The sequence below is a fragment of the Amblyomma mixtum genome, chromosome 2, assembly GCF_055824585.1.
Source record: "Amblyomma mixtum isolate Tamu chromosome 2, ASM5582458v1, whole genome shotgun sequence".
NCBI lineage: Eukaryota > Metazoa > Arthropoda > Arachnida > Ixodida > Ixodidae > Amblyomma > Amblyomma mixtum.
Genome location: NC_143013.1, coordinates 171,301,033 through 171,373,121, shown reverse-complemented (window position 1 = coordinate 171,373,121; position 72,089 = coordinate 171,301,033). Strand labels below are relative to the sequence as shown.

Sequence of the window (72,089 nt, the reverse complement as noted above, 5' to 3'; positions counted from 1 at the left end):
TTAGGCAAGTTACCGGATATGATGTAGGTAAGTGAAACCATGAGCACTTCTGAAGCCTGACAGGCTAGGAGTGAAAGTATTACGGACAACGTGGAGTGAAAGTCTGCCTGTGGAGAGTCCCAGGTTTGACAATACGGCAAAATTCTTCTGAATTTATGGCGCGATTACAGCTCTCAAACACTTTTTAGCAGTCTGGGGCTCGAACATGCACGCCGCATTCATTTCCAAAATAGGACAAACAGCGAGCATTGCGCTGCAATGGCGATCAGCTTTCTTTCAGGTCACGTTCTGGTGGGCTGCTTGCCTGGTTTGGTCAATGACTGGATATCCCGCATCGTTCACGTCGATTCCGGCCAAAAGACAGCCTTCGGAAAAGTTGTACTAGCTGCGCCATGTCTCGTCGACGACAAACGGATGAAAGCAGGTTACGCGAACCAGAGCGTAGAAGTAGCCGTAGTATTTCATTTAGTCACGTTACATAAAATGACTCCGAGGAGAGGCTAAAGGAGAGCGACAAATCATGCCTCCTGACGACGGCTACACCCCGGATTACGCATCGTGACACCGGTGGCTGAACAGGCAAAATACATTCAGAAGAAAAGTTTTTTAAAATGATCATGCTCAGTTAAGTTGAAAATTAAATTAAAGGGATAGTTGAAAAAATCCAAATTAGTGCGATAACTCAAAAGATTGAGGGAGTAGCAATAAAAGTGAAAAGTGAGCTGTCCAAGTAGTACTACAGGTGCGTAAATATTTAGTAGCAAAAACAAAATGTTTCAGAAAATAAATACGCGCATAAGAAATTCGAAGGAGCCGTGAAAAGAGAGCGATATTAAACCACAAACAGTGATAACAGAACGAATATTTACTAGTAAAGTGTTAGCAGTTTCTCTCATTGATGAAGCAATTTCTAGACAATATTGGTGCGCATTGCTTGGCGTTGTAATTTGGTAACCTATACTTTGAGTTCCCTGGGTAGTCCTAGATTTTTTAGTGGATAAGAAATGCGCAAGAAAATCATATGTCAAATTAGGGGAAAGATAAGTACTAAGGGAAGAAATGAAATGCTGCTTGGTTTTACAGAAAATATCAACCACCAAACTGAAGTTCTAACAAGAAAAGGGAAAGGTGATAGGAATTTAACGCTCTCATTTAGAAAGATTCATTGTAGAGAGATATGGGTCAGATGGTTCTTGATAATCACCGAGTGAACAAGGAGTGAAAACCTCAGGGTGGTCGTCGTTTCTACAAGATGACTTGTCTTCGTCTTGGCAAAGCGTTCATCACTGGAGGGGTATCCCACCAGGGAGGAAGGTCCCGTGAGGGTGAGCTGGAAAAAATCTCCCCAGAAAAAACGTCCCCGGAAGATACGTCCCCGGAAAAAAACGTCCCCGGAACATGCATCCCCGGAAAAAAACGTCCCGTTTTGGGAAGTAGGAAAAAATGTCCCGAAACGGGTGACACCAAAGGTATCGTAAGCCGCCGTAAATTGAGCATCCGGCCACCTCGCATGTGCACATGCATGCAACACGCATGCATTCGATTCGCATGCATGTACAGCTACTGTTGTATTACTACTGTACTACTTATACTAGTACTGTACTACTTGCATTTGCCAGCACATCTTGCTTAAAGTTGCTAGCCGAGAGCCGCACATGGTTCATGGATGGGAACTTCGATCTCGTACCCAAGGGATTCCTGCAGGTATATTTTATTCCTGTACCATTCGGCGAGGGCATTGTATCGGTTTCTTACGCCTTCATGACAAGGAAAAATCAGGAACGAGGAAGAGCTGTTCAGGTCACTTCGTGACCAGTGCGAACTCCTTGAATTGGCTCTGTACCCGGACCTCATTATGTGCGACTTTGAAAGGGCGACCATGAATGGTGTCAGGGCAGTGTTTGGAGAAGGCGTTACCATAAAGGCGTGCTTGTTTCATCTGTTCCAAAGCACCTGGCGAGAAATTCAAGAGCTCTGTTTGGCGAACCTTTACAGGCAAGACGAAGAATTCCGTACATTCATGGGAATGGTGGCCGCTGTTGCTTTCTTGCCACTTAACGACGTAGAAGAGGGAATGACAGTATTGAAATTCCAAATGTCAGAAGCTGCCAAAGAAATAGTAGACTACTTTGGTACTACATATGTTTCTGGTACGTACAAGAGTACAAACAGAGCTAACAACATCGTAACCTTGCGGCGAACACCTCCCACCTATGCCCTGCAACGTGGAGTGTCCACGCGGCAACTCTTGACGGAGGACACAGGACGAACAATCATGCAGAAGCTTGAAATAAAAGGCTGGGAAGCATGCTTGGCCATAGCCACCCAACCGTGTGGGAGACGACTGACGCCTTGCGCTCAGAAGAAGCCACCGTGACCATGAAGAAAGCCCAGTGCCAAGTCGGTTTGCCTCCAAAGAGAAGAAACAGAACCGCGCTCGTGGCCATGCAGCACCGTCTTCAGAACTTATGTGTAACTACGCTGCCGGGACGATCAAAATCGAAAATCTGTTGCGTGATGTTGGGCAAACGATCCGGTTTTAACTCTATTCTTTTTATTTGTTTTTTTAATTACAGTTCACTCACGTTACTTCACAGTTTAGCCGCGTTTTTGTTGGCTTGCATGATCATTTCTTTTCATATCTTCAGATTTTTGTTCCGTGACTCGGTCTTCAGACACCCAGACCCTAATTTCCTTTTACTCTTGTCATATATTACTGATTTTAACTTACATTATCTTTTAAGATTTTAGACTCCGTGCTTTATTGTATTGGTTTCCACCCAGCAACTCATTTTCTTATACTGTCGTCGCATTTCACTGATTTTATGTTATTTCATATTCTGTAGATTTACCTTCCATGTATTTTGGTCTTTCGTGTATTTCTTTGCTTCCAGTTGCATTTATTGACCGTGATATCAAGGCTTGGACTGCGTTTCTTCTTGGCAAGCAGTAACATTGCAAGCTACGCGATTACAGATGCCAGACCATGGCACGGTCTGGTAGTACAAAATACTTCATGCTTACATTTATTCTCAGATCCAAAGAAGAGCCTAATAAAGAGGGCAATTTTTTGTCAAGTGGGTTCCGGAAGAAATTTTTTTCTTCACTTGGGGACATTTTTTCCTAGACGGTGCTTCCTCAAGGGATCTTTTTTGCAGGAACCTTTTTTTCCGGGGATGTATGTTCCGGGGACATTTTTCCGAGGTCGTTTCTTCCTACTCCCCACCGTGAGGGGCAGGAGGGTGTGAAGTGGCAAGGGCGTTTTAATGATAAGGGTAAATCTTGTAAAGGCATGATGGCTGCTAGGGAGGATTAACTGGTTGACCGGAAAAACTGTGAAAAGAAAAAAGCCAGGTCAGCAGAAAGAAATCCTAGGGTGATGATCTTAAAGAGACAGTGAGCGTGGGTTTGAAATGCTGTTTGTCCAGCTGCGACAGGTGGCTTGGTAAGACTGGTTGCGCTAACCTGAAAAACTCAGATAAGGTATTAGTCAGCATGGCGGAAAGAGATACCAGTAAAAAATTACTATAAAGGAAAAGAGGAAACAGAGAGCATGAAAGTAAAGGGGGGGGGGGGTGGGTGGAAAGGAACGCGGAAGAAAATTGTTCCTGAGAAGTGATGGGAAGAGAAGTAGAGCAGATGATAAAGGGAAAATTGAACAAACAAGAGAGTACAAAAACGACATTGAAGGGGTAAAGGACCGGTCGGGGTTTAAGGGTAGGGTGAACGAAGGGATAAAGAGGCGGCATGGAGTGCTGCTAAATTTTCTGACTGCGTGCAAGACCTGTTTAAAAAATTACGTCAGTGTGGGAATGTACTTCCCTGCTGGTTGCAAGGTTTTAAACATGTGGACTAGGGGTGGTATTCTCCCGGTGTCGCCTTTTGCGACATGTCGAATTAAGGCGGGGCCTAAAAAAGTGTGTACCGTTGCTCGAAGAAACGGAAAACGCCGCCGGCACTTTCGTCGTCGATGCTTTCATTCACTCCGAGAAGCGACAGTTTACCACTGCTGATTTACTAGTAGCAGTAGTTTCGTATCTTTGATTAGTACTTGTTAATTATTGCGGAGATGATTGTTTTTTATTTCAAGCATCATTGAACTACAGTCATTGAGTATTTACAATGCAAGACTGATGGCAGTTATTTAAATTTATCATATGTTTGACGAGTGCGATTGCGGTTTAAGCCGTGAAGAAAGTGGCGCTTTTCATGTCGGTGTCAAACATGTGATCGACAACAGGGATGTGTTTAATTTTTCAGTTGTGTGTTTATAAAAGTCGTCACATTGCTTTGAATCCTCTTTGGCTCGTGCGAACACTGTTTCATGGCGCTAGCGTGCATTAAAATACCATGAATGGTCATGTAGCCGCTAGCGCAAACGCTGGCACGGTCATCTCGTCGCAGCGGGCAACGTCTGCTTCGTTGTCTGTTTACGGCGGCGCAGAGTAAGTTCGCACTGCGAGCGGCAGCCCGGCTCAGCAGACGGTTATTTGGCCGCGCCGCAAGAATCGCTGCTGCACCGCTGCTCGCTCTGATGGAGTGCAAGGAAAGGAGACCCAGTGTTGTCGTGTGCCGACTCGCACGATAGCCGCGGCAACATCGCATATGCAGCGGCTCACGGATGCCTGCGATAGCGAGATGGTTTCTTCGCTGCCGACCGAGGACTTAAAACTGCCCATAGCGAAGAAGCGCAGGGCACAAACCACTTGATCTGCGACACTCAGTCCATGCCCCTGCCTTTCAAGCCACTCCGCAAGCTGCTCGCACAGCCACAGTGCTGTGCTCTTCGGCAGCGGGTAATGCCGCCGAAAAGCTTCGTCGGTCAAGGCAAACGGGTCGCGATGTCTGTGGACATGGCACTGTTCTTCGCGGATCAAAAACCAGGGAAGGAGAGTGGGATACATGGCGCCTAGTATCAATTTCTTAGCCCGTCACCCGCACGAACCGCTTCAGCGCATTCCGTTGTTCGACAAAGCGTAGTAAATGGATGACGTAGTAGGAAGGCGGATCTCTGTCATCACGCCGCCGTCACCGCGGCTCGAGCCAATCAGCGAAGAGCGAAGGCGACATGTCCAAAAGGCGACACCGGAAGAATACCACCCTAGGAACGCTTCTCTGTATTTTCTGTCCCTAGTAGATTTGAAGCATGACTGAACTATTGATTCATTAGCAGGCTTCAAATCTGCAAGGTACAGAAAGTACGGAAAGGCATTCCTAATCCACAAGGCTCGGTATCGGCAGATCCGCGCAGGGATTCATGGCGACGCACTGCTGATCATCATCCCCTTACGGAGATGTCCCTGCGGATGCTCGGGAACCTGTGGCGCCATAACTTACCAACACAAACAATGCACGCTGCAGATGCCCCTGCGGGGGAAATGCAACGTCGAGGATGACCAATTCTACCAACGTTATCCCGTAATACCTTTAAGGTGGAGCTTGTGTCCTCTCCAATTTTTTCAATGTCCGTCACATGAAATTCCAGAAAAGTATTGCATCTTTGGAACTAATGAAACAGTGTTCAATTTTTTCTGGAGCATCATAAAAGTGGCGATTTACCGTAGACACAAAAATTTCCTTTTTTTTTAACCACAGGCGATGTCTAGGTTTTTAGCTCATGGAATAATGTCTGAAATCGGCCACGCAGGTTAGTTCGTGCAGTGCGGTTAAAGCGCGGATTTATTTGTATGTCGTGTAGTCCTTCACGTAATATGAAAACAGTGGCTGTGCCAGCGTGGATGAGAGAAGCAGCTGCCTGGGCACATTAATGCGATAGCGTCATACCCTAAAGGCAGAGCTTCAGTGTCGTCCAAAGTTTGTGCAATGCTCGTTCAGGCCAAGCAATGAACAACGCAGCACTAACGGTGAGTTCCACTCCGTTTCATACTCGGTCTGGGCATATAATTCTTTTAGGTGTACAGTCATTCTACAGAAATGGTCCTTAGCAGAAACCACAGATTCACAATGTCGGTCCATCATACCTGTATATGAAAATCCAATTAAAAATAATTAGCCTAAGGCTTCATCCACAAATAGTAGTACAGTGAGAAATTGTACATAATGTGGCGACAAATTAAGCCTTTTTTCAATGTCCGTTGCGTGATGTCCCAGAATAGTATCGCATCTTTACATTTGGTGAGAAAATGTTCAATCGGTTCAGGAGAACCACAAAGGCGACAGTTCACCGTAGACACGAAATACTCTTTTTCTCTAGCCATGTTTTAACTAGTAATGTCTCAGTGTGTAGCTTAAATAATGTTTTTGCACATAGCGAGAGAGGAATTTTACGTACTCTCTTGAGTACGTCATGTGCCGGTAAATGAAAATACAAAGCGCGATATATTGGCGGAGGAAAATAGCTTACAGATTAAGTCCCTGTACAACCATTTCCTCGACACCGAAAAAAAGGAAGTAACGGCAAAAACGAACAAATAGGAAGCGAAAAGACATATGCACCTCAAGCATGAATCCCCACAAACACAGTCAATCAGAAACATTGGAAGACACAGTGATGTTCGGTAAGTCATGAACTAAATTTACTTGCAGGAATGCACGCGTTATTGGATGAGTAGTGTCCCGGTAAAACATGAAACTTGAAGCCATCTGTCGGACATACAGGTGGACTAAACCGAGGCCGCCAGCGCTTACAGGCAGGCGAAGGTTATCACCCCTCATTGATTCAAAAGGTGAATCCTACACAAAAGTTGCGAAAGCTCTGTGCACCGCTTGATGTAAGGTCTTGTGCAATGACTAATTTGCGGTGCATGAAAAATTTACGTGGCGAGAAACAGATTGCATGCGGTCGCCCTGCCAAAAATCGGGATACCATGAGGCACAAAAGTCTGAGCATTGCGATGAAGAGTTTACACACGGTCTTTCAAGTAATGCACACTGTGTTTATGGGTACTCAATGGGACACCAAGGTACTTTGATAGCGTACGTGTCCATTGTATACCAGCTTATTCGGCCGGCGTCTTTCCTCACATACTAAACAAGCGACCGCAACTCTTAGAAGTATTAATTCAAGGTCTTGACGTTGAATCGAAGAATTTCGTTAAAAATTGGCAGTGACTTAGCTGTGGTTAATCCTGGATATACAAGCGAAAAGGTTAAGTTACGCTTGGTTTGACGTCATCGCTGTCGCAGTTCGTGCACAATGCACTGGAAGCACCACGATGACGGTGGAGGCGTTCAGCCGTCTACACACTGCCTGTACCGAGGCGGAAGAGGAGGCGCGCGTGTAGTGATTACGGTGCTGTCTTAGAAAGTTGCTTTAGAGACATGCACTGTGATGTGCGTTCCTTTCGGGTGTACATCAAGATATGAGAGACAGGCGTCGTTTCTTTTCCTTAAAACCATTTTTTTTCTCTTACGGCGCGGTTCGAGTGTCCACCGAGATATGAGAGTTTCCTGGCGCACTGTTTGTCTTTTGTCTTTTGTTTATTTTTTATTTCTTATATTTTATTTCTTTCATTTGTTTTTGTTTTCGTTTCTGTGCTTAGTTTTAGTCTTTTTTTTATTACGGAGTCGGCGGCCACCTGCGCTGCGCGTGACGTCGCTCGGTTTCGCGCATGCGCAGAAGTGGCAAATCCGGCCTCCGGCTAACGCGAAGCGCGGTGTTGACGAGCCTAGTGAAGCTTTCGCTTCAATAAACAAATAAACTCGTCGATGCTTGGCTTATCAGAGTAGAAAAACGCGAGGTCATTGGCATAGGCTAATATCTTCAGTTAGTGAATCATAATAAGAAAACAACTGAGAGCTGCACTCTTTGCAACACTTAGACAAAGTGGCTCCAAGTATATTGCGAACTGAAGCGGAGACAGCGGGCAACCCTGTTTCAGAGAGGATTTAATTTGGAGTGGTTGTGAGAGACAGCCATTACCAATTAAGCGCGTTGAACAGTTTTTGTAACCAAGGCGTATCCCAGCAGAAAGAACTGACCCAGGATTGACGTAATTTAGAAGAGAAAAAAAGAAATGAGTAGGGCGCCCGATCGAACGCCTTTGCCAGGTTAATCTGCAGCAGTTCTAATTGTTCATGAGCGTCACTGCAATACTTCCACACTGCGTGCGCTATATGTAGATTAGATCGCATTGACCGGCCCCTAAAGACAAATGTTTAATGAGGTCCAATACAAGTAGCCATTGCAAGCGGCAACCGATTTTAGAGGACTTTAGCGAAGATCTTACGACTAACATCAGGAAGTGTGATAGGTCTGTAGCCATCTACAAATCGTAGTTTTCCCTTACCGTGAGCGTTCGATATTCAGACAATCGTAAATCGCTGCGGCAAAAATCCAGCATCAATACTGTTCTCAAAAGTTTGGATAAGTAAATGCGATAACGCAGATTTAAGGGTCTTAAAGAATTTCCCTGTGAGGCCATCAGGCGCCGGAGTTTTCGAAAACGATAATCGATTAATTGTATCTTCCAATTCGCCCAAGGGGACAGGACCACATATTATCGCGCACTTATCCTCAGAAAGCAGCGAAACCATTGACAACCAGCGTGCCACATGAACATGGTCAGCAATACTTGAAGCAGCAGCAAAAAACGAGATGTCTTATTTTGAAAACTCAGTTACTATTACATCTGTACTTGTGAGCGCGGCGCCATTGCAGTAGAGAATTTATTCCTAAAGCAGGGAAGAAGCTCTGCATTGAGAATCTGCGTCCCATCTCGCTAACTTCGTGCTTGGCCAAATTGATAGAGCATGTGGTCCTGAACAGGCTTCAGGGTTATGTAAAGGACAATGAGTTAATACCTGAAACAATTATTGGCTTCAGGGCTCATTTATCAACGCAGGACGTCATGATACAGCTCAAAAAAGACGTGGTTGATCCTGGGTACGGCACGGGCACCAAGGCTATCTTGGGGCTCGACATAACTAAGGCCTTTGACAATGTTACCCATGAGGCAATATTGAGGAACCTATCGGACATAAGACCGGGGGGTAGAACCTTCCGGTACATCAGATCGTTTCTGGACGTAGGACTGCCGAGATTGTAGTCGGAGAAATGAAATCGAATCCCTTCCCATTGGGGGCCAGGGGGACACCGCAAAGGTCGGTATTATCCCCGTTCCTATTTAATTTAGCCTTGATCAAGATACCACCCAGGCTGCAAGGGATATCGGGACTTAAACATACATTTTATGCGGATGACATTACTCTATGGGTAACAAGAGGCAGTGACGCACAATTGGAAGAAACTCTACAGCAGGCGGTGGATATTGTGGAGGAGCTAGCAAGAGAAGCAGGACTCTCGTGCTCTCAGCCCAATTCCGAGCTTTTTGTGCTGAGGGATAAACCAAGAGGGATACATGCGAGGCACTATATGCCGCCACCATCTTTAGAGGTGAAAGTGGGGGGAGTACCGGTCGCTGAGGTCCAAACGATCAGGATCCTGGGTATGTATCTGCAGATTAACAGGAAGAATAGCGAGTCCTTGCAAAGGCTTAAAAATACGGTCAATCCTACCGTGCGGCTAATCAGGAGAATTGGCAATCGTAAGAGAGGTGTTAAGGAAAAGGACTTGTGTAAGCTAGTGCAGGCGTTTGTGCTGAGTAGAATAGTGTATGCGACGCCTTATTTGAAGTTGGACGCGGCGGAAAAAGGCAAGGTGGAGGCTATGATTAAGCAGGCGTATAAAGCGGCCCTTGGGTTGCCTCACAATCCGTCTACCGAAAGGCTGCTGGGATTAAGGGTGCAAAACACCCTAGAAGAACTACGGGAAGCGCACTTGGTGATGCAGCTCGGTAGGCTTTCAAAAACAAAATCAGGAAGAGACATATTGGAAACGATCGGCATTGGAGTTGACGTTCCAGCCGGTGACACGAAAATTCAGATGAGGCGGGAAATGCACAAGGTCTTGTACATAAAACCTTTGCCCAAGAACATGCATCCAATACATCACGAGGACCGCATGAAGGCAAGAGCCAGAGCTTTACATGCTAAGTACGGGAAGTACAACGGGTCAGTCTATGTAGATGTCGCCGAGTATAAGGACACGGACGCATTTGCAATTGCGGTGGTGGACGGGCGGGGACGCTTGATCGCCTCTGGATCAGTCAAAACCCGCTCCCCAGAAACTGCAGAGAAAGCGGCGATAGCACTAGCTATAACTAGTAGTAATGCTGACCTGATCTTCAGCGATGCAAAAACAGCTAGGCAGAATATCTGTCACAGCGGCGCGATTGCTGAATCGGGCCACGGGGCGAGGGACTACGGAGGCGGAAATTGTGTGGGTACCTGCTCACTCTGGGAACCCTGGGAACGAGACGGCTCATATGAATGCTCGAGGTTTCGTTAGCCGAGTAGGTGAGCCGGACGTCCCGGGAAGGTCCACGAGAGATGGGCTGGTATCCTTTCATGACATTACTAATCATTTCAGACTTGAGCGGAGGATTTACCCAGCCCCGGACAAGCAATTGGTGAAGGCGCATGAATGCGTCTGGCGACAATTGCAGATTAGATGTTTCTTCAACCCATACATGTTGAGCAAAATCTACCCGGACATTCAGACGGAGTGCAAATGGTGTCAGGAATTGGCAACCTATGACCACATATTATGGAGCTGCAGCATAGCACCGCCACCGGCGGACATTATGCGTGATCCTTCCCTCGAGCAGTGGGAGGTCTTGTTGGCCAGCTCAGACCCGGTCGTCCAGACCAGGACCGTGGAGTGGGCCACCCAGGTCGCTGTCAGCCATGGGTTGATGGCCATCTAACACGGAATCGTCCTCACATGATCTCTGACGACAATAAATTTTTCCCATCCATGAGACGCGATCGTACACTGTCCGCTCGAGAGCGTTATGCATCGAACCTTTGAAGGCGACACTTTACAGCTGCCGTTTCTTCTCTGTGCGACCCTGGAGCCTCGCATTCGAATTCATGCAAATTTAACGGCGATTAAGTGGAAGTTTCTCCTATCCTTGTTTAAAGTAAGACCTCATGGCGGCGATATGAATAGCTACGCTAAGAACTTCCTGCTTAAACATCTCCCAAGCTACAAATAACGGCACTGCCATGGTCAAGCAAGATTCCAATGCGGTCTTCAGCTGCTGCTTGAAGTCCTTCTCATTTAGCAACGGAGAATTAAGCTTCCACAGTGACCACTGTGGCTTAAATTGGCACGGGCACATTCTCCAATCCGCGCAATGATCTTGGCATGATCAGAAAGAGAAGCAGGCTTAACGTCACACGAAATGCGCTTTTTAATGAGATCTGCGGCAATGAAAATCCAATCCGGACGTGAATGCGGGATTCCTCTAATAAATATGAAGGTGGATGACAATCCGCCATAAATTAATCCTGCGTTTTCTGTGATTGCCAATAAACTTCCAGCGCTCTAATCGGCGTTTTCGCTTGATCCTGTGCGGTTCCGTGGGCCGCACATGCAGTTAAAATCATCCATGAGTACGACCTACCGGTCACAGTGTGGGAGAGTTGCGATACCCTCAAAGAAAACTGCTCGCTGCACCCGATCATTTTTAGCATACACGTTGATCGACCTCCATGATTTGCCATGCAGCCGAGTGTCAAAACATATCTCGCGCCATCCTGTGCGAACTTAAAGTCAGAAGCAGAGAGTTTTTTTTATGAAGAACAGAATGTAGCCCGCTGAAAGGCCTACCGAGTGCGACACAGAGACATTATAATCTGTTAAGGAAAGGCCGAAGGGCCACCCCTGAATCCAATTCACTTTAGATCTTAGTCTCATGAACGGCAATGTTGTCTAGTCGAATGTCCTTGAAAAAATCGGCGCAACTGCACCTGTCTCTGCCTATACGGGAGTCCAGAGATGTTGAGCATTTCAGCGATCAACTGCTGGACGTTCGCCATGGTGACCAAAGTGCACATAAGCCAACCATCCGTGATGTCGGGGGCCAATCCAGGAGGTGAGACCTCCCTAGAGCTGGCACCCTTTCGGCTCGATCTGTAGCGCCGAGGAGATTTCTTGGTCTAAGACTTTCGACCGCGGGACTTGTTCTTGGATGTAGGCCCGGCGTTCTCTTTAGAGGAAGCAGAACTCGGTGACACGCCATGCTTCGAGGACACAGTTGAACTTGCGAAATCGCTTGCCTTCATGGAGTGAGTTGGCAGGCTGGCAATCAACCATCTGTGTGGCACACCCCACATAAGCATCAGGAATCCCATTAGTGCAACTGCTTGGCGCCGAAACTGCACCACCACCCTTTCATTTCTCCGACTCAAGCACAAAGCAGGAACACGCACCAAGAGTTTCATCATTGACGCTGTGTATTTCCGGTGTGTGGTAAGCCAGGCACTGACGATAATCATCTGCATAGATTTACCTCGTCCGGGAAGGCGTGTGAGACTGACGCTGCAGATCAGGACCAGCATCAGACACTAGGCGATCAGTTGGTGATTCAGTGGGTGTAGCGGCTGACAGGCCACCAGCGGCATCCCAAACTTCTGTCACATCTATCAAATGCTGCTGCACAGTGCGTCCACGGAACGGGGGCCACTGCGGAGCTCATCAGCAAATGACACAGCGCACTCCTTTTAAGTGTGGCCAAATCTGCTACAATAATTACACCGGGGACTGCGGCAGTGGCGGCGTATATGCCCATCCTTGCGGCAACAGAAATAAAAGGAAGGCTTGCCTGGAATTAAAACCAGGCGCTGCAGGCCGCAAAGCGTCAAGAGATGAGGTACGTCATTGAAAGTGGGGCCACCAGCAAGAGTCAGTGCAGCGTCTCTATTCAAAGTGCGCCTTGCTTCGTTTCCGAAACTCTCTAGTGCTCCACTGTGATAGAAGTAACTTTGCTGCAAACTCGAAAGGCGTCACGATTGCAGACATCTTAGAGGTGTTCTGGGAGCCAAAGAAGCTTTAGCTTGACAGTCTACGGTTCTGGGTCGATGACCAGACCACGAGGGGTTTTCACATGTAACTCTCCGGAGCTCACGGCTTAGCTTTGGCTAAAGCTGTCTTGCAAGTTGCCATCCGCACGTGCGGCATCTGGAACTGCCTAACGGAGCTGATTTCACTTAACTCGATGACACTGTGTAAGGCATCTCTTAAGTCCTGGCAAAATAAGGACGGCCAGCAAGGTACTCATACAGAAAAACGGAGTTGAAAACCAGCTTTCAAGCAGGCAGGCGGGGGAGAACTGCGCGATAAGTAGTATTACTGCAGGCAGACACCGCAACAGTACCTCGGCCTGCAGCCGATTTATCCATTCCAGCGCAGAACGAGCCTTCGTAGTGTTCAAGAGCGGTCGCGTTTTTGAACGCTACGAAGGCTCGTTGGCTTGAATTGAATAAAAGTGAACCTTGGGAATCCGTTGTAGTCTTTGACTTCGTGAAATGTCTTTGTGCACAGATGCGCACTTGACTTATTAAAAGTATGCGAATTTCGAAACGGGACCCGATAACAATGGAGTTCTCACTCCATAAAGCATTTCATCTAGGCTGCCATGAGCTGCGGCAAAGCATCGCCATCTATGTTGTAGAGATGAAAGTAAATGCAATTAGCTTGGGCTGAGATACGATAGATGGTGTTATGACCGTGTTCAGCTGGGTTTATCGAGTTCTCGTTCCAAAGCGACTCAGGCTACGGGGGCCCCGTAGTGGTTGACTACGGCAGTTTCGATCGACAACCTGGGGTTCTTTAACATGCACTGGCATCGCACAGATGTTGTGGATTTGAATTTGGAAGACCGGCAGACGAAACCTCAGAAGGCGCCAACTGGTCGAGCGCGGAGCCTGGTGATAAAACGACGGCTTCGCTCCTCGAGGACGTCATCGTGGGTTCAACCCTTCTCGACGTCTTCGGGCTTCTAGACGGGCAGTCAGCAGCAACCGGACCTGTGTGCGTCACGTTTTGAGCGGGTGTCAACCATTTCGATGTCATGGGACCCGCACCGCCCGAGCGCCTGTGGTGTATGCGTCTGTGTGCCGTTGTGGTCGAATGCGACGCCAACGGAGACGAAGATCTCCATTGCGGCCTCTCTGTCTTTTCTCTTTCACTATAAACTTCCTCCCTTCCCTCGCGGCGTGAATGAAGCGTCCACCAATATGTGAGCCAGTTACTGCCTCTTTCCTTATCTCTAAAATCACAATCACAACTGAGACGTACAACGGCCTCTTAAGGGAGCAAAATCACTGGAACCCGTTCGTGATCTGTTCGGGCGGCGGATGGGCTACTTTGAGAAGCCTCCCGATACTGCGAGAGATTTGCCGAAGTTGCGATGGCGTTCCGTGGACTGCCTGGCAGCGCTGAAAGAAGCTGTCGCATTCCATTCTTAAAGACGTAGCTTAAGCGTCCTCAAATTTTTTTTCTTTCAGAGATTCTCGTGTTGCAACGCCACCAACGCCAACAACAACGCCGACGCTGGCTTTTCTGCGGCACGGGGCCCTCAACGCTATTGCGTTAAATTATACCTAGGTGTCAGAGATGGGGATAACTTCAAAATGCTGTTTGGAATTGTGTGTAGCTATTCAGTGCATTTTTTTCATCAAGTGAGTAGTTTAATGTACGGGAAAATTAACTATGCACTGGCTCCCTGAATCCGCGGATGCCTGAATCGTGCTTCGAGGTACAGTCTTTGTCAATAGTAACCAGGCTGCGTGGTTTGCTTCTAGCTTGTATAGTGGAGCCCTTGTGGATTTCCTAAAGACCAAAAGGTGTTGGAATGTAAGAAGGCCCCAGTTCTTACCTTTAACGACCATTTCAGCTTCAGGGAAGCTGTAAGGGCTCCACTGTACGAGCTTGAAACAAACCATGCAGCCTGGTTACTTTTGACAAAGACTGTACTGTATGTGAGCGGCATGCGTTAGCGCTGACAACGTTGCGGCAGACACGCGGCCCTGATGCAATAGGCCTTAGCGTTCATTGGGTGAGTAAACTCTCGCGGTCAACCCTTAACGCCCACCTGCCAGGGCGGCAGGGTGGTTTGGTTTGACTGATGGGGTTTAACGTTCGGAAACGACACAGGCTATGAGAGACGCCGCAGTGAAGGGCTCCGTAAATTGCGACCACCTACGGTTCTTTAATGTGCACTGACGTCGCACAGTACACGAGCCTCAAGAAATTCGCCTCCATCGAAATTCTACCGCCGCGGCCGGGATCGAATCCAAGTCAGGGACGGCGGTTGGAGAGTGGCCGCGCTGCCTATCCAATGCCTGGAACGCGCTCAATGTTACAAAGGCCAAGCTGCGTATAGTTGCCCAATAAGCCATAGCTTTCCCTCTCTAATCAGATTCAGTAGGAGTTGAACCGCAGCTAATTTTTTCTTTATCTAGAACTGCCAGGTAGTAGATGTCTTTGAAGAATATTAAAAAAGAAAATCGCTGATATAATTTTTAAATTTTGTTAAGTTCGCCTGTTGTATAATTTTTGAATTTTATATAATTTTATCGTGTAATAAAGAAATTTCATTGAATCAATTAAAGTCATCTGACCGGCACAAAAGTGCACATTCTGTCCGACGATAGTAGAAAGAGCAAAATAATAGGTATTTCATTCGCGATTGAATTATGTGCTAGCTAACTTTCATTTCTGTAACCGAATCTGATGAATCACCAGACCTGAGTTGTTTATGTGTTTTGCGCAATGAAAGACTATAAGGCTTGCTATTCGATAGTGAATTATTTTTATTCTTCTGGTTTCACATTCTGATGGACTGGCTTTCTATTTAACATTGGTAGGGCTGGTTTCGCATCTGAATATTATTTCCATTGGCCTTTGTACACCTACCTGAATATGTAGCCAGAACTCGTTTTTTTGCATACTTTTAATTGCGTATTGTTTTTATATATGTAAAAGAGGTGCAAGTTTATCTTCATTATTTTCTAAAGTTGTCACCTGTACTGCTGAGCGAACTGTCACCCCTGTGAGTTCTATTCACAGATGTAAAATTGTCTGAGGTGGCAAAGTCTTCGTGAGGATTTTAGCCTTTAGCGTTGGCCTCCTCTTTGACACCGCCTGATAAAGAAAGAATGCCAGAAAAAAGAAGCGTTGGACGGTAGTGGCTTGCTGTGGGGTGGGAGCTTGAAATTTTATCTACCTTAAAAAGCCTTGCTCAAGGCAATTTTTTCAGCCAAAAAAGGTCAAGCAAAAACCTGGCTGATATGAGCGCTTCGGACAGAGAGATACGAAATTCGGTGCACCAGGGCTTTACGACAAAGGGATGTAAGCTATTGGACATATCCATTGAAAAATGATGGTGGTGGTGGTGAAAACTTTTAATTACTGAAATAGAGTTTGGGAGCCACAGAGTGGCCCCGCTACATGGTCGGCGTCCCTAGTCCGCGACACCGCATGACAATGACAATGCCCCGTCTCTAGCCCGTTTCACCAGAGCCCTTTGGGACTCAAGCGAGGAGCAGTTGAGAAGGGCAGTCTCCCATGCCTCTCTGGAAGGGGTAGGGGAAGGGGGGAGGTGGGGATTTTGAGTACATACCCACACCATGTGGAAGACATCACAGGTCTCCCCACAGTGTGGGCATCGCCCATCCGTGTTAGGATCGTAATGTTTTAAGATTGCAGGACAGAGTAGAGTACCTGTCTGCAGGCGCCTTAAAGTTCGCTCCTCTGTCTTACTCAGCCCCTTTGCAGGGGCCGGGAAAAGGCGGTGGATGTCGCTATAATGCGTTATAATTTCCTTGAATAGCAGCAGCGGCTGGTTAGTCTCCGAGCCAGAAGAGCTGGTATGAGGAGCCCGGTGAGTAAGCGCTCGGGCAGCCGCGTCAGCGGCCTCATTACCTCGTAAGCCCTGGTGGCCAGGAGCCCAAATGATTCTTTTGGGTGTTGGATCAGTGGCAGTCCGTCGTAGAATACAAGCAGCTAAGGGGGAGATCTCCCCTGCCAAGTAATGATGAAAAATGATGAGCGTAGGTGACTTCTGCTTTTGCACAGCCGACCTCGACAAATTTATAAGATGCAACTCCCTATGGTGTCTGGGTCTATATTCTAAGTGAATTGCGGCTATGATGTGTGCCTGACACCAGATGCGAAAAGACTGTCCATGAACATTCTTGCAATAAATAGCATGGTTCCTTTTCAACCTCAAGTTTCTTTGCCTCCGTTGTTCTACGATTTCAGTTGTGTTCTGTAGAAATGACCACTGCCGTTTTATGGTCATAATTCACTTTGTGCATTCTTTCTAACTTTCGCAAACTTGGCAGATTGCCAAGAGCTACAGTATTTTTTTTGTTTAGATGGGGAGGGAGGGCATTTATGAGGTGTTACTAAACGCCTTTAGTCTGTTCTCCTTTGATTTTGCAGTCTGTGTAGAAACAAAAATGAAATCAGCAAAGACAAAACGATTCTCCGGTTTCGTTATCTGACACCCGGTTTGAGCAAGTCATTCAAGCGTTTTTAGAACGAAAACTTGGTCGATGATGCTGGGACGGCACGGCAAAGAGGCGAGATGAAGCAAGGAGATATTTTTTTTGCCCTGTCTTTGAGAACCTAACTTTCGCAGCCAGTAATAGGAAAGTCCAGTTAAGTCTACGAAAGATTGCTTGCCCGGCGCTGTTTCTCACGCGCAGAATGGGTGCTCTACTTGCGTTTAATAATATGGCATTTTTTTTCTTCAGTGACGAACAAGCTTCCAGCGGAACTACGGCGACGCTAGGCGTAAGATTATGCAATTCGATTCAAAAGCCGACTACGTAAAGCAAATTCATACCCTGCTGCGAAGAGGTCGCCGGAATCACTTCGGTATACAATGCGTGTCTATCGACGACAGGTTCCGTGTGTTGGAACCACTGGATGAATGACAGGTGCGGATGCTGTGTCATGCTCTGAGAGGAATGGCGCTGCAGCGAAAGACGCGGACAAAAGAAAGAATACAAATGCGAACTTTCAACTTCCGTTGCAGCTTTTGTTCGCTGAGTCGTTGCATATTAATAGGTTTTTCCTCTGTTCGGTAATCTTTGAGCTTACGACCACGTTCGTTATCCTAAACCGAATGAATGGTTTGGATAAGTACACATCACTTGGATGACTCCATTGTGAGTGACGTTGTGTTTTTAGAGTGAGAGCTCTAATCCTCAGGGAGCAACTTCCGATTTCGATGTGGATGAGACAACAACCTTCAATGTCTCACAAGTTTATTTATTTATTTATTTATTTATTTATTTATTTATTTATTTATTTATTTATTTATTTATTTATATATTTAATACTGCAGAGTCGCTCGAATCCAAGCAGGCATGAGCACGGGCATGAGCACAGATAGAAATAAAAAAACAAGCTATGCACAAACTTCATGCAAGAGCAAACCGAACCTAACTGCGTGGTGGTATGGCCCAAGCTATGTCAGTGTGATCAGAAGAAAATATTACTATGACCATTAGGTACCTAGCCTTCACCTTTGACCTCGGAACTTGACATTTGATTTGAGACATTGGGCACCACATCAACGACGGCGTTCAATGTTTCACAAGGTCAAATCGAATTCAACTGCTTGGTGCTTTAGCCCAAGCTGTGGTTGTATGACCACATGATCATATCTCTATAACCTTTGGCACCTGACCTTGATCTTGACCTGACCTTCACACTTGATTTAAGACAGTGGAGACCATGATTAACAGAGCTTTCGTTGTTTATGGTTTATGCAGGTTTATCGTACCGAAGCGACTCAGGCTCTGAGAGAGGCCGTAGTGAAGGGCTCTGGAAACTTCGTCCACCTGGGGTTCTTTAACGTGCACTGACGTCGCACAGTACGCGGGCCTCTAGAAATTCGCCTCCATCGAAATGCGACCATCGCGGCCGGGATCGAACACGCGTCTTTTGGGTCAGCAGCCGATCGCAATAACCACTGAGCCACCGCGGCGCCTAACAGAGTTTCGCTCTGTACAACTAGGCTCAATCCACGTTGTACCCAAAAAATTTTTTTCCTTTCGGTTTACATTGTAGGTTGCCCTTGACTGCCATGAAAACCCAAGACCGTTGTACTCCTACGCTGCAAGTGGGCGTCACGCGCAGCTGAAGGCTACATCGGCAGAAAAAAAAAACCCCGCAATTCAGTTGGCATCCGCACGCTCTGGCGAGGGAAGCGTTGTTTTAAGCTGTGTGGTAGCTGCAGCGAGCTTTGCAAGGTTAGTCGAGTTTCACTGCGTAGTGAAGTAATTGAAAAAAAAAAAATCTACTACGCCCACGGCTTTCTGAAACGGGGATAGGCTCAAAGCGCAATTTCCTTCCAAGAGTTTTTTCGAATGAAATGACTTGTTGAAAGAGGCATTGACTATCACTCATTTGTTGAATTAATAAATCAATTGACATGTTCATTCTTATAAAAAAAGTCACGTGTGACGAAAAAAGTTTCCGCAAGCACCGCCTCAGAGTTCGGCATAAGAGCGTTAGCTACGGGAGCTTCAAGCGTTTACATCGGTGTGCTCAGCGAACGCGGAGAAGACCAAATCCAAACATCCCTTGTAAGACACAAGCAGCGCCATACCGCATGAATATTGTACTACTATTGCGATTTAGAGCCACCTTCGCTATATCCGGCATATCTCTCTTTATATAAGTTAACAAATTTTAAAAACGTGTGCTTTACAACACCAGGAAGTGTTTGACACCATCCGAAACCTTCTGGGACAAACGGTCCGACGTATAATGGCCGCTTGAATGTCCTCGCAATTCACGGTTTTGGGGCGGAAAGGTCGTCGTTGCAAATCCCACCCATATTTTGGGCTTCATCTAAAGTACGTTTATTCTCAAGAGCATGCAAGTCATTTGGCATCACCTGGAATATTCTGCTTCAAGCGGGTGGTCCCCAAATTTTGTGGGTGCGCCGCCGCGGTGGCTCAGTGGTTATGGTGCTCGCCTGCTGACCCGAAAGACGAGGGTTCAATCCCGGCCTCAGCGGTTGAATTTCTTTGGAGGAGAAATTCTAGAGGCCTGTGTACTGTGCGATGTGAGTGCACGTTTAAGAACCCCAGGTGGTCGAAATTTCCGGAGCCCTCCACTACAGCGTCTCTCATAGCCTTAGTCGCTTTGGGACGTTAAACCCCATAAACTAAACCATACCACCAAACCAAATTTTGTGCAAATGGTGGTCCCGGGGCGTCCCACCTCGGTGGCTCTTCTACTGGCACATCTGGTATAACGGACCGAAAGTAGCGGACCCAGTTGAGGCGCCAATGTTGCTAGGCAATATAGTGCGGTCACCTGTTCACTGTTCACTGTTTTGGTCAATCTGACCTTTACTGCGGACAGACGCTCCTTGACAAACGAGCCGGGTGGTCGGAACCGCTAGTCCGGGATCCGCTAGCGGCAACTGAATGGCGGTCTAGCTGAGGGAAATAGTCTTGCTGCTTCAGGTCGTGGCTAGTCAGGGCCTCCTCCCACTGCTCGTGTGTCAGGTGTGGCCCTATTAACACTTTCCCCGGTTTATCCTGGTAATCCCAGGATGTATAGTAGAGCGTGGGGCTTGCTCCGCACCAAGGACAGTAACTTGGGTATTGTGTGGGTCTGATCTTATGTAAAATGTGAACACTTGGATATGTCTCTGTTTTTATTCTCCTCCAGTGAATGGGATCCGAGGAGTACAGTCTTTTGTGTAGTCTTCTTTCTAGTGTAAGGTGTTCTAGCTTGTCACCATACGGTCGTCGGACGGAGTTAGTTGACGCACGTCATGTGCAGCTGCGACAAAAACTGCTTGCTCTTTTTTGCTAGGATGTGTTACGGTGCTGGGAAGTTTTTTGTAACCGCTTGGTCTTCCTGTTAAACAGCGCCGGTTTACCTGGGAGGTGTAACAATACTGCTATGCTTCTTCGTACAGTGCTGTTACTTCTGGCAGTGTCGTAGAGTGCAGAAATCCTCTAGAATTGTCTTTTTCAGCCTTAAAGTTGTTCCTTATCGACTAGAGGAAATCTGGACTATCGAGTGTTTTTTAAGTTGTGGCCTTCCTTAGCATGCAGCCTCCCTAGTTAGCGGCTGGCTGCTTCTAGTTGCGCATGTGTGGTATTCTCGAAGTGATCAATGTGAAACGTGTGTTATTTGAGACTTTATTCTCGTGTAGTGACTGCTGTCATTGCGATACCGCTAAACTCTTTTAAATATTTTTCAGAAATAGTTATTGTTCATTGCGATAGGCTTGTAATCGTCGTCCTAGGCGTATTAAATAAGAGCCAATAGAAGTATTTTTCTCCTCTTTCTTATTTTAGAAAAAGTTGTGAATAAACTGTCTGTTTTAGGCAATTATGATAAGTCGTGACGAATTGCTTTTAATCCGCCAGTGCGAGTATGAACAGGGGCTTTGCTTTAAAAGTCCACCATCCCCTGCAAGGACGATGCGCCTACATAGGAGACACAGTCAGGTGAGCCGCCATATCGTATATATATTCCGAGGTGTACTCTCTATACCCGTAATTAAATCACTCATAAAGTGAACAACATAAAAATTGCAAGCAGAATTTGGATCATGCGTATATTTCGTGAGGCAGCTAATAAGTTTACTAAGAGTGAGGATTAATACATGTCATGTCATGGAGTCTTAAAAAAGATTGATGCCTCCGAAAATACTGTGTGTTGGGAAATGGTGCTAGCCGCGGGGAACGCGCCGCATGCAGAGCGCAGCACATATACTTGTCGGTTCACCACTTTTAAACTACACAAGCAACCTTGCATACATGTACATGAAGTTTGGTTACAGGAAATTGTCTGAAATTTCACGCAGCTGTGAACCGATCAACAGCGAGCAAGTGCTGCCTGCAGTGATGAATTGGTCGTACTCACAGGAAGAGGCCGTTTAGCATCGCATATCCGCTGTGAGTTCAATGTTAGTCGCCAAGGTCAGGCTACACATGGAAGCGACAGCGCCACTTTTAAGCTAGGATAGCAGCCTTATGTACCGTATTTGTCAAAAGTAACCAGTCTGCATGGTTTGCTCCTAGCTTGTATAGTGGAGCCCTTGTGACCTCATTAAAGATCAAAAGTTGTTGGAAGGTAAGAAGACCTCCAGTCCTTACCTTTAACGACCATTTCAGCTTTAGGGAAGCTGTAAGGGCTCCACTGTACGAGCTAGAAGCAAACCATGCAGCCTGGTTACTTTTGACAAAGACGGTACATGACGTTTTGGTGCAGGATAACTGATGTTTTTAGCATAAGGGAGTTGTGTTAGCGTAGACATATACAGTTGTCAGGCCAGTGTAAGTCGCCAAGGTCAGGCTACGTATGCAAACGACAGTCAGTCTCGTGCCGTTCGGGCATCGCAAGTGTGATTGACTGTGTAGATTTTGGAGGAGTTTGGATGGAAGTTCCCACAACTTTCTAAAGATTTCGAATGCCACCGACACAAGATGAGACCCGCTGCATGGCCCAGATGCAAACATGGTGTGGTATATATTTTTAACAAAGGCTGCACATGCTACATGAAATGTTTCCCCTGTCTTGAAAGCAGCTGAACTGCAAATCACCTACAGAGGCAGCTAATGCATGCAAGAGGTGCGCATGCAGCTGCGTGTTTAGTGCTGGAGCATATCTGCAACATCTCTCCCTTTTGGTTTGAACCCAAAAGAAAAGGCAGGCATCCATAGAACTTTCTTAAATTCTTTGCGCAATCGAGAGCTCAGCGTGCCCTAATTTTGTGGCAAGGGCAAACCAGGCGAATAAAACAACTTGAAGCGACGGATGGATGTTAGGAACGTAACCTTTGAAATGGTGTGGTGCTAAGTGACACTGCGCTCTGTGTTTCTTATTCTTGCGACCGCCCGCCCGCAGCGCCATTACGCGGCGCATATGGTAACAAGGTCGCGCTGACAGCATAACATTTCAGCGATTGAATGTAGAGTGTATTCACTGCGGCTGCGGAATTCAGGTCCCTAATATAGACTTTGGAGGCACAAATGAACTAGTGGTCGCTCGAGAAAGCATCACAGTTATGCATTTAAAACTCAGTTCCCAAAAAACCTGCTGGTCTTGATGGTAACAGAATTCTTTTTTTGCGACGGTACGTGCAACAACAGTCTCAAGTTTTGACAGGTATCTTCAACTTATCACTTGCTACAGTTGAAATACCGCATGGCTGGCGCGAAGCACCAGTTCCCGTTCACAAAAACGGCAATCGCTTGCCTGTACTAAATTAAAGCCCCAGTTCAATCACGATTATATGCTGTAAGCTCTTAGAGTATGTGCGACGTCCAAGAATTCCTACATCCAAGAATTCTTAGAAAGCCGCAGCCTGTTACCACCATATCAGAACGTTTTCAGGTAACACACGGCCACTGTTACTAAACTTTTTGTACTGTTGATGAATTCATGTGAGTATTTGGTATGAACAATGAGCTAGACGTGCTGGTTTTAGATTTCTCGGAAGCCTGGAATAAAGTGGCGCATGAAACGTTATTCTTCAAATTTGACTGTAAATGCCTTCCTTTTTGAATCTTGCACTGGATTGGTGCCTACATTAAAGATAGGCAGCAGTTTGTTGAAACTGACCTGTTACTCACACACCTGTCACTGAAGTGGCTGATGCCATTCATGGTGGTGCTTCTATCCAATTGTTCGCAGATGTTTCCGTCATTTTTAAAGAAATTACAGCGCCGAATGGTCATGCACTGATTGCGCTTAACCGTTGTTGTTGCCTCGTTCGTGTGGTCGTCTTTAACTCCCTCTTCGTCTATCTAAAGAGCGCACGTCTTGCATATGAAATGTTTCATCTAGCCCTATCTCAAGCACCTCTTATCATTAGGTATTAGGAGCAAAACTACAGGCTATTGAAGAATGGTGCATGGTTGCCGAATGCAACTTAATATCGAGAAAACAGTTGTGCAACCAGTTAGTAGCATGAGAACATTTAGTACCTTTTCTTATTCACTTGGCAACAATATTGTTACGTAGCCGTTGGGGCTCGTAACCGAAAGGCTTTAATGGGGGGTGACGTGGACGGCACCGGAGAACAAAACAAGAGCACCCAGAGAAGGCCGGAACCGATCTTCTTCTTCTTTCACACGGCGGTGCACGCGCCTTGCGAAGAGCAGCCGCCTAGTGGCTGCTTGTGGAAACGTGGCATTACCCCCCTCCCTAAAAAAAAAACATCGACCCTATGCATGCGCAAGAAAAGAAGGTAAGAAAAGCAGTTCACAAGAACATGGCAGGAAATAAGCAGTTCGTAAGCTAGCGGTGCTCGCGCGAAAAGTACGGCTTCATTCGCACGACATGGACGACTTCGGGCTTCTGCTGGCGGCGATGAGAAGTAGAAGAGCCGGCTGGAAGAAGTTCGTATGTGACGTCACTGAGCTGACGGACCACTCTGTAGGGACCGAAGTACTGCTTTAGCAGTTTTTCGGAAAGCCCTCGGCGTCGAATCGGAGTCCACACCCACACCATGTCGTCCGGTTCGAAGGTCACTACTCGGTGGCGGTGATTGTAACGCCGAGCGTCTCGGCCGTGCTGGTTCCGGATGCGCAGTCGCGCAAGCTGGCGTGCTTCTTCGGCGCGCTGAGTGAATTCCTCGGTACCAGCTTCGGGGTCATGACCGTTAAGGGGCAACATGGCCTCTAGCATGGTGGACACCTCGCGGCCATACAGCAGAGAGAAGGGCGTCATGCGCGTGGTCTCTTGTTGTGCCGTATTGTACGCGAATGTGACGTACGGTAGGATGTCATCCCAAGACCGATGTTCAACGTCCACGTACATAGACAGCATGTCGGCGAGAGTTTTGTTGAGACGTTCGGTCAGGCCATTCGTCTGTGGATGGTAGGCGGTGGATTTACGATGGGCAGTGCCACTCAGCTGCATGACGGATTCCAGCAGCTTGGCCGTGAAAGCTGTGCCTCGGTCCGTTATGACAACTGACGGGGCGCCGTGCCTGAGGACGATGCGCTCGACGAAAAATTTCGCTGCTTCGGCTGCCGTGCCTCGTTCGAGGGCCTTTGTTTCAGCATAGCGCGTGAGGTAATCGGTAGCGACTATTATCCACCGGTTGCCCGAGGAGGAAGTTGGAAAAGGGCCCAACAAGTCCATGCCAACCTGCTCGAATGGAAGTCTGGGCACTTGGACAGGCTGCAGTAAACCAGCTGGCCTTACAGACGGTATTTTCCGTCGCTGGCAATCGTGGCACGTTCGTACATAGTGGCGCACTGCCGCCGCAAGTTTGGGCCAGTAAAAACTCTTTTGAATGCGAGCCAAAGTTCGAGCATAGCCGAGATGACCGGCGGTGGGCTCATCATGACATGCCTGCAAGACTTCGTCGCGGAGAGTGTCTGGCACGACGAGGAGATAATCTCTTCCCGTGGGAGAGAAGTTGATCTTGTGGAGCACGTCGTTTAGGAGACAAAACGAGGAGTGCGTTCTGGCGAAGGGACGGGGTACTTCTGTAGTACGCGCTTTCAGGAAGTCGATGAGTGGAGCGAGTCCCGGGTCCTCACGCTGGCGCTGCGAAACAGTGACTGCGTCGACAGTTGCGATAAGAGGAAAGTCCGGCTCTTCGTCTTCGTTCGCCGACTGGATAGGCGAACGGGACAAGCAGTCGGCGTCGTTGTGCTGGCGTCCGGACTTATACACGATGGTCATGTCGAACTCTTGTAGACGTAAACTCCAACGTGCAAGGCGTCCGGAGGGATCGCGCAAGTTCGTCAACCAGCAAAGAGAATGATGGTCGCTCACAACCTGGAAGCGGCGGCCATAAAGATACGGGCGAAATTTCATCACTGCCCAGACAACAGCGAGGCACTCTTTCTCGGTGGTGGAATAATTGGTTTCAGCACGAGACAAAGTCCGGCTAGCGTACGCGATCACTCGCTCAGCGCCATCCTGCCACTGTACGAGCACAGCGCCGAGGCCTATGTTGCTTGCATCCGTGTGAACCAGGGTCTCGGCATGGGCATCGAAGTGAGCAAGCACAGGCGTTGTTTGCAAGCGGTGGCGTAATTCATCGAATGCCTTTTGCTGTTCGTCTGTCCAGGCGAAGGTGACATCATCTCGGGTGAGACGCGTCAACGGGGCAGCAATTCGTGCAAAGTTTGCAATGAATCGGCGGTAATAGGCGCAGAGTCCCAAAAACCGCCGGACTGTCTTCTTGTCGGAGGGAACAGGGAAGTTGGCGACGGCTGCAGTTTTGGCGGGATCGGGCTGAACACCTCGACGGCTGACGACGTGGCCCAGGAACAGGAGCTCTTCGTAACCGAAGTGGCACTTTTCAGGTTTTAACGTGAGGCCGGCAGATCTTATAGCCCGTAGCACGGTGGAAAGGCGTTGGAGGTGTTCCTCGAACGTTGGGGAAAACACAATAACGTCGTCCAGATATACTAAACAAGTTTGCCATTTAAGGCCGGATAAGACTGCGTCCATCATTCGCTGGAATGTCGCTGGAGCGGAGCACAATCCAAACGGTAGGACCTTGAACTCGTAAAGTCCATCCGGCGTGACAAACGCAGTCTTCTCACGGTCCCGTTCGTCTACTTCGATCTGCCAATAACCGCTTTTGAGATCGAGCGAGGAGAAGTAGCGCGCATGGCGCAGCCGGTCCAAGGAGTCATCAATGCGTGGTAGCGGGTAGGCGTCTTTTTTTGTGACCTGGTTGAGTTTGCGGTAGTCAACACAGAATCTCAGACTGCCGTCTTTCTTCTTAACCAAGACGACAGGTGAAGCCCAGGGACTCCTCGATGGCTGTATGACACCGTCATTCAGCATTTCGTCTACCTGCTGAGCGATGACTTCGCGTTCCCGCGGTGACACTCGGTATGGGTTCTGTCGGACTGGTCGGATACGTTCGTCGGTTATTATGCGGTGCTTGGTGAGGGGCGTCTGCTTGACCGCGGAGGCAGACGAGAAACAGTCTTGAAACTGACAGAGCAGCCCGACAAGTCGATCCTTCTCGGTAGGTGATAGAGCGGGGTTCACATCGAGGGCGAATTGGGCCGTTCGGCTGGCAGATGTCCCGGTCTGGAGTGCGATGCAATCAGAAGTTTCGGCGATATCTTCCAAGTAGGCGACCGTGGTCCCTTTAGCGATGCGTTGTCGCTCATTGCCGAAGTTGGTAAGGAGTACATCCGCGAGGCCGTTGGTCGGATGGACGATACCGCGGGCAACACAGACGCCGTGATGGAGCAGCAGCTCAGTGTTCTGTTCGGCCACCCCTGCAGCACTGGACTTGTCATCGCACCTGACGGTAACGAGAGTACATGAGCGGGGCGGCACGGTTACATCCGCGTCAAGGATGCGCAAAGGTGCGTGGCGTCGTTCGGCGTCTGCGAAAGTCGGTGCAGGCGGTGAAAACGTGACCAAACGGCGAGGAACGTTAATGACGGCACCATGCTGTCGTAAAAAGTCAAGGCCGAGGATGAGGTCCTTGCAACAGTTGGGCAGAATAACGAAAACCGCAACAAACACGGAGTCGGCAATGGTGACTCGTGCAGTGCAACGCCCTAAAGGTGTCATAAGGTGGCCACCAGCAGTACGAATTTGGGGTCCAGGCCATTCAGTCCTAACTTTTGCGAGCCGATCCGCGAACTTCTTGCTGATTATTGAGAAGTCTGCTCCTGTATCTACTAAAGCAGTCACTGGGTGCCCGTCAACAAGCACGGGAAGGTCGGCGCTAGCTGTGTCATCGGTATGAGGGAAACTCGGAGTCACGGAATCACGCTGCGGTGGCATCGCTGTCACGGAATCACGCTGCGTCGTCACGGGGGGGTCTTCGGGACGTCGGTTTCGTTTTTCAGCAACCTGCCCCCCTGAGGTCGCCGCCTTCAGTTTCCCCGGCGTGGGCTTGGCGACCGCCCCCTCATCGTATCGCTGAAAGTACGACGGCTAGGTGACGAGTAGCGGACGGGAGAAGGTGACCGTTGGCGGCCGTTCGGTGACGTCTGCTGGGCAGCAAGGTATTCCTCGATTTCCCGAGGTCGCTCACCGAACCGTGGGCGCGGGGCGTGACGTGAAAATCCCTGAAGCCCGAGTTCACGGTAGGGGCAGCGCCGATACAGGTGGCCGGCTTCCCCGCAGTGGAAGCAGAGCGGCCGCTGACGAGGAGTGCGCCAGATGTCGGCCTTCCGGACCGGTGGTTGCATGTCGAGTCCCTGCTGCGGTGGCCGCTGGTAGGAGGGTGGCGGCAGAACGGACGGCGGCTGCGAGTCGAACGGGATAGGCTGCGCGGGAGGCACCGCGGGCTGACGGACAGCTGCTGCATAACTCAGAGGGCGTGGCTCGGGCAGCAACTGAGGCGGTGCAAACGCTTGCCGGATCTCCTCGCGCACGACTTCAGTGAGGGCAGCGGCTGTGGGATCAGGCGAGATGATGTGGAGTTTCCGGAGCTCCTCGCGAACTACGTCTCGGATCAACTCTCGCAAAGAGGAATGTTCACTGGCGCTGCACGAAGCGGCCACTGAGCTGAAGGGCTGAACGCACGCAGACTCGTTTCGTCGGGAGCGTTGCTGCAGGGCTCGCTCGATGAGGGTTGCTTCACTGATGAAGTCGGCAACGGTCTGGGGGGGATTCCGCACCAAACCAGCGAAAAGATGTTCTTTTACACCCTGCATCAGGTGGCGCAACTTCGCGGCCTCCGTCATGTCGGGATCAGCCCGCCGACAAAGACGGGTCACGTCCTCGGCAAACATGGCGACGCTCTCGTTGGGCTTTTGGATACGGGCTTCCAGGAGGCGGCGCGCTCGGTCGCGGCGGTCGGGGCTGGAAAACGTATCGCGCAGCTGCTGGCGGAAGGCATCCCAGCTTTGAAGACCGGTCTCCCGGTTCTCGTACCAGGTTTTGGCGCCGTCTTCCAGCGCGAAGTATACGTTGCGGAGCTTCATGGCAGAACTCCACTGATTAAAGTTGGCCACACGTTCAAACTGTTCAAGCCAGTCGTCGACGTCTTCAGCAGGAGTGCCATGGAAACTCGTCGGTACACGGGGCTGCTGGAGGGTTAGATGAGGGGAACTCGCCTGCGCCATGGGATGAAGCTGGACGGGGCGGCGGTCGGGAAGGAGACCGAACTCTGGGGAGAGGCCGTGAACGCGGCGGCTGCTGCGATGAACGGGCGTAGACACCAGCGGGAGTCGGTCGGGACTCGCTGAACCGCTGCGAGAAGAGGTCCGGGACATGGGATCTTGAATGCACCTCCACCAGTGTTACGTAGCCGTTGGGGCTCGTAACCGAAAGGCTTTAATGGGGGGTGACGTGGACGGCACCGGAGAACAAAACAAGAGCACCCAGAGAAGGCCGGAACCGATCTTCTTCTTCTTTCACACGGCGGTGCACGCGCCTTGCGAAGAGCAGCCGCCTAGTGGCTGCTTGTGGAAACGTGGCAATATTACAACAGAAGGAGACGCGTATACCTTGGTGCCACGCTTACTTATAATCTAACCTGGTCTCCTCAAATACCCGCCGTTTACTCTTTCTCTTAGGAAATTGTGTTCCCTCAAGAGGAAGTTTAAAGGTGGACCTGTTCAAGCTAAGCTTTTAGCCTACAATGCCAGCGTCAGAGCCAAACTGCAATAAGCTGCCACTGTATGTGACCCGCACAGCGAGCAGGATATATTGCACCTTGAGCGTGCTCAAAGAAAAGCTGTTTGGTACGTTTTAGTAAAGATCCAAGACATAATTCCCCTCTTATTGATGCAGCAACACAACACACTCTCTCGAATCTCGTCGGAAATTCAGTGGGCTGAAATGTTTGGACACTGCATCTCGGGTAAGCTGAGGTTGAACTTTCTCAACTGCGTAAATCCTAATTTTACTAGAAAAAGAGGGCACACACACCTTCGCTCCCTGGCTTCGATTTTCGAAAGAACAAACACTTTTTCACAGTTTTTTCCCCTGAACTGTAAGGGAGCGGAATACTATGCCTTCGCATACTCTCGCTGCAAGCGACATTGACAAAGAATTGGAGCGTCATTTCTTGTGGTTGATTGTATTTCCCTCGTTCTGAAATTACTCCTCTTCTTCCAAGTTTTTCTCCATTGAGGTGTATGAAATTTATTTTTATACTGTCGTATTCTCGTCATGTATTAATTTACGGTTTGTCACAGATGGCGCTCCGGCGTGGGTCATGTACAGATGTATGGTCTGCAGTATTTACAAATAAATAAATACATTTATTCCACAATAAATAAATTTATAGTGGAAGCGGCGTCTGATGCAAGTTCCAGGTGATTTCATATGATTTATCGTTGCATATAGCTTGCATTTGCTAGTCAAGTCGGAGACTACCTGGCGACAGGGAATAGAACCGCTGACAAACGCATTTCCCAGCCTTTTGTACCAAAACTGTGATGCAACCATCTGTCGTACAGCATTCCGAGTGGCGTCATACACGCTCGTGTGTATTTGGGTGGTGCCATTCATCGCGCCACCGCAAACGCAAACAGTGGAGCGCACTACCTGAGGCGGGCCATTTTGTCAAAAACAGATAAGAGAAAGCCAGAACGCTTTCGATCTGGCGCGCAACTAATACTCAAACACAGGAAGTGGTAGAAAAACACTCTATTGCACGTTGAAACATTACGCCTTCATTACGCGCCCAGGGACAGTAATGCTTTGGGACTCCCACACGTAAAGAGCCCTGGATCGAATCGCAGCACCCAAAGTACGTGTGCCAGCGATCGCTGCGGTGCGAGGTCTGGGATTGGTTCTGGAGTCGGTCTGGTCCTTTTCAGGCCCGGCTGTATGCCCGGCCGCCGTGTGTGGCGGGCAAGGCGAGGTGGTAATCACCTCGCTGTCCCCCGGGTTTCGAAAGGGCGGATGCCCTTTGTTACTTCCTGGTATGGTTCGTTGATTGCGTTCTTTTTTTAGCCACCGCGGTGGCTAAGTGGTTAAGGCGCTCGTCCATCGAGCCGGAGTACCCGGGTTGAAACCCAACTGCGGCGGCCGCGTTTCGATGGAGGCGGAACGCAAAAGGCGCCCGTGTGCTGTGCGATCAGTGCACGTTAAAGATCCCCAGGTGGCCGATAGGATAAATTTATTTAGCTGTCGCGCAGGTGCTTTTATGGGGTCAGATGAGTCCAACTCCGCAATCGTCGGTTGACCCTATTGCAGGGCTCCGCTGGATGCTGCCGTCAGCTGAGCTCGCCGTATCAAACCGATCTAGTCATCGCGGCGGTCGCTGGAGAGCAGGCCCTCCCATTGCTCCGCACTTGGGCTTGGCATAACTGGAACGACGTCGCCTTTTTGACATGCCCATTTTATGTGATACCGTGTAGGTTTTTCATGGCACTACGGACAATGGTGTTCGTAAAGTGTGGGATGAATTTTACTTAGTGTGTTTAGGTTTGGATATGACCCTGTTTTTAGTTGTGTCCATGTGCCAGCATCTTCTTTGTTTAAGAGTTCGTGTGGTGGTGGGTACCGCATCCTTTGGCCTTTGTAGTTGTTTAGTATGGCCGAGTATTCCTGAGGTATTGGCAGGGATTCCTCAAGGTCGTTGACGTTGGATGCTCGGTAGTTAGCATATCCTCGAGCTATCCTTACCACCTCTCGGTTTCCTGCCACCCCCGTGTGCCCCGGTACTCAGATTACCTGATGTTTGATCGGCTTGTGTGATTCTCCATCTGTTTGGTGTGTCTTGTAATCTACAGAGCGGAGTATGCGGAGCGCTCTGTGACCGACTCTGCCGCAAAAATAGTTACGGCAGGCTTCTTGTCAGTGCGTAAGAATTGTCAGTGACCGCCCAGTCCGATAGCCCTCCGCTGCCGCTAGAGTGACGGCCGCTTCTTCAGCCTCGGCTGTCGTGCAGTATTGCAATAAGGCGCTGGTAATCTCGTGTAATTCCAAGCTGACTATAGTTGCCACTGCGTTGTTGGTGTCTTGTCCCCTGGTCAGGGCGTATGTGGCAGCGTCCACTGTTGTATCCTGGGATGCGTGTGTTTTCTGTAAGCGGTCGGCCCTCGCCTCTCTGCGGTCTTTGCGGAGGTTAGGGTCCATTTTTCTCGTTATTGATGTCATCCTGAGCGCGCTGCGGTACTCATCGATTATCATTTCGGTTCTCGATATTTCGCGGATTTGCTCGGTGTCGCCCATTTTCTTTAAGAGAACTCTGCCTGTGGAGTCTGCAGTAGTCTGCGCATTTGGGCGACAAGCTGCGTTTTCCGTAGTCCTTCGAAAGGTGTTGTGTAGCTCTAAAGCTAAGAGCTTTTCATTTGATGTGTTATGGGATAGTCGAAGCGCGGTTTTATACGCTTTGCGCAAAATCGCGTCCGCTTGTTGTATTTGACTCTTGATATGCTTGTAGTACGGGAAACTGTACGTCACCCAGCTGACCACTAGGCTCCTGACCAGCTTGAGTGTGTCTTCTTCTCGCATGCCATGACGTCTATGTGAGATGTGCGTAATCGAGTGGGTCACTTGGAGTGTAGATGCCTTTAATAGCGCAAGGGTATGAGTACAGCGTTGATTTGACTGTATCCACATCCCTAGGACTCGTATACGTGTCTTCTCTGGTATTGGTTCTCCTTCGAGGTAGACTTTTAGTCGAAGCTCTTTACTGGTAGGGTCTGTTCGGCTCTGTTTTCCTCTTCACACCCGTAGGAGCTCAGATGTTTCGGTCGTGCACGCTAGCCCTCTTGCTTTGGCGTAGTTTTCCACGCAGGTGGCCGCTTCTTGCAGCCTATCCTCTTTCTCGCCGAGTAAGCCAGTATTAGTCCATGTGATGATGTCGTCGGCATAAATGACATCGCTTATGGCACCAGAATATTTAAACAATGCTAATATTGTCGAAATTCTTAAAGAGAGACATGTCAATGGCACGAAAAAATTCCTTGCTGATCAGCCTACTGTTCGTTGCCTGCAAGGTATTTACAAAAGTAGAAGGTATCATTGGAGCCTTAGGCTTGGATAAACCAAAATACCTGGCAGGCTCTCGTAGAGGCTACAACACATCAGGCCATACCCATTTAGTACAGCGGTTGAGGAATGTGCAGAATTTAACAAAGCGCTTTGATATCTTTCATGGAATATGAGAAAGTAGCCGCCGCGGTGGCTGAGTGGTTATGGTGCTCGGCTGCTGACCCGAAAGACGCGGGTTCGATCCCGGCCGCGGCGGTTGAATTTCTTTGGAGGAGAAATTCTAGAGGCTCGTGTACTGTGCAATGTCAGTGCACGTTAAAGAACCCCAGGTGGTCGAAACTTCCGGAGCCCTTCACTACGGCGTCTCTCATAGCCTGAGTCGCTTTGGGACATTAAACCCCATAAACCAAAACCAACCAACCAAACCAACCGAATATGAGAAAGCATTTGACTCTGTCGAAACCTCAGCAGCCAGTTATTACGGAACCAGGGCGTAGGAGAGGCATATGTGAAAGTACCGGAAATATATATACAGGGGCTCCACAGGAGTCCTAGGCCTATGTAGATGAAGTGATAAATTTCATGTGAGGAAGCGGTCAGGCAGGGAGAAAGGATCTCTCCAGTACTGTTCACCGCTTGTTTTGACAATTGACATATATGCATTGCAAGAGTGGGGAATATACGGTAATGGATGATCCGTTATTCATTTGCGCATTTCTAACGGCCTTGCCTTGGTAAGTAACTCCGGGGACGAACTATAAAGCACGAGGGAGGACAGATAATCAAAGCAGAATAGTGGTTATAAAACTTTTTATGCACAAAACTGAAATAATGGAACGGCACAGCAGTTTACGACAGAGAGAAGCGTTTTTAGTAGCAAAGGAATACGTATACTTAGGGCACGCATCCACCGCAGATCCGGCTCACGAGAAAAGAATGATTCGGAGAACACACATGACGTTGAATGCATTCGGAACAGGGCTCACAGAACATGAAGACACCAATTGTCCAGTTTTTGTGTGGATGGAGAACTTGTGACTTAGTAGTAGTAGTAGTACAAGACCTTTATTCGGCCATAATTTACCGGCCCAGCATGTCGACCGCCTGGGCGACCAGAAGTCGGTGTTCTTCCTCCCCTTCAGCGCCAAGCCAGTCGAGCCAGGTGGTGATGGATAGAAAGGGTGGGGGGTAGAAACCCGACTGCTGAGCAGCCGGGCAATAGAAGAGGCAATGGGCCAGGTCCACATAGATATTGGGGCCGTTGGGACAGGAATGTTTTACTGCGAAGCTTTTCAGTCTGTGTTTTACTCAGTATTTAGGGATAACAACAGTCCCAAACCAAGCTTCATTCTTTCTTTGGACTGTGAGCACATTGGAAACATCTCAGTGACTAAGCAGGTTTTTTTTTTAATTTATGCACATGAACATCATTATTCTTTTGTAGATTTTGTTCGCTTCTCAAGAAATCGAGCATGCCTGGTGTCTTTCAAGGTATTGATATGAATTAAATGCCTTTTTGTGAGCCTTATCATCGGTTGCACCTTTTCGTTTTCATTCGCATTATTCTTGATTTCCGTCCCCCCTCTCTCCCGCTCTGTTTTGTTTTCTTCCCTACTTACTGCTCGAACGTTGTGCACTGCTTGTGGGCATCAAAAAAAAGTGTTTATCGCACTGCCCACTCCCGGCGAAAGCTTAAGACTAATGCCGGCAGTATTTTTTTAATTAAATGAATAAATCCCTCAGGACGAAAGTAAATAACAGCTGTATCTTACCGGCACCCACCTAAGGGGCTGAACGGTGGAGGCTAACGTTAAGGGCAGAACATGAACTGAGAGACAACGCAGCGAGCTATGGAAAACAAAATGATAGGTGTAACGTTGCGAGTCAGGAAGTGAGCAGAGTTGGTAACTGAGCAAACCAGAGTTAGTGACACTGTAGTTGAAATAAAGAACTGGCCACGGGCAGTGCGTGTAATGCAAAACAAGTTAACCGGGGGTATTTAAGGATATCAGAGTGTATTCCTAGAGAAGACAAGGTGGCCGCAGATGGCACAGGACACGGTTAATCGGAAAAGCAAGGGAGAGATCATTGTCCTGCAGTGGACGTAGTTATGCTCCTGCTGGTGACGATCAAACACGGTAATCGATAAATGGATACCAGCCGGCATATACTCATACACGTCCCCTGCGCTGGTTCCTTCTCAGCGGAATTGATGTTTACATGACATAGAAGATTTAAAATAGCTGATGGATGTTTTGATATATATTTATTAGGTTATCAGTTATTCTTAGCATTTATTGGGCTGCTCATTTTTGCTTTGCCAGTACGCTCGTTTTCACCGAACGAAGGGATTAACAAAACACCTGTTGCGAGCATATGCCGGCGACAACATTCCTTTGTGCTTCGCCGCGAAACGAAATACCGTTATCTCTCGTCGCTTTTCATGTTTTGTTTGAATAAAACCAGGCCTCCAGAGGCCAGCTGTTATCCTTCTGAACACGCGGTCATAAACGGATGTGGATCAATGCAATCAGGGGTCGTGTTCGTGGTCGGCTTTGTTGAAAACTAGTTACTCGGGCGTCAGGTACAAGGGCAGCATCAACGTTTCCAACTATGTTGCTCCGCTTTGTCTCGACACTGCTCATAGCGTTGGCCGCGTCATGGGCTCTGGGCGACGACTCGCTGGTGAGTGCCTCAAATGCATGCGCAGAGCATTTAGCTGCGCCATAAATAAGGTTTGGTTTGGTTTGGTTTATTGGGGTTTAACGTCCCAAAGCAACTCAGGCTATGAGAGACACCCTAGTGAAGGGCTCCGGAAATTTCGACCACCTGGGTTCCTTAACATGCACCGACTTCGCACAGTACACGGGCCTCTAGAATTTCGGCTTCATCGAAATTCAGCCGCCGCGGCCGGAATCGAACCCGCGTCTTTTGGTACAGCAGCTGAGCGCCGTAACAACTGAGCCCCCGCGGCGGGGCCCGTAAATAAGGCTCCAGGCTTCATCTACGCTAGGACTTAATTTCTTTGTCCTCTCTTGTATACTTGCCTGTGCTTGGCATTACATTAAATGGGACCTCTTGCAATACTTTTAATGTCTTTTAGACTTTGGGCCTGGTGCGACAACCCGTGAAACTGTGTGCGCTGCGTTAAAGAAACCTCTCCACAAACTTTTAATGCCTTAATTTTCTTTTGTTGCGGTTAATCGTTTCTTCCACTTAAAGTTTACGCGTTGTTTATACGTGCAGTACAGTACGTGTACAGTGAGGGTCATTATGAAGTGGATCGCTGTGCGGTGGGTCTACCCACACCAATATTTTACTTCTGCTGACGTGACGATCCCTAGCATTCCCTGAAGCTGACGATAAAAAACACAGTCACGATGAAGCAAGCTAATTTTTTTGCCTTGTTGCAAATATTAACTATGGTAGAGCAGTTTATCTCAATATGTTAGTCTGAACTGATCACCTTCATGTTGGTTTATTGAGTACGTCGTCTAGCCGTTAAGCTTGTCATTTCTTTTTTGTGCGCTGTATGCGGAACTGTCGCTTACATTTTGTTTGCAGTTCGCTGAATTTTGATTTAAACTTTTTGTACTCCAAAAGCTGACTTTATCACTCTTTTTGTTTAGTGCAGCGGGTTATCACACGCCATTAGCCCTACACTTTATTTTTATGTTCTTGCCTTTGCTTTCAGTCTACCGATTTTATTACCAACCATGTACTGCTATTTGTACCAGTGCTGTGTTCTATGAACGCGTGATCCATTATCGTGCTGCCCTGCATTCTTGGCGGTCGGTTGTACCGAATGGCATTGAAGCAAGTTAGCATCCGGCAGATCCGGTAAAGCAATTTCGCTAGACCTGTATGTTGGTCAGTGGCATTATCCACGGGAGAAGTTTCAAGGTGTGAAGTTGGTGCCTAAAAAAGCGGAAAGTTTATTGTAGCAGCACTTTCCAGCGGATGCAGCGGATTGTTTGCGATTCCAGCCTCATCGTTGGGCGACAATTCTGGGCGCCTCATGTTGAAACCTACGATTCTGAATACCTCGTAAGCACGCGTGGAACTAAGAAGAAACGCGCACCAGAGGCGCTGATTGTGGTGTGTATTGCTGCTTGGCATGAGAGGAAAGGCAATTAATTGCTCAATGGATGTAATGTGGACATTTGCATAGGAGGCATGAAGGAAACCGCATGGTATGTTTTCTGACAGCACAACGGAAGCCTCGCCTGGTGCAGGCAAATCAAGAGTCAAATACTCAAAGATGTACGCACAGTAAAGAGATCTATGACAACTCCACGCTCGCAACATTGAAATCGCAGCATTTGTTAAGGCTATAGCGTTAAAGCTTCCATTGTGCACAATATCCGGTGTCTGTCGTCGTCGGTATTCTGAGCGAAAAATCCCTGGAGGAGGAACCTAGGTGGGTGACTTTCTGGCGTCATCACTGTTGAGAGGACATAGTAGTAGCGCTAAAAACAAGGGCGACAGGGCAGAGAAAGACAACACAGGCGCTAGTGTGTTGTCGGCGCTAGTAGGCGCTAGCGCTACTACTACGTCCTCTCAATCCTAACACCAACTAGCCCAGCTTTCTGCCTTATATGTCATCACTATCAGCCCACCGGGTTTTTTAGGAAATTAGCCACAGTGAAAGGTGGCAGTGAAAGTAGTGATTCGTCTCGAAAGGTTGCCCAGGAGGAGCAACCTCGGTCTCACAAGTCCTACCAGCGGCAGCACTAGCCATCGCAGGGCAGTGAAGCATCGCTTAACTGCTCCACCATTGTGCCATGCGTGGTATGGGTACTCTCAAGGATCAACGAATGAAAATCGAGAATTACGAATTCCATGTATGTGAACATTAACTCATTAGCACTATTGCTTCATACACTTAAGGCGGAGCTTAAATGTGCCCTTCAATTTTAAAGCGAAAGCCAGACTGTGTGTGCGTGCTGACACTCGATGGCATCCATAAAAGGCGGCGTCCACATGCAACCTGGCAGGTGGCGGTTAGTAGTAGTAGTAGTAGAAGACGTTTATTCGGCCAAAATTTACAGGCCGAGCATATCGACCGCCTGGGCGACCAGAAGTCGCTGTTCTTCCTCCCCTTCAGCGCCAAGCCAGTCGAGCCAGGTGGTAATGGATAAAGAAGGTGGGGGGTAGGAACCCGACTGCTGAGCAGCCGGGCAATAGAAGAGGCAATGGGCAAGGTCCGCATAGACACAGGGGCAGTTGGGACAGGAAGGGTCCGATCGATAGCGATAGAGAAAGAGGCGAGACGGGGTGATGATTGCATTAATTTGAACGTGCCGAAGAAGGCGAGCCTCCGGCACTGTGAGTGATGGATGAGGGGGAGGGTAAAGGCGTTTGTCGAGGCGGAGCTCGAGGTAGACCTCTTTTATGGTGCGGCGAAGGGTGAGTCTCACACCGTCCTCCGAGGGCTTGGGCCAGGGGATCAACGGTGCCCGGAAAAGTGTGTCACGGGCGAGCTGATGAGCCAGCTCATTGCCTTCAATCCCTGAATGCCCAGGGACCCAGCGGAGGAAAACGATGGAAGGCTGCAAAGCGGAGACCGCTCGTTCGACCTCCTGTTGAAGAGAAGGGGTTAGGGTGCGTTTCTGTATGTGGTGTATAGCGGCTTGTGAGTCTGAATAGACTGTGTACTCTTGAAGAGAGGGAAGGAGGGCAAATGACTGGAGGGCATGCGCAATGGCGAGGACCTCGAGGGACAATGCATCCGGAGGGCGTAGAAACGGCCCGCTGGAGTGAGTTTCAGGAGCGGGGAGGTGGGGGTGGTACAGGGCGTAGCCGCAGGAACCTCGAGGAGCCACGAAGGAGGCATCCGTGTAAGCTACACCCTGGGTATCAAAGAGAGGGAAATGGTGCTGTGCGGCCGCATGACGACGGCCGGCGTGCAGAACGGGGGACATGTTGGACGGAAGGGGGAGGATCCGAAGATTGGGAGCCGGGGTGGGAATAGGAGAGGTAAACGGGGCGCAGGGAATGGGCGAGATACCCGCTTGAGTCAGTAACCACTGACCCTGACGGGTAAGGGAAAGCCGGGCAATCTGCGAGTCATGATGGAGAGAGAGCAGAGAACCGAGAGGATGAAAGAGGCCTGTTGCAAAGATCTTTGCAGTAGAGATAGTGATAGGGAGGTTGAGAGCTGCCTTGTAGAGGCCCACAAGGGCAGTCTCAAGAGCGTTAAGTTGAGTCTGATTGAAGGAAACGTAGGGTGCAAAGTACAAGACCTTGTTGAGGGCCAGCGCGTGGGCAACTCGGCACGCATGAGCCTCGTGGAGACCTGAGCGCCGAGTGACCACGCGCCGCAGGAGGTGAGTTACGGAGTGGCAGGTGGTGACAGCACGGTGGAGGGCTTGCACGTTCTTGGCTGCATGCAAAGGAAAGCCAAGAACTTTGCACTGCGTGACGACAGGAATGGGAGAGCCAGAAAGGTAGAGAGAGACGAATTGGTTGTGTGAGCGCTGGTATGAGGAATGGCTGAGGAGAAGGAGCTCGGATTTTTCAGGAGCAGGAGAGAGGCCAGCAGTGGTGAGAAAGGAGTCGATGAGATCTAGGCCACGTTGCAGGGTGTCCTGTACGTGACCGGGAGAGCCAGACGAACACCAGAGAGTGATGTCATCGGCGTAAAATATATGATGCAGGTCGGGAATTTCAGCTAGCTGGGAGGTGAGAGGGGCCATAGCAAGATTGAAAAGGGTAGGAGAGAGAACAGCACCTTGAGGAGTGCCTCGGGTGAGGTTGTGGGGGTCGGACAGATAGGTGTCGACTCGAAAGCGAGCGACACGTTTAGAGAGGAATGAGCGGATATAACAGTACATGCGGGAGCCACAGTCTAGGGAGGAGAGTTGGGAAAGGATGTGGTCGTGGCAAACACCGTCGAAGGCCTTGCGAACATCGACGGTCACAAGTGCGTGAATTTGAGTGGGGGTAGGTGACAGAAACGTGTGCTGGAGAACTAGAAACATGTCCTGTGCACAGACGTGGCGTCGAAAGCCGATGAGAGTATGAGGGAAGAACTCCCTCGTCTCGAGAAAATTAGAGAGGCGAGTCAGGGCCATTCGCTCAAGGGTCTTACCAACACATGATGTCAGGGAGATTGGGCGGAGGTTAGAGAGAGAGAGGGAGGCTTGCCCGGCTTTGGAATCATAGAAATGAGGGAGGAGGTCCAGGAGCTGGGCAGGCAGCCGCTGTCCCAAGCATCATTGTAGGTTTTAAGGAGTAATTCTTTGGCGCAGTCAGGAAGGTTGCGAAGTGTGGTGTATGTAATGGCATCCTCACCGGGAGCCGAGCGTGTAGCATTAGCAGCCAGAGCCGATTCGAGCTCCCGGAGAGTGAAGGATTGGTCCAGATCGGGGTTAGGTCCACCGCAGTACACCGGGTAGGAGGGTGCCAGAGGGGGCGGGAGATAGAGAGAGGCGAGCTGATCAAAAACATCGGAGGGAGTTCCTTGAGTGAGGGCTTTAGCTAGAGTGGGAGCAAGGGCAGGCTTAGTGCCAAGGAGGGATTTGAACAGAGACCATGTGGATCGCGAGTGCAATGCAGAGTCAAGACGGTCACAAAGAGCACTCCAACGAGAGTGCTCGAGTGAGGCGCAGTGGGCGACGATCTCGGCCCGCAGAGCAGTGATCCGGGAAGAAAGTTGGGCATTGTGGGGTTGGCAGCGGAAGGAGCGTTGAAGACGTTTACGGCGACGCCGTAAACGGAGTAGGTGAGGATCTGGGTCTGGGTGACAAGAGCGAACACCACGGTTACTGGACGTGAGCGCTGCAGTGATGCGCGACGTCCAGTCGTCGTAGGATTGAAAAGGGTCAGAGGAGAGAATAGCGCGGAAGGCGTGCCAGTCAGTATGAGTGACCGGATGACTTCGAGGGATGTGGGAAAGAGAGGTGGAAATGTGGACAAGATAGTGGTCACTGAGAAGAGTTTCGGCTGTCACTTGCCAGTGAAATGAAAGTGAACCCCGAGAGAAAGTGAGATCGGGTGTCGTGGGGCGCTGTGAGGCAGTGCCCGCTCGAGTAGGGGAGCCAGGAGTATTGAGAAGGGTGAGGTGGCGTTCCTGGGCCAGACAGTGGAGGAGGGGGCTGGGTTTGAGGGTTTGAGGGTAGCCCCAGAGTGTGTGAGGGGCATTAAAGTCACCACCAAAGAGGAGATGGGAGTCAGAAGGAAGAGAGTGAAGGAACTTGCCCAGGGCGGAAAATAAAGAGGAGGTAACAGGGGGGTTGTAGAAAGACAAAAGGGCGAGTGAGACGCGGGAAGAAGGATGGTAATAGACCACGCCAACTAAATATTTAAGAAGGACGGAGGGGATATCAAGTGGCTCCACGAGAACGTCGCTACGTACATAAATAGACGCAAGTGGTGTGGCCGTAGCGGCACGGTAGGCGCGGTAGCCCGGGACAGTGCGGGCCGTCCGGGTCTCCTGGAGAAGGAGAAAATGGGGCAGGGAGGGGCGGGCGAGTAGATACTGGTGGAGGGGGGTCTTATTATGGCACAGATTTCGGCAGTTCCACTGCACAATCTCGAGGTCCTCGCCAAAAGCCATTATTATAGTGCAGAGGTAGAACTTCGTGAGGGTACGCGTTCCTTCTTTTTGGCCGGGGGCAGTGACTCATGCAGGGATTGGAGCGTAGAAGTGAAGGATTCTAATTGTTTGGATTGTGCTTGGAGGGTGGTAAGAATCTGCAGAACCGATGTCTCTAGCTGAACCAAGCGAGTGTGGTGTGCCTGTGTGGTGGTTTCGAGAAGATCAGCCAAAGGGCGACCTGGGCGGTGGAGGAGGGAGTGGTGAGTGTGGCAAGGTGCTCATTTAGCTTGGTAAGCTGGGAGGTAAGAGAGGAGGTGGTTGTCTGGAGGGTTTGGGTCAAGGCGTGGATCTGTTGTTGTAGGTCGTGGGAAATTCGCTGTTGCTCTCGCTGCTGGCGTTCCAGCATAGCGAGCCGGAGGTCGAAGGAGCGGCTCTCGTCAGTCAGGGATGGAGAGGGTGGTGCGGTGGAAGAGACGCTGGAAAGGGACGCTGGAACCGAGGAGCCTTTAACTTTGGCGGCGTAGGAGCCTGGTGGCGACGTGACCGGAGCTGACGGAGGTTCATAATTAGAGAAGGAGGAAGGGGTGGGTTGCGTGGCCCGGCGCAAAGCTAGGCGTCGTACGTACGCAGCTTTGGCACACTCGCGTTGTTTACCGTGGAGAAAGGGGCAAGTGGGGTCGAGGGAGGAGTGGGTGTTTACCTGGCAATGAACGCACCAGGGCTGGGCACATACATGAGCGGAAGGGTCGGCGGGTAGAGGAGCAGCACAGCGACGGCACTTTGCCGGAACGCTGTGCTGTGGACACTGGTGGTTGCGGTGTCCAAGAGCGAGACAACGGGTGCAGGTGGGAGGCTTAGGCTTATGGGGATGGCACCGGAAGGCAACGCGTTTGAAATACACAAAGTGGGGGATTACGGTTCCAGCGAAAGTTATGAGCACCGACTGAGTGGTGCCCATCATACGAGCAGCAAGAATATCGGTTTTGAATGATTCGATATCATGCATGAGGTCATCAGGGGTGAAGTGGCCACCGACGTTATGGATGACGCCGAGGCATGAGATGGGAGGATTAGGGGCATATGTTTTAATGGTGATAGGCTTACCGTGAAGCTGAAGATGCGTGATAGAAAGCAGGAGGTGGGCGGTGAGAGGGGAATGAGTTTTTAAAAAGACGAGGCTTTGGGCTGGCTTGGCCTGAAGGGTAATCTCCGCACTGCTCTCGGAGGACAGTTGTGCAGCGGAGACGACTGCGGCGAGGACGTCGTAGAGCGGTATCTTGGGGTTGAGGGTGCCAGGGGGAAGCTGGATGCCAACTGTGATGAGCTCGGTGCGGGGCCGGGTGGCGGAGGCAGGCTTACGGCAGGCACCGATGGTGGTCCAGCCGACCTCAGGGGCCGGAATGAGATGGCCGTCAACCGGGGACGCCGTAAGGTCCATGTCTGCTGTGTCGTCAGCCTGAGCCGCAATCTGCGACGCAGGTACCAAGGTGCTGGACTTGCTGTCAGCGGGAAGTGTGGTCCGAGTAGGTGCGGCGGCACTGGCGGCGGCGACGAACGCAGTCGACTGCGATGCGTCTGTGGGCCCGAAGCTCTTGGCTTCCCTTAATGCGTGGAGTTGGCCAGCAGTGGACGCCGCGGCGGCGACGAACGCTGCCGGCTGCGTTGCGGCTGTCGATTCGGAGCTCCCAGCGTCGGTGAACGCGACGGGAATGGGCGCGGTGGTGTGGCCAGTGTTGAACGCAGCCGGTTGAGACATGGCTGTAGGCGTGGTTGGAGTAGGCCCCGCGGCGGCCGCGTCGGAAGACGTTGACACCGGCGAGGTATGGGTGGGTCTCGGCTTCAGGGGCTTGTTGAGACGCTGCATGCCAGAGGTGCAGGCGCGGCGCGTTAGGGTTAGTGAGGCGCCGCGCCGCAGCAGATTTTTGGAGGCGCTTGGAGCGCCAGCTCGACAGCGGGCCGTGATGCGAATGGTGTCCTCGTGGTGCGGATGTCTTCCTGACGCGATGGAGTGTAAATCCAGGGGCGGGCAAGGCCCTGGACCAGGCCAGGGGCAGGTGAAAAATGGAGCACGATAGTCAGCCAGCTAACCAGGGCGGCGCCACCTAGCGGAATCGGTGGCGGTTAAATAATTTTTTGGTCATGCGCTAGAGACAACCAACCTGGATCGCACAGATTCCATCGCTCGTAGCACCTGCCATCCCAGGGCAGTGGCGCACAGCTTAACCGTTGCATCACTGCGCCAGGAACAGTATGACGAATCCCAGCGATCAATGAATGTTAAGTAGATAAAAACTAACAGTGCATATATGGTCCTTAACCTATTAGCTATCGCGTCATGCCTTTAAGGTTGACTGCGGGCCGCAGTGCGGCGTTGATCGCCTTCACGAAGTTAGCACGCAGATGAGAACGGATGCGGCGGTTCCTACGTAGAGCATTGCGCAGGTAGAATTGCCAGCTGCGGGGCGCTGGGTTACATCACGCAGCAGCGCGCGGGGACTGCGTTCACAAAGTGAGCGGGAGGGCTTGCGCCTTCTCACACGTAAGCAGTCTTTAGTATATTTGCCGACTTTTTTTACTTCCCCCAAGCAACGACAATACACGAAGGGAGTTGTGCAAAAAGCACAGTTTCGTAAATATTGTAACGTGGCGGCCAGCCGAAGAATGAGGCGTGAGGAACCATGAAGAAGAGATGATTTAATGGCCGCTGGCCTAGCGCGAGCGCTCCGTCCCGCGCCACTGCCAGCTTCGTCTTCGTCACAATATCAAGCACTAAGTGCACTAAAACACTTAAATTGCGAAGAATATTGATAATATTTGCTTTGTTTGATTATTTATGCTCGAACCGGAGGCCACGTGGGTTCATTACTTTGTGACTCCACATGAAAACAGATTTACCTTTAATCAACACTATAGCCAAACGGGCGAGTTGGTGGTACATATTGAAGGCCAACAGCGCAACGACGCAGACAATGTAGAAGAAAACACAGGACAAGCGCTGACTCACAACTAAATTTTATTCAAGGAAAGCAGTACAATTTTATAAAAAAAGTGGCCAACTTATCAGCTAGTACACAGACAAAACCCATGTTTCTACGTGGCATCGAGGTATGCAACCTCACTTTCATATATTGAAATAGATGGCTTACTGACGCATAACATTGTTTTTTTCCTCATGTGATATGCTTCCATAATCTCACGTGTCAGTCGGGACGGGTGTTTGTAGAGGATATCACAGTATGGCAATGAAGGAAAACAAGATTGGCAGTCTCGAACATGGTCAACTAGATTATTAGATTTGTTAGCTTCCAGATTATTTGCATGGTCTTTCAACGTCGATGACTTCTTAATCTTTGTAGAAAAAACTAACTTTTCTAGGCGCATGACTGATGTACTAAAAGTATTTAAAGAAAATGCTTTAGGTCTAGAAGTAGTAAGGTGAAAAGTTGGGCGAGTTGAATCTTATTCATGACGAAGGTAGCGCCAAAAACGAGGATTGAGTAGGAGAGAAGACACAACACGAGCGCTTTTTCGCAACTAAAACTTTAATGGGAGAACACATGACATATATACCCATCTCGTGAAGCAAATGAAAAAGATTAGGTTTTAGGTTTTATGGGGTTTAACGTCCCAAAGCGACTAAGGCTATGAGAGACGCCGTAGTGGAGGGCTCCGGAAATTTCGACCACCTGGGGTTCTTTAACGTGCACTGACATCGCACAGTACACGGGCCTCGAATTTCTCCTCCAAAGAAATTCAGCCGCCGCGGCCGGGATCGAACCCGCGTCTTTCGGGCCAGCAGCCGAGCACCATAGCCACTGAGCCACCGCGGCGGCCAAATGAAAAAGAAACATACATGATATCGTCAAGCTAAACCTTAGAGGGCGATACATCTGAAGAGTGCTGAGGGTGCAAAAGGTGCATAAAAGGTGCATACATGCATAAAAGATGCATACATGATATCTTGACGATAACATGTATGTTTCTTTTTGATTTACTTCACGAGATGGGTATATATGTCATGTGTTCTCCCATTAAAGTTTTTGTTGCGAAAAAGCGCTCGTGTTGTGTCTTCTCTCCTACTTTAGTCCTCATTTTTGGCGCTAACTTCATCATGATTTAGGTCTAGATTTCACCACTGAGGTCAGGGTAGCAAGCTACAATTCTTAGATCTGAGTTTGAAGGTGGAGACGGGACACGTGTGTTGGGAATATCGTCCAAGTATGGGTAAACCGCGGTTAAATTATAAATCGCATCATTCCAAAACAGTTAAAACAGGAATCGTGGTCTCATCTCTTTTGTCCTCATTATCAAAATCTTGTATCGATATGGCAATCAATAGCTTCAATGAACAAGTTAAATGGTTAAAAGAAGCTGGATACCCAGATGGTGTTATGTTATTGGGCTGTAACAAGGTAGCCAAAAAGCTTAAGAATCCCTATTTGGTACCTAGTCCGGGAAAAGAGAAGGAAAGAAAAAAGTTTGCCATTCTCCCTTATGTACATCGCCTGTCACATAATCTTAAAAATGTGGCAGAAAGGTATGGCGCAGGGGTGGTTTTTTCCGCACCCAAGAAACTTAAGAGGGTTTGTGCTGTTTTGGAAAAAAAGGCTGAGCAACGAAAAGAATCTGAAACAACTTGTGGGGTTAAGCACGAAACAATGTATGTGCCATGCGCAGAAGAGGTAGTATATAAAACCCCAATGTCGTGCGGACAAATATATATCGGGCAGACGGGGCGTTGCATCAATACACGTTTGTAAGAGCATGCAAATAATCTGGAAGCTAACAAATCTAATAATCTAGTTGACCATGTTCGAGACTGCCAATCGTGTTTTCCTTCATTGCCTTACTGTGATATCCTCTACAAACACCCGTTCCGATTGACACGTGAGATTATGGAAGCATATCACATAAGGAAAAAAACAAGGTTATGCGTCAGTAAGCCATCTATTTCATTATATGACAGTGAGGTTGCATACCTCAGTGCCACGTAGAAACACGGGTTTTGTCTGTGTACTAGCTGATAAGTTGGCCACTTTTTCTATAAAATTGTACTGCTTTCCTTGAATAAATTTCAGTTGTGAGTCAGCGCTTGTCTTGTGTTTTCTTCTACTTTGTCTGCGTCGTTGCGCTGTTGGCCTTCAATATTTACCTTGAATGCTTGCAACTGGGAGCAACGTTTTGTGCATTGTTCTAAAATATAGTCGGTAATTGTCGCGCCTTATCTCTGAAAATTTTTTCCAGCTTTAAATTTAGCGGGGGCGACAGCGGTAATGATCCTATTCCTCGACGACCACCGAGCACGTTTACTGCTATTTCCGCCATTTGTGGGAGCAAGACAGTCCAATAGACAGTTTCGTTTCGAAGACTCGCTGACTTCCTGCTTGCAGGACTGCTGACACCGCTATGTGAGAATGTGCAATGCTAGTTAAAGCACCACGGCAAAATGTGTTATGCTAATATTCTCCAGTTCTGTAGGAGGGTGTTTCATTCTCGTGCAGTACGGAGTATCAGTGCTTGATCGAACATTTATATGGTCGACTATTGAGTTCGGACTTCATGACGATACTCCATCAGTTTTTATACGTGATGCGGACAAGGGATCAGGCCCCTATGCCTCAGGGAAAGGATGAAAATCCTTATCTTTGAAAAAAGAATCATCCGGTACATTGGAAACAACCAATACCTCTGTCATATCAGGACCTTGTTCGCGATGTACAATAAATACCATCCTTGAGTCGTGTTTGTACGAAATTCATGTTTTGCGTATATTTTCTTTCAAGAAATTTATTCCCTGGCTTCTTGATTGGTGTCGCATTATTAAGACGTCATGAGCACATGGTTTAAAGAAACACTGATGACTGGTTCATTACACTATTCTGAACAAATTATAAAAAGCAGTCGTTTAAATATAATCCCCTAACTATTGAATAAGTACACATTTGACACTAAGCACATGTTAAATCTGATGAGGAAGCAATTTCTGAACGCTTGACGAAAAGCAACACACAAACAATATTCCGAACAGTAATCCTATAGACAACATTTGTTGAAGCAGTTGCACCTTTCGTATGACAATTGCTCTTGATTGCTGTTACTAGCTGCTTATTTTTCTCACACATGTACTGTGCTTACATGTAGATGTACTATTTTTAGAAAATGTATAACTCGATACGAACTGGCATTTAAAGTAGTGCTTGCAGTTCCGTATCTGTAATCTGTGCGACTCATTATCTGATGACTGTTGATCACTGCTCCAGCACAAGTACCTGATCCAGCTAAAATGTTCATATTGCATATCATCAGGTGAGAACGCTTGTGTAAATGCATGCGGGAACACATCGGTTTTGTTGTTCTGTTTATCCTGCAGTGTATGTATACACACCAAATCGTACCCTGCAATGGTCACCTGAGCCTAGTCAAGCTGTTTCGAGCAGCTTTTAGCTGAGCTGCTCCTATCAGCATGCATCTGGTGAAATAAAACGGTTTGATTTGATGAGTCACTCTAACGTAATGGCAAAGTTTTATGAACAAAGCTGAAAAGGAAAACTTTTCTATGTAGCGATAGGACCCGCATGCCGACTCTGGACTGTATATCATGTCATGCTAACTTTCCTGTCTTTATTAGATAAAATGAGGAGATAATTTAGGGAGGGCTTAATGTCCCTAAGCGACTCAGGTTGTGAGGGACGCCGTAGTGAAGCACTCCGAAGATTTCAACCACCTGGGGACGTTTAACGTGCACTGACTTTGCACAGTTCAGGAACCTTTAGAATTTCGCCTCCATCGAAATTCGGCCGCCGCGGCCGGGATCGAATCAGCGTCTTTCGGATCAGCAGCTGAACACTACAACCGATGAGCCACCGCAGCTGCGAAAAGACGTGTTTTTCTGGCAAGTTCAAATGAATTACTCAGTGTTTTTTATAGGTATCTCACACTGGTTTGGCGTACATTAGCATCGGCCGAATTAATGATTTGTAAAGAAGAGGTTTCTGTGAGTATAGTGCCTTGGGAACTTACGACAAAAATAACCATAACTGACCCTATGGGATAGCGGTAGACACAAATGCATTCGAATAAGTGACCAAGGCAGGGAAATGCCGACAAAGCAGTCCTGCACATAGTTACCCTCATCATCCACCTAATTATGCGCTTAATACGAAGCGAGCAGGTTAGGATAGTGGTAATATGCTCCGCAAGGAATGTTTATAATCAGCTGATTATACAAGTCTATACACTATACAAAAGTCTTCAAAGCAGTCTTCTGGTTATACAGAACCTACGAGGACGTCCTGTCATGAAAAAGCTGCATGAGTCCTACAAAAGACAGCAAAGATATAAAGAGTGATTTCAAAGGCGCTGTGGTTTCGAAACACCGCGACACGTGCGAGCGGGCCCCGACTCCTCGAGAGTACGAGGGAGTTCGACCCATAGGAACACATGTAACCGAAGTTTTACGAATTATATTTTCCAATCACAGAGTGCCAGTGGAGCCGGTTGTTCTTTAATCAATGGCGAGCACTCACAAAAACCTTAGGAATAAGTATGCTACATCATTTCAAAGCTATTTTTTTAAAATGCGATCATGAGTGTGTGTTCTGAAACCAGAGATACCCCTCTGAAACCAGAGAGATACCCAGAGATAACCAGAGAAAGGCGCTCCACGCGCTGGGCGTTTTCCCAAATCGCACAGCGTTCTCTTGGAGTCCGACATGATAGGGCGGGCTCTAAATTTGCTCGCAGATACTACCGAACAATCTAGACATCCAGGGGAGGCTGATAATCAAGGTAGTTTTCAAACAGCCCGATAAATGAACCGTGCACACGACGACGGCACCGTTGGATCAAACCGTGTACGAACACAGGTGGCACTCGCTGACGCTCGGGGCAATTTAATAATGGTAGCGGAAGGGAGGGGGGGGGGGTGTAAATGACAACGTGAATGGTGACGCTGCACAATTGATGGATGTGGAGGAAAGAGTAGCTCAGGGGGTTGACGACATCAGGGCAACAGCACAGCAAGTGCAGAATGTGGTGTGCACAGTACCGGAGGTGCTAAGACCAAACGGAGAGCTTGGCAAGGACGTGGCGACTGTTAATCGGGAGAAAAGGAAGTTGACCCAGTAGATAGGCATAGCAGTGACAGACATAAAGAGGGAAGTGCGTGGAACAGGCGTTGGCTGAAGGTTTGCACGAGATGGCATTCATTTCAGTGGGAGGGTAGAAGCATAGATTGTCTGGCGCCTGGCGGTACGGGCGGAAGCTCTTCAGCGGGTCCACGGGGGCTCTGGGCATAGCAGTAGCTAGTAAGCGAAGAAGGAAGTGCAGTAATGAAGGCTGAGCTCCCCAAAATTGCTATAGAAAGATCCAGAAAGAAAACTAATAAAAAGAAATTAAACACGATGATCAGTTTCATAAACATGCAAGGGGGTAGAAAGAGAGCGAATTGGTTAGAAATAGAAGAGCAGTAAATGACGGTGAAATATGTTTGTACGCTCTCTGCGAGCCACATATCAAGGATCTAGAAGATCCACCGCGTATTGGTGGCTACGTTTGGGAAGGTTGCAACAGAAGAACAACGGAGAACATGGGGGAGGTGTAGGTATGCTGATGCATCAAAGAACAAATTGGCTAAGGATAAAATCAACTTGCAAAGCACATTTCTGGGTATCAGGAACAACTGCGGATAAAAAACGGCTAGGGATTGTTTACTTATGGACAGGGGATAAGTGCAGGCAAAAAAAAAAAACGAATCTAGTTAAATTCCTCAATGACAGCACAAAATAGTCTGCGTACGATGCCAATACAATTCTGTTGGACGACATGAATAGCCACAACGGGAATCTTAATTTACGCACACATTTCACGGGAAGGCAAAGCTAGACTTCTGTGAGTGGTGCAATCTGGTTATTTTTAATAAGGAAACGAAATTTGAGGGACATATCACATCGGAATTGCGTAACAGGAAGACGACCATTGACTACTGCGTGATGTCCCAGCTCTAAAAAATGGAAATATACGAAGCGGGGGAGTACAGTTTGAGAACTGATCATAAGCGTATTAGAGTGCAGATGGGAGCTCTCATCAAAACAGAAATGCAGCAAAGAGAAAAAAGGAACGCAAAATTAAACGACGAACAACTTGCCCTAACAGCAGCAGGTATTGAGGATGCAATAGAGAAATGCCCCATGGAAGAGTGGGATTATAATCAGCTAGAACTACTCATCACTACGAGAATGAAACAAGTAAATGTGGCATACCGGTGGAAAGGAAACAGGAAGTCATGAAGGGGGTGAAATGAGGAAATTAAGGAGGCCGTCGCACAACGACGAGATCTTTCAGGGAAAGCTCTGAGTAAAAAATTATATGAAGAAAGCCTGAGGAAATGGGACGCTAACACCTGAAGAGCTAAAGTATTTGAATAATTATTCAGAAAAAAGCGTTGACTCACATTTGGGGAAAAGGAGTACGGAACTAACCAGTAAGTATGAAAGACAGAAGGAAAAAGAAGTAAAGAGCTTTTTTAAAGGCAGGTAAAAAACGTATAAGGTAAAAACTGGATTAGTTAAATGGTTATGAAGCAGAGTGTAGAACTATACCCGAACTAGAAAAGGCACATCAGGATTTAATCGTTCTATGATAACTGAAAATGCAGTGCCCTACTCTACGAAGATAGATAAGGGTGTCTTAGAACGCACAGCTACAAAAAATAATGTTACAAAAAATTGACACATGTGCATTGTGTGGTAAATCTGCAGAAATAATTAAAAAGCGTATTCTTGAGTATGGTGGTATTCATCCGGATGTCAATAAAGGCAAAGTGACTCTTCCTGAGACCCTAGTTTTAGAGATAACTATGATCATGTGAATGAATTTTTGTTGGAAGCTGACAAAAAGCGATAAGGAAATTGGTGGCTTGAAAGCACAGTGGCAACATGATGTTAGAAGTGTACGATTAAAATGTATTTCAAGAAAATGTGAATATACGGGCCGGTTTATGACACCGTGAAAGAAATATAAAATAAAGACAATGGGAGAAAAAATAAAACCGAGCAATGTGGCAACTGCCACGACCCCATTTCAAAGGGGTCGTGGCAGTTCCGTCCGTCCGTCCGTCCGTCCGTCCGTCCGTCCGTCCGTCCGTCCGTCCGTCCGTCCGTCCGTCCCTCCGTCCCTCCGTCCCTCCGTCCCTCCGTCCGTCCGTCCGTCCATCCGTCCATCCGTCCATCCGTCCATCTGTCCATCCATCCATCCATCCATCCATCCATCCATCCATCCATCCATCCATCCATCCATCCATCCATCCATCCATCCATCCATCCATCCATCCATCCGTCCGTCCGTCCGTCCGTCCGTCCGTCCGTCCGCACGAAGGCGATCGGGGCATCGCCTGCGCCGTTGTCTGCTACAATGCATGGGTTTTTTATTTCTCTTGCCATGACATTTGACAACGTTTCTTTCAGTATTGTTGTCCAGGCTATATAGTTTGAACGACTGTATTAGTGAGAGAAATTAGCAAGTGCGCCAGTGCGTCAGACGCCACCTGAACCTTATTTCTTGTTGCTAGTATGTCCTGCCAACACATATTTATGGTGACGTTTTAAAAAGAAATCTTCGAAGTGATGTTGCCTATTGTGTCACACTCTTCTTCAAAGCTCTTGCGAACTCTTGATCGGGCGCCTCCGTTGATACCCTTTGCAACGAAAATTTTTTTTTCTAAAGCTCTGTCGAGTTGTGTTTCAATGGATCGAGGTGCACCCTTATTGGTACACCCAGCCAAAGCAGTGTCCCTAGCTCACATACAGCATTGTTCCAAAATACATTGCTTATGAAATTACTATTCATACTTTCACATTGAGCCTAGCATGTATTCGGCTTTTCTTCACGAAGGGACTACATTGTAGATGCAATGAAAAATCGAAAACCAGCTCTGAAAAAAAAATTGTTGACATGTTTTACTATGTAATGTAACACCAGCTTTTACGTCCAGCTTGCTCCGGCATGTACGAGCTCCCCCATGTTTCCAAAAACGGTGCGGGTTCATATTGAACGATTTGCACGTAGCACTTGTGCTAGTAATTCGGCGGCAATTATCAGAAGTTTTAATGCCATTATATAAATACCGGTCACCTTCCGGACTTTCTATTCAGTGAAGAGGCAGGGTGTGTCAAGAGATTGAAAAAAAAAAATTGGTTAGAAGTGAAACAGTAAAACATGAGGTGCTGATAGGAACTAGGTTTCAATGCCAAGTACAAAATGTTTCTTGATGTTTCGCAGGGTGGCGCACGTTACAGATATAAGATGCGGCGTTCTGGATGGCGCACTGGCGCCTGCTAGTCGGGAACTGTTGTAGAGCGAAATGGGTTGATAGAACTGGGTCTCTACGTTGTGCAACCAACTGTCAACTCTTTGTTGCCGCGCAATGAACAAAGCGTGCTAGGCGGGATATGGTTTTGGCAGCAGCATCTGTGGGGAGGCATGGGGGACGTATTTCGCGACGCTTCGTTTTTGTTTTTTAGAGCGCAGCTCTTTGGCGTCCGTTCCTGGGTTTCGCGTCGTCGTCGGCGTCGGCGTTGTCGTCGGCCTCGTAGCCAGCTCCGCCCCCTTCATCCCCCCAGCGCTATCGGCGTCAGCGGCATCAGTCAGTCGCTGCTATCTCTTCCCTCCTCCCTTTATCATGTTGTCCGCTTGCTGCGCACTCTTCTGCCCCCATCGTTTGCCGCTGGGTGTACACGCCGCCCCCCTCCCCCCTCTTCCTGCGAGTCTCCGGTTGTCAAAGCGCCGGCTCGAACTTAATTCCTTTCTTCGCTCCTCCTCCAATGCAACCCCTGTGCGGTGGCAATCAGAGAGCCAGATCGGTGGCGGCGGATCTGTATATGTGCACCGCCCGAGCCGAAATTGCGAATACGTGTGAAAAATAAAAAAAAATTCTGTGATAGCGCATACATGTGTTGCTCGATTTCTTTGCCTCAATCTATCGAAAAGGTGAAACAGCTTATTTGCTGCGCTCAAATTTCGCATTAGGAAGTAACGTAATCGTCGGTAATTTTTATTCACCTTCACGATGAATAAGGTTTCTACCAGCAGTGGGCTTTTTATGAGGTGAGTCGCTTGTAAGCCAGCCAAGTACACTCTGGCGTCCCACAAGGAAGTGTGCTTGGCCCCTTACTTTTCCTAATTTTTATCAACGATTTACCGGATTCCATTTCTTCCCATATCAGACTTTTTTTTCTTTCGGTCCTGTGTCATTGGTTGCAGCTTGGCGGGGACGTAGGCTGCGGCTGACGACTATAATCACGGAGGATGAAAAAGACTCTCAAAATGAAATGAAGCGTTGCAAAACAGCCTCGGCTGTTTTCTGTGTTCGTGCACTTGATGGTGGTTCTGTTGCTATGTGGCAGTTGGTGTTACGGTGGATATGCTTTTCGACAGCGCTACAGCAAACACCGGTTTTGCGCGCTTTAGCAAAAATCGCCTATGCACTGCTTCTCTCCTCAGGAACTGGTCCCTCGGTCCCCTTATAGTTCCCCTGGTCCCCTTATAGTTCTGGCGGTGCTCTTTAGAGCATCGCCAGAACTATAAAGCGTGCAGAGACGGCGTGCTTCTGCTGCAGAATATAGCGTCACCTGAAAGTGTCCTCTTTGACGGCAGAAGTATGATATGTGCGAGCGGCTTTCGTACTAGCACTGGCCGTCGTCTATGTGTAGATCTGAAAGGAATTTCCATGCTTGTTAGGAATAACTTTAAATTGCTAAAGATCGTTAAACGAACAAAAATTATCTACTTTATTCCGTATATGCCTTATTAGACAGGGGTAAAAAATGCTCCGCTGGAAAGGGCAGTACAGCCAAGAGTGGGCGCCATCTCCTTGCGATGCGTTTGTGAAGATTCTGGGTCAGTCGCATAAAGGATCAACGCCTGACCAAGGATGCTGCGCATAAGCTATGTGCCTGAACTTGTAAGCATTACGATAGCTCAGCGGCAATACCTCAAGCAGCATAATCTCATTGGCTTCTGGGCAGGTTCGTTCTTTCGCAGTTTTATTTCACTGCAGCAGTCACCTTTTGTTCGTAACTATTGCTGTTTGCCAGTTAGCGCTGATTTGTCTGCTCAGCAGCTGCGTAATCGCTGCTACGGTTTTTTAGCCCAGTGTTTATGCGAGTGAGAACAGCGTTTGTCGCGAGATTAAATTGCAGTGTACAGTACACAGCCGGACCACAGTGCATGGCTGGTAGGCAGTGCGCCGGCTTTAAAAAAATGGCGTCCCCTACCGCTTTCGCGTAGAATATTACGGGGCTTGCCTCAGACGGCCCGTTTGTCACGCGCGTGAAAAATTTTGCATCTTTCTGTGTCGCCAAGGCAATAAACGCCGATGTTCAGCGGCATACGAAATCATGCCGTTCCGGTTTCTACACGCGTGCTTTCGAACCGACAGGAACTTTTGTAGCAAGAGCTCTATTACCCGCGGCCTCGCCGTTTCGCCGTGAGCTTTCAGTGCCACTTATGCGCATGCGCGAGGAGCCGAGCGACGTCACAGCCGCGCAGCTGGTGCGCCGCGCCGCTCGCCTCCGACCGAGAGGAACCGCCGAGTGACGTCACAGCTGCCGTGCGCCTATGCCCACCGCCTCCGGCCGAGAGGGAGACTACGCATGCACGACTCGCAGCTGGCGCGCCGTGCTCTACTGGGCATGCGCGGGAAGGGGAGGAGCAGGATCGTGGTTTATAGATGATGGTGATTGCGGCGGTGGAAAAAACACACTGTCATGGCGGCCAAGGTGAGCGAGGCCGACGCTATGCCAATTAGCCAGCGTCGCCAACTGGCAAGCGTCGCCGAGCGCTTCGTCACGCGAGAAGTTGCCGCCTTCATCACGTGCCGCCTTCACCACATGTCTCGTCTTTAATGTCTAACACGTAGCCATGGCGATAAGCAAAACAAGTAGACGTAACCAGGGATACTCCTACCTCTCGCTACGTATATCCTGGCATAGCTGAGCTACGCCACTGCCATTTTTTTCTCATCAAGGCTTCTGATGCGTTCTGCGGATAGTAATTAATCTCTTTTTACAATGGAACAATTTCTTCTGATGCACGTCGTTTACAGAGAAGCGTCTGCTCGCAGTGTTTCTGCAAACGCTGCGAGTAAACGATGAGGCACGGAGGACCATCTGTGAGATCTGCGTGCCCTCTCGATGTGTTCAGGAGGTCTGCATCTTCCACAGTGCTAAAGGAAAGTGTCGAGATGGAGTATTGTCGCGGGCTGCTGGCGTCTGGCGGTTGATTGCTTGTCCCGCATGTGTCGCCAGATGTCGAACGCACTCTCGAACGTATCTTTTGAAATTGAAGTTGTAGGGATTAGCTTTTTTTTATTAGTTTGGGCAAGGCAAGTAACGGTCGATGTTAAATTAGTGCTGTAGCGAAATAGACAATGAGCGAGTTTATGGCGCTTGTGACAGAGTTGCTTGCACAATTCCTCAAATCCTCCTGCTAAAAAATGCGTGCCTCTTTATGTTGTCGCTTTATCTGAAGGCGTGTTTTGCTTTTGTGCTATATTTTTCATTTTTCTTGTGTTATATCTTTCAGTGAATGTGGTTTGGATGTTTAAAAGACGTACTATTGCTTGGGTTGCGGTGCCGAACTCTACAGTCCTACGGGCACATCCATGCACGAGACGTACTGCAGACTAATCTTCGCGTACAGTTAGTACCGCTATCCCCGTTCCTTTTTCACCGTTATTTTGCCGGCAGCTTCACATCGCCAGTTAACCGCGTTGCCGCGTCCATGAAAGAGAAAGCATGCGCACGACAAAGCTTGTCCACGACGAAAGATGTGAGGTTTAAGCGTAGTTGGTACGGCGTGTTGTGAATGTTGAGTTGAAGCGTTGAGTTGAATGTTGAAGCGCTTGAGTTTTTTTTTTGTTTTTCAGAATGCCCAGACCATTGAACTACTTGAAGTGGGGAGAGTCATGAAGAACACCGTTGCCCTCTTCGACACGGCCAACGATTCCAGCTGGAAGTGCTTGTACGGAACTCGACCAGTGTACCGCCCTGAAGAACGCTTTGTAGTTTTCGTTTACCACTTCCCGAACATGAACACATCCGGGTACGCAAGAGATTCAGCTGACTATGCTCGTTGTTTCACGGGACTCAAATTCTCGGAAACGTGGTTGGGACTGTCAGAAATGGAAAAATAGAAGCATAACATTATTAAATAGTCAGACATCAGTTTTATCAGACTGGAGATATAAAAATATACTTATATAACCATGTACTTGAAAAAGCCGAAGCGGAAAGGGTGAACAAAAGTATCAGCAAAATGGGTACATTCTTCAGGTATTCCTGAACTACCGAATCCTTATTTTGCGGGTGGCATGGCGCGATACATGCAAAATACTAAATTAGAAGAAAACGCAGACAAGCTCTGCAGTGAACTCTTACTCCCAGCTACTACTTCTGCTAGAACCACCCACAATTAACGGCCATTACCGACTCGCCCAGCTATTCATAATTCCTTATTTTGCTAAACTAGCAAGAGGGGTTCTTTTGTAGTTAGCCGGGAGATAGAGGAGAAAGAAAGAACGGAATGTTTATCAGGACAAGCAATTGTTTTGTAATTCTGCACTGGGAGAACGGGTGAGGGAGATAAAGTTGAAGGAGGAAGGGGATCTAAGAGGATAAGAAGTCAAAGAACAGTTAGCGTGCGGCAATGGCGCAGCCTACCATGCGGGCCAGAAGCCCTACAGAAACGGAACAGTAACCGGCAGGTCTTCCCCGCCGACGATGGCCGAGTCCACTCTCAAAAAATCTGCATCTCCGTGAGCAGGTGGGAATGAATGCACACAAACACACAAAGTGCTTTTCGGCATTATATATATATATAATCCAGCAAAAAGAGCAGAAATCTCGGCACGGTATGTAGTAGTAAGGACGTTTGAAACGCTTGAAAGAATTTATTGACGTTTCGACCGTGGAACGGCCTTCGTCAGAATGTCTGATTTTAAAGGGATGGTACAATAAATGTAGGTATGAACAACGCACAGGATAATGGATCCAAAAAATCGATAAAAGCATCAGGCACATGGCTAGAAAACGATAAATGAATTACAGTGTGAATCACAAGACGATAAATGAATCACAATGCACAACAGCTACTTTGCGAAATTTAGTCTGTCTTCTGTATTAGCTACATATCAGGAACATCATTATGTACTTCGCTTATAATCAGTCCTAAGATGAAAAGTCACCATCTTGAACAGCGAGAATGAAGAAGCAACCAGTTACACGTGATCAACGTAACACATGGAGGCGATGAAAAGCATAATCAGTAGAAATAATATCTATTACTAAATCCAGAAAAGCAACTGATGGCAAACACAGTACACTGACCCAAAAGCGAAATATTCGGGCATTAAGAGGTTATGGAACTTAATTTTCCTGTGCTTTCATTTAAACCTGAAGACACTGTATTGAACTTATAGATAAGGTAAGACTCCCTAATTTCCCGGTCATGATTAGTTCTAAATCCCGATTCCAGAATGGTAGCAGAAATCTGATCAAATGAATGGCAGGTGAGTTGGACATGCCTTGATAGCGGTAAGTTTGGTAGGGCTTGAACGTGGGCTCTGTGGTTATTGAAGCGTAATCTAAGAGGGGTTTCAGTCTGACCTACATATTGCAGATTACATACGGCACACTGCAGCAGGTACATGACATTTGCAGTATCGCGTACCCATGCGTACCCACGCGTATAGGCCCTAATTATGCAAACATATTTATGGGGATGCTTGAAAACAAATTTTTGGAAAGCCGGTCTTTAGTACCATTTTGCTATAGGCGTTACATCGACGATATGTTTTTCATTTGGCCCCATGGCGAAGCCGAACTCCTATCATTTATTGCCGATTTCAACAGCGTTCATTTTTCGATATCATTTTCCCATACGTATTCTAGATCTACAATAAATTTTCTCGACGTCACAGTCTCACTTCACGAAGACCGCTAAACTACAACAGTGTACCGTAAACCTACTGACCGCCAAGAGTATCTGCACTTTGATAGTAGCTATGTCAAGCACGTTAAAACCAGCATCCCCTACAGTCAAGTGGTCCTCCTCAAACGCATCTGCTCGGAAGAATCTGAGTTTGAACGCAACTACGCTACAGTTCGTAACTCGCTGACTAAGCAGAATTAGCCACCACAACTAATAGATGACGCCATAAAGCGTGCTGATACACTACTCCGAACGAGTATACTTGCCAAGGATAAGCCAACAGTTCAGCACTTTCATACCAACCTTGTCTTGACCCATTCTGCATCTGCTCCAAAAACTTCGACAGTCCTAAATAAGCACTATAACATTCTTATGCAAAGTGATCGCCTGAAGAACATATTTTCAGAGCCCCCCAAAGTAGTTTACAGAAGGTCAAAAAACCTACGCGATATACTAACATCATCAAAGACCAATTCCCCCGAACCCGTAGGCTGCCATCTATGTAACAAGAGCCGCTGTAAAGTATGTCTGCACATGACCACATCTCATAGCGTCAATAGCACCGGTTAACTCTTTCGTTTAAGCATTCGCGGTGATTTAATCTGCGATACTGCAAATGTCATCTACCTGCTGCAGTGTACCGTATGTAATCTGCAATATATAGGTTAGATCGAAACCCCTTTAGATTACGCTTCAACAACCACAGAGCCCACGTTCAAGCCCTACCAAACTTACCGCTATCAAGGCATGTCCAACTCACCGGCCACTCACTTGATCAGATTTCTGCTGCCATTCTGGAATCGGGATTTAGAACTAATCATGACCGGGAAATTAGGGAGTCTTACCTTATCTGTAAGTTCAATACAGTGTCTTCGGGTTTAAATGAAAGCACAAGAAAATTGAGTTCCATACCCTCTTAGTGCCCAAATATTTCGGTTTTGGGTCAGTGTACTGTGCTTGCCATCAGTTTCTTTTCTGGATTTAGTAAGAGTTATTCTTTCTACTGCTTATGCTTTTCATCGCATCCATGTGTTTCGTTGATCACGTGTAACTTGTTGCTTCTTCATTTTCGCTGTTCAAGATGGTGACTTTTCATCTTAGGACTGATTATAAGCGAAGTATATAATAATGTTCCTGATATGTAGCTAACATAGAAGACAGACTAAATTTCGCAAAGTAGCTGTCGTGCATTGTGATTCGTTTATCGTTTTGTAGCCATGTGCCTGATGCTTTTATCGATTTTTTTGGGTCCATTATCCTGTGCGTGGTTCATACCTACATATATTGTACCATCCCTTTCAAATCAGACATTCTGACTAAGGCCGTTCCAGGGTCGAATCGTCAATAAATTGTTTCAAGCATTTCAAATGTTGGTCTACGTTCTTACTATATATATATATATATATATATATATATATATATATATATATATATATATATATATATATATATATATATATATATATATATATATCAGGGGCCGGGGGTCGATCCCGGCCGCGGCGGCTACAATTTCTTTGGAGGAGAAATTCTAGAGGCCCGTGTACTGTGCGATGTCAGTGCACGTTAAAGAACCCCAGGTGGTCAAAATTTCCGGAGCCCTCCTCCACTACGGCGTCTCTCATAGCCTTAGTCGCTTTGGTACGTTAAACCCCATAAGCCAAACCAAACCATATATCTATATATATATTAGCGAAGTGTACGCTTCGTTAAAGGACACATATTGATTCGACTCGACGTTTCGATCGGAAGACCGATCTTCTTCAGGAATAGCCTTGGCAAGGCTATTCCAGGAGTGGGGCACAATACAAAGATATAAAGTAAGAAAACAAGTTGGGAAGATGCTCGCAAGAATTTTAATTATAAGGAACGAATTTTGCCTCCTAAGGAATTGCAAACTTGAACTGCATTAAGGAAAAAGCTGTACTCAAAGATATGTGCAGGCATAAAAGGGCAAAACGTTCTGCACATAGTGACTCCTTGTAGATAAAGGCTCGGAAGATGTCAGATGATTGTCTAACGAAGAAAAGTGAGGTGAATTGACTAAAGTCTACATGGATTTGAGGCATTCACGACGACGACGTGCGTCGAGAGAAGTGAGGCCTAGTTGGGTAAGAAAAGTAGACGGCGAATAATCCGTCTCGAATCCCCTGCAAATAAATCTCACGGCCTTCTGCACAGATTCTCATTTGTTAATGTCGCACTTCTTATATGTATCCCAAATAACACAGGCGTATTTGAGGATGGGGCGAATGAGTATTTTATACCTTAAAAGCTTAGTTTCTTGAGGAGCAGCGCGTAAGGTGCGGTGTAAACATCCTAGTCTTTTTGGGGGCCTTATTACAGATGACATCAATTTGTCCACGACATGTCGAGCATTAGCAGGAAACCGAGATATCTGTTTTCCTACACACTGTGTAAGTTAACCATATTATATGAATATGTGAAGAAGAAGGGCACGATGGACAGTGAACCATTAGAAGTGGACACAGAATAGATGTGTTTACGGCAGGTAGTCACCCTAGATCAGGACCACCAAAGTGAAATAAGTAGGAGATTAGGAATGGGGTGGAGTACATTTGGCAGGCGCTCTCAGGTGATTATTGGTATTTTACGCAGTATCGGTCTAAAGGAAAGTATGTAATGACTGTACCTTCCCCGTGGTGATCTCTGTGGCAGAAACGCAGAGGCTAACGAGTATGGCTGAACATAATTGAAGACAGCGCAGAGTGCTGTCTAAAGAAAAATGTTAGGACTAATTGTAAGGGATAGGAGGTGAGCAGAATTGGTCGCGCAACAAAAGTAAGTTAATAATGTCTTAATAGATTTCAAGACGACCCGAGAATTGGCAGGGCATATCTTCCGAAGGCATGATAATCGATAGTTTCACAAGTTATCATTGTATTAGTAAATTTAAAGGAGACCCGGGAATTGGCAGGGCATATATTGCGAAGGCATGATAATCGATAGTTTCATAACGTAATAAAATTGATACGAGGAGAGGGTAAGTGTACCAGGAGCGCCAGAGAGTCGTTAGGGAGAGGAGATTAGGCAGTTTGCCGCGATAAGGAGGCCGGAACTGGCACAAGGGAGGGCTATTGGACGAGCACAGGAGGTATCTCGGTCCAGCAGTAGAAATAGTTGGGCGGGTAGTAATGATGAAAGACTCTCATCAGCATCCGCCGGCGCATTCGGGGGTAGGCAACTTCCGGTGTAATTTTTTTCATCTGAAGGCCGCAGCAGGATACAACATACGGTGACGAACAAACAATAGCAGAAGACGTGCGAAATGTCCTGCATGCAGACACTGTTGTAAACAAGAGGAATTTGTTTAGCAGAGTTGATTGCTTGGGAATAGCATGCAGTCACTTGCAAACACATCCACAAGTTGTCTGCCATGCGAAGGTTGGGGCTAGCCGCCACTTGTATTGTTTGACTCGTAGAAAAGCTCAGTGGAGTTTGTGTCTTCTTTATACTTTTTTTTAGGATGGAGATAAGCATACCTTACTGCCTCAATCTGACAGCAACGGATACAGGCTACTTCTCGTTCGGCCGCTGCGATGGTAAGCCACTGATTATGAATTGGTAGGGAATGGGTACTGGCCACAGAGGTGGAACTAAACTGAAAGTTTATTTCCTTTTTTACAAAAATGGCTGAGGCTTAGCTAAGGTTAAACCTAGTCAGATGCGAAGCATATTGATGGCTAGGCTTGGTAATACATGGCTTTCCTTGGTTGACGTTCATCCCGCTCTTCATCGGTCTCTGTGGCACGCTGAAGCTTTCGCTTCTCATTCAAATCAGCCCTGCTTCTAGGCGGCATCCCAACAATTGGCCGCCTCGTAAGTGCCCGGAGAGCGAGGCAAGCTCAGCTTTATACCGCTGCTGTAGCGTCACGTGGTCAGCTGCAGCGCCTCTGATGTGGAGCCTCCACCGCCGCGCCCGACCGCGCGAGCCGGCAGCCCATCTCTCCTCTGCTGTGACGTCATGTTGTCACGTGGTGTCACGTGGTCACGCTAAAGGTCAATGGTAGCTCCACCGCCGCGCTCGACGGGCTGTAGTGTAGCTCTAGTAATATGCTTCGCATAAAAGAGGAGCCGGTACCAAAGGCTGTAGTGAGAAGAAATGATCCCAGCTCGTTGAGATCCCTGAAAGCAGAGGAGGAACACGGCGGTTGCAGAGCATTACATACAATTACAATGGTTACAAAGCATTTAATAAAATTAGAAACTAAGTTATGCGTTTCTTTAACAACTACGTAATAAATAAAAAAAGAAAATTACAATAATAACTCGTTAAAATGTAATTAAATGAGAAATAAACACTCCACATATCCATATCATGATATTAAAGAAAAATAATGTGCGAATAGAGGTGAAGTTCAGAAACAATCATTAGGAAAACAGTTCAAGTAATTTTCAACTATAAAATAAAATAAGACCACAAGCAATTAACAGAAAGCGTCATACGGAAATCTCAGACAAAAGTTTTCCCGACATTAATCCTGAATAATGCATTTTGATTTACAGGTATATTAAAAGCATGATGAATGATTCGTTTAGTAAGCTTTTGATGTTAGGTAAACCAAACTTATGCTTTCTGTCTTGGAAGCTGGTGTTTTCCGTGCGGTGTGCAAACAAAAAAAGGATTCTCGGGGTGTTTTAAGTAAGATTTGCAACAAAACGGATGCTTGTAACATTATAATGTAAATATTGGAAGAATATCAAACTTTCTAAAACTATTTCAGGTACGAGAACTGAATGGTACCATTCTAATGCATCACCAAGCTTTTTTTTTCGTTTATGTAACTGGCTATGGGCGATGACGGCCGGTTACATTCTTTTATGGGAATATATCCGGTATCGACTCAGGCTATGATGGACGTTATAGTGGAGAACTAAGGAAAGTTTCGGCCTTCAGGGGCTTTTTAACGTTCACTGACATCGCACAGTTCACAGGCCTCCTTCATTTAGCCTGCATCGAATGCGACCGCCGCGGTTGGGATCGAACCGTCGTCTTTCGGGTCAGTAGCCGAGCACCATAACCTCTGAGCCACTGTGGCGCCTCCTCGAGGAGGCCACCTTCTATTCTAGCTGGTAGTACGGCATTGGAAGAGGTGGGAAATGTACCACGAGACAAAGAGTTGCATGATAACAGCGACGACACAGCGACCATCCTCCGGCTATGTCCTTTTATTTGGCTACCACTGAAGCTTTCCAGCGCACGCACTTTTTGTGGGATCATAAGAGTGACGAAGTATCTATAAGTCACAGTTTTCAGGACCAGTGTGAACAAGTTCACTGCAGTATTTGCTCTTCTGTGAAGTGTTCCCGAGACTCCAGCTCAATTGAATCAAAACAAAAATTTAGCTCGGAAGTGTCGTGTTTTTCGTCCATCTAAGACGCTTTGCTGAATGATACATCGCCCTCCTGGATTAGCAATGCCTTACACGATGTTTACTAGGAAAAAAAAAATCGAAATGTGAATCTGCAACATCGGAAAGGGCAGGGTCTCGCCAGAAACGGCTCGAATTCTGTCCGCAGCCAAAATTGATCGCAAGATCACCTTAATTTGGGTCCCAGCACACACATCCGTCCCCGGTAACGAGGCGGCCCACATGTTAGCCCGAGATCTCTACTTCCGGGTAACTGTAGAGCCGCCCGACCCCCAGGGGATGGACGAACGTTTGCAAACGTACGCGGAAATCGCCGTGCACTACAGGTTAGGCAGGCGTCTAATGCCACCACCAGATCCAAACTTAACCAATACAGAGGCCATCGCCTGGCGACGATTACAGGCCGGAAATTTCGTTAACCCTGTCTGGTTATTTCAAACCACGTTAGACGATAAAAAAGGTGACAAATGTAAGACCTGCGGAGCGAGAGGGACCCTCGATCATATAATTTGGCAATGCCCTGGATCCCCGGGTGCTGAGGACAATATTAAGAGTAGAGAAGCCTGGGAGGCCCTTCTGCGAAGCGAGGTCCCCGCCGACCAGAAACGAGCTGTCCGCCTGGCGGCTGAAGCCGTGAAGAGACAATGTATCTTCGCCAGTCTTTAGTCACGGAGGTCCCGTCCCCCGTCCCCTAGGCCTTCATGCCAGGGAAGGGGAGTAGGGGGCCTCCTACATCGGTGGAAATAAAAGTTGTTATCAATCAATCAACCATACCTTTTATATCGCGGCCTTGGAATTACCGTAGATGAGGTACATGAAGACGTCCGACTTGCAGGCGCAAACGTGATGGCTATACACGTCAAGCCGCAAAATGTGGGCACACGGAGCAGATGTACGGCGTGTGCTGAAGTGCAGCAAGTATTTCAGACTGCGTGACCAAAGCTTTAACGCCGGAAAGTGGCCTGGTAGCGCCGAGGCAACCATCACGATTAAGAAATGTCATAAACTGTTTATTTATTCAAGAAACGCATCAGAAAACGAAGACTATGGTCTTTTGCCTTGAATGTCCAAATGTGATGTGTGGTGAAGCATGTGTGTAAAGTTTTATTTGAATTGTAGCCTGCCCGCGTGTCTCTTGTCCTTTCAGACCCAGGAGATCAGAATGTGGGCCAGATGCTTTATTTTGACGGCAAGTCTTGCTATATCGGATTGTTCGAAATTTCCGGCACTAACCGTAAGTGAAAGAGATATTTTCTTTGGGGCGCCCTAGTAAATCTTTAGCACATTTCATATAGAATCAAACATACAGAAAAAAAATGCCTGATTTCATTTTTGTTCAATCGCTGAAGCATTATGGAGAGGAGCAGAGGCAAGCAATAAGGGTATCCAGAAAAAAACAGGAGGGCCTTAAGAAGTGGCCATGCATTGTGGGTTTGAATATATCTGGCGACTGTAAAGGAACCACTAGATGCGGCTTCAGTCACTGCATGCTTTACGAATAAAAAATCTGAAGTATAGGTAGGTGCAGCTTTTAAAAATATTATTTGCGGGGTCACTGATGTAGATTAATAGAGTTCTCAAAACCTAAGACAGCAAAATGCCGGATGTACCAGGAGAGGATGGAAAAGTGTATTCATCACGCAAGAACATTGAATTGGGTTTATTGGCTCATAAGCATGTGAGGCCGTCATGCTCAATGCTGAACAAAGACATTGAATCCATCTTAAAATACTATGGTTGGTGTCTAGTATGCTCAGTTTAAGAAGTAGAAGCATCTGACGAGCAGCGTCAAGTGTCCTGAACTCTATCGAGATACAGTCGGCACTAATCAAAAGCCTAGTCTAGAAAAGAGTGCTTAGAATATGGAAGCATTTCTATGGCAAAAGTTATGCTTGCTAAAATCGCAATGATGTTCAATGAAGAAAGTATTGGTTTCAAGGAAAGGTAGAATATGAGAGTAAATGAAGTAGTCTAAGAGTTTACATTCTATGGAGATTATGTGACACTGAGGAGAAATAGAAGTTGACTTGTATAGGTAAGGTACCGCGTTCTAATCAAAAAGAGGCCCTTATCACCAAGGACCGAGCCTCTACAAGGTATAAACATTACAGAAGAAAGTACTGCTATCGCTACCACCGTCTTATTTCGCATGCGTGAACATCATTTGTTATGGCGGGGATACCAGAAGCTAGAAAACGCCGCCACAGACCCTTTGAAAAATTCTGTAAGTAAGCCTCCATACATAGAAAAACGCCCTTTAGAACGGCGACAGGGCCTGTCCTAGGGACAGAACTTGGCTGCAGCACTAAAGACATCTACTCCATGCCTCATGTTGTGTATACTGACGAGCAGTACTTTGCCACAGCTGTCTTTCCCTTTCTTCTGTTATTGCAACGGGGAGGATGAGTGGGACCTGCAAAGCAATAGCTTGGGAGCTTAATCTCTTTATCGCGGCAGCAAAAAATGGCAGACACATGCAGGAAAGGGCTGTGAAATTAACCTCATAGTAGATTCCTTTAGCACTGCACCCTGTTTATACCCAGTTGCTGCCAGCAATTCCGGTTTCACCGCCTTAATGAAGGGGTTCGCGGTATACAGATAAGTTCACTTTGGACTTTGCGAATGGTCCATTATCTTCAAAACAGGAGCAAGCAGTCCTTTTCGGTATGGACGGAATTTGCATACCCGAAAATTCTTATTTTGCAGCCGAAAAAACTTCAACATAGCCAAGAAGAGTCAGATAATCAATAAGTTTTTTAAGAAAAATAATTGGATGGGCATAGGTCTGCAGTTATTGGGGGAATGAATATTACCTGATTTGATAGCAGGACCCATCATCCCCACCTTCGAGGCATTCGGGAGTTTACAAGATTGTTGTGATTGAAAAATGTCTTTGTCACCGGACCTGTCAAATAGGTTGCAGTTTCCTTGAAGAATTTTACATTAACCGCATGTGCACCCAGAGAAAAAAGTCTAAATTTTTAAACAGTTTGGCAGTACAGTCAATTACACTAACATCTACAGTAAGTAAATTGTGACTGGCAATGTTTTGAGTTACAAGCAGGTTCGTTTGTACAAATAATTTCGAAGAATACGGTCTTGTAAAAGAATCATAATGTTGGTAACTGCTACATAAGAGTTCAACTAAGGTTCAATGCAGTACCTTTTGTCACCTAAAAAATGCCGGAAAAAAATGCCGGAAAAAATGCTGGGCTCTAGCAATGATTTCACATGTGCGTTTGGCAAGAAACAACGATATTTGTTATGAGCCTGCCTTTTCACGGGTATTTAATTGCTTCGAGAGTCAAAAAATGCGCTTTTTTTGAGAAGCCATTTTAAAGAAGATACAAGCTAGGGAAACCACGCATAAATGCCAGTTTTTCTAACGTGTTTTGGTACGCTGTGAAAATTTTGCACACCGCAGGAATATTTCTTGTAGAACGATATTTGAAGAAAAAAAAAGAAAAACGTGAAGACATCAATTATCGGTCTATTTTTACGTTATGCGCGGCACCTAGTGCTGCAATTTAGGACCCTTGGCTTCCGCAATCGTTTTCCTCTTTCCTTTCGCCCTTTCTGAGCACCCATCCACTATTTTCTCTGGTTCTTTTTCTCCTTTTTCTTTTCAGCTTCTTTGTTCTCCCCCCCCCCCCCCCCCCCCTGTACTTCGTTCTGCCATGGTGCTCAGCTGTTTATCCTACTTGTTCCTGGTCAACCCTTCCAGTCATACCAAGCCACCTTTCGCAGCTGGAAACAGCCTTTCGAGCCCACGTTCGCTTCTTTCTACACTCCACACAACCAGATTCCGTACTCAGCTGAAGAATTTTATGCATGAAATGCTTTTAGCTCCCGTTGTCGGCAGTGTGGTGACGTCACGCCGAGACCAGGGACAACATCCGGGCACTGAATTCCACTCATCCGGGAGCTGAAACGAGAGCATCCGGGCACCGTACGAGATTTAACGAGACTCTCTAAGAGAGAGGGCCGCTTAGAGCAAGGGGGTAGCTCCAGGGCGAGAAGGGCTTTGGGCGGAAAAACTGCTTCCGCGCCGTCCCCAAGGATGGCGCCGCGGTCCCACACTCACGCATGTAAAAGACCGGCCGCTGGGTCTTTAACTCATGACGTTTCCCCCTTTGGCCAGCAGATATATACACGCTTGCGGAGTATTCGAACGCGCTGCACATACATTCTGGTCAGGCCCGCGTCTCGTCGTGTCCGCGTACGCTTCTGCATCGTCCTGCATTTCAATGTTGCCACCGTCACAGCTGCTTAAGCCGATCAATGGAGCCTGACAGAAACCGGATACAGCTGACGAGGCAGGGCGGAAGTGATTCCCCAGACACTGACAGGAAACGATTGCGTCCACATAGACCAGTGCACAGTATGTGTGATGTGTGGTGTGGTCTGTTGAACACTAGACCCATTTCAAGATTTTTACTAGTACCATCTACAACCAATGTGTTATACCCGCAAACGTTTCATGCTTACTCTACTCTCGGTTACGGGAGAGGCTGAGATTTTCTTTACCTTAGTTTTCTTGGTCAACCGGTCAACCCTATTTAACAAGTATCGTCCCTGCGCAATATTTAGAAGTTTACGCTCCTCACCCTAACATCATACTCTACCCCCGCCCCCCCTTTACACACACACTGGGCTGTCCTCCTCGGAGTGGATGCCCAATATAAACCCCGCCAATGATGTAAGACAAGTCCTCTGGCCGAACCTTGGCAAGCGTTGGGAATTCCTCCTTCCTTCTTTCCTTTGTTGGTATTATAAGATTAATCTATGAATCATTATCCGTTCGCCCAGTCTCAACTTCGTGAGCGCTAGAAGAAATGTTACAATTAAATGTAGAGCTTTTTTCTGAAAAGGTCTTACGCCAAATATTTGAGGTAAGTAGCTTCAAAAAGAAGTCTTTTTCTAATTATTTTCGTTTTTCTCCTACCTTTTCTTCTTTAGACTGCCTGCTGTGGTTAAATGAGAAATACGAGGACTCTGTGCCAGAGGAATGTGTGACACAGTATGATGAAAAATGCGGAGAAGAAAAGTACAGTCTTTACGACAAGGACAGCTGCTAGCTGATCTTGAGAGGCCGTACACAAGATGCTTTGAAGTCTTTCCCACAGACAATTCGAACGAGTTGTGTTCAGTTCATGAAATAAACAGATTCACATCTAAGCCTCGTTGTTTCCAGTGCCTTACTCTAACTCTTCTCGTATTTTCGGCTACTCTAAGCGACTACACACTTCAACTACAGGCATCCTAACGGCAATTGAAGTATCCGATGCTTGACGGCCTCGGCTGCAGCAGTCAGCGTTTGATCAATTTTCGATGTAAATTAGGAGAGTGGTAGATTTTTGGAGAACAATAATAAAGACAATAATAAAGACAAAAACAATAATTCGTGAGCCGGAAACAATACGATAGTTCTACAACTTTTAGGGAGGCACTAAAAGCCTTGCGTGATGTACGGCCATAGCCGCCGTAACATTCGCCCTCAGGCTCGCTTCTCGTAGCTTGGACGCACCTCATGCAACAAAAAGGAAGCAGACACTTAAGCTCCCCCTTAAAGGTGTGATGCGGTAGTGTAAAGGGTTAATTGCTACGTATGCAGAAGATAATTCTCTACTATACATCCATAAATCCCTGGGAGACCTCATACCCCTCCTGGTGCCGTCGTACAGCGAATAAGCGATGCGTCACTGCCCTGCGATGGTATGTGCTCCAACGGTGGGCCTTGTGCGGCACGAGCGAGCAGTCATGAATTTTATTGTAACCTGCAAGGTGGGGAGTTTGATCCCAATCCGGTGGCCGAGTTTTCATGACGTCGCAAGGCCACGTGACCAAGGTGGCCCATCTGCGTGCTAGGTTGCTCTTGGCACTACCTGCCAGAGTCATGTTCGTGTTTTTTAGTTTACAGAGTGACCACGCCGACAATGCCGACGTCGGATTTTCTCGGTAACGGGACCTTCAACACTATAATGCTAAAACGCAAAAAAAAACGCGTGAGGTCCGTACTATCGCTTTCCAATCATTCGCCATGAGGTCTTTCAGCGATGAGAAGGTACTGATTGCTGAGGCAGAGCAGACAATGCGAACTGAATTACTCCCACATTCACACGTACGAATCAAGATATGAACAAAGCAGTGCCGCATTATTTACGGGGCGTGCTTGCACATTCCAAGCCCTGTCACTGCTGCCATAACGAGCTGCACTTACAGAGGCCAGCCCGCCCTTTGCCGCGTTCTCCTTTCGGTTAGATTTGACAGCTGCGGCTGCACGGCGATTCCTAAAGTTCTAGCTATCATGCGCATCGCGCGAGAGTTACCGTGTGATAATTGTTTAGAAGAAGTGTTGAACCTAGTGCAGTGCCCCGGGAGGCACCCACTCATTTTAACTCCCAGAAATCGGGGAGGTACATCGGTGAATGCTCTGGCACTGTGGCTGTGGTGCAGTGGAAGGCGTTAAGCTCTCCAAACCAACTCTTGGGTGGACAGATATGCTCGGTGTTCCGATCGAAATAAATGAGGAGGAGGAGGAAGAACATCTATTTCCGCCGAATATGGCGCGGCAGTCACCTCCGGGTCCGCACGCAGGCGTCCGGGGAGGCAGACTGTCGCACCGTGGGTTTGCTGACGGTATGAACGACCTCTGACGTCGATTATACGCTGTTATACCAGCGATTATACCGTCGATTATACCAGTGACCGCGCGTCCCTGCGCTGTGATTCTTGCGGCCTTAAATGCACACTTGATGAAATTTTCACACGCAAAATCAGTAAAGGAGGGTACACGTAAGGATAAGCCGATTGTATGCCGCTTCTTAACTGTCTTCACTTGCTTATAGATATTATCTCCTCATACCAGAGCAAAACTGTCGCCTCGAAGCACGACAACGATTGCAGCCATAGGGGAAGTGATGCTTGTTGGGTGAGTTGTTGATTCATGATGGTAAGAATAGCACGTAACTGGACAGGGCAAAGAAGGAATACATGACAAAGCGCTTGGAGGTGTTTTCTTTGAGAAAAATTCTGAGTGAGTGTGAATGAGTTTTCAGAATTTTTGGCTGCATACTTACCCTACCATGGACAAGGGAGTTTTTACCTGCAAGAGCTGGAGTTTGTATTGGATCCTGTACTGCCCCTGCCCTCAGCGTCGTCTTCCTTGCAAAGCAGGACAGGATCCTGGAACTAAGCTTAAGAAGCTCCAATGTTTTGAAAACTTTTATATTTGTGGACGATTTCTTGTTCACACAACACTAAAGGAGATTTTTATATGGGCGCTGGAATTTCGCTTGCTATACTTAAACAGAATTTAACCACACTAGTTTTGACGCATGAGCCTCCTGTGAAGACCTTTAAGTTCTTAGATCCAGACCTACATTTCATAATAAGCGGATCTGTTTAGAGGAATTGAGCTCGTGCAAAAAAAAAAAAAAGATGTACTACTAGCGGTATCAGCGCATATTTTAAGATGCTAAATGAAGCATTGTCAAGGGCTGTCTGACAACTGTTCTAAACAGCTTACGGGTGAACATGAATCAAGAATTCTTTGTGTTATTGAATATACGAGTGTTGGATTCCGAACGCCCTGGGCTGCTGGTGGTTTCTGTGGCTGAAGGCATGCCACAAAAAATAAAAAAAATCATGACGATCAGACAACCAGGAAGATACGAGGAGGCCGTAGGACCGCAGGAAAATAGCTGTCATCCCTTGCATTCACCTAACCTCACACAACATAAAAAAAATTAGCAAACGATTAGACCTTGAATAGGTGTCTTTGGCGCCCATCATGTTGTCTGTGCTGTGCAAAAAGACATATCCGTGCGCTAGCTAAGAGCAAAAAATATGCAAAATTGACCATGAGAAACGTTTTGTTTCTTGTGATGCAGGCTTTTTTTTACCGTGTACTTTTGTCTTGTAGTTGGGTAAACAGAAGGTTACAGGATGAGAAAATAGGGCTACCTAAGCCTGTACTGCCGTCAAAGCGAGACCCAATCTGGGCAACGCGTCCGTCCAAAGCTATGTGTGCATTTCTTAAATGTAGTCAAGTTATCAACAGCCACAAAGGGAAGCAAGTTAGGAATTTTTATTGCACGTGTAGGCAGCAGGCGAGTAAGCATGGCATCGCTTAGCAGTGTCAGGAAAAGAGTAAGGATTTTTAGATCGATGGCAGCCAGCAAAGATCTGAGTTTTGTCATTATGTATCGGTTAACCTGATTGCTCCTGTCTGTTTGATGGCGGTTCCTGCATTTATACGTGCCAACGGCAAGCAATAAAGATCTGTGAGCTAGCGCTCGTATTGTCTTGTGTTTCTTCTTTGTACCGTCTTGTTATGCACTGTTTTTACCATCATATTACCATAAGCCTTAACCATTTGCGTATAACAGCAGAGTGCGCTGTAAACAAAACTTAGAATAAGATTAAAGCACCGGAAACCTAGCATTTATTCGGCCTCCATGGGCAACAATAT

At 47.7% G+C, this 72,089-nt stretch overlaps 1 protein-coding gene across 1 annotated transcript; it reads left to right on the top strand.

Annotated features, from left to right (window-relative positions):
- Positions 1-35,244: 35,244 nt before the first annotated feature.
- Positions 35,245-68,781, top strand: LOC149361602 (uncharacterized). The gene is made up of 5 exons (XM_089569549.1): positions 35,245-35,380; positions 56,161-56,336; positions 61,710-61,786; positions 64,764-64,850; positions 68,576-68,781. The coding sequence occupies exons 1-5, from the start codon at positions 35,309-35,311 to the stop codon at positions 68,692-68,694; spliced, it is 531 nt and encodes a 176-aa protein (XP_089425675.1). The 5' UTR covers positions 35,245-35,308; the 3' UTR covers positions 68,695-68,781.
- Positions 68,782-72,089: the final 3,308 nt, after the last annotated feature.

Coding starts and splice junctions, on each gene's coding strand:
- LOC149361602 (XM_089569549.1), top strand. CDS start 35,309: ATGTTGCTCCGCTTTGTCTCGACACTGCTCATAGCGTTGGCCGCGTCA. Junction 56,337..61,709: donor CCGAACATGAACACATCCGG/GTACGCAAGAGA, acceptor ACTTTTTTTTAG/GATGGAGATAAGCATACCTT. Junction 61,787..64,763: donor CTCGTTCGGCCGCTGCGATG/GTAAGCCACTGA, acceptor TTGTCCTTTCAG/ACCCAGGAGATCAGAATGTG.